The 72,089-nt window shown below is 35.8% G+C and overlaps 1 long non-coding RNA gene across 2 annotated transcripts; it reads right to left on the reverse strand.

Annotated features, from left to right (window-relative positions):
* Window positions 1–26,564: 26,564 nt before the first annotated feature.
* On the reverse strand, window positions 26,565–56,915 carry LOC134736940 (uncharacterized). Of its 2 annotated transcripts, none has more exons than XR_010121445.1 (5): window positions 56,549–56,915; window positions 34,679–34,913; window positions 28,943–29,070; window positions 27,669–27,719; window positions 26,565–26,920 (listed from the first exon to the last, which is right to left on the reverse strand). It is a non-coding gene; the product is annotated as an uncharacterized lncRNA (long non-coding RNA). The 2 variants fall into 2 exon arrangements; XR_010121446.1 differs by lacking the exon at window positions 56,549–56,915 and adding an exon at window positions 56,392–56,542.
* Between the last annotated feature and the right edge of the window lie 15,174 nt (window positions 56,916–72,089).

A 72,089-nucleotide genomic window follows, 5' to 3' on the forward strand; every position in this document is an offset into this window, starting at 1 on the left:
GTTAATTAATTAATTAATTTTATTGAGACAGTCTCACTCTGCTGCTCAGTCTGGAGTGCAGTGGCGTGATCTCGGCTCACTGCAACCTTTGCTTCCTGGGTTCAAGTGATTCTCCTGCCTCAGCCTCCTGCCTACCTCGGCCTCCCAAAGTGCTGGCATTACAGGCATGAGACACCACGCCCAGTCTATATGTGACTTAAATCTTAATCAAACCAGAAATTGCTTTCCAGAGTTGCTAAGACTGTATCACTTCTTAGAACTACAGCAGATAAAATGACCAGAGAACTCTCACTAAATTATCCTTGTGGGCTCCTTCCAGTGTTTTTTACATTTCAAAATGAGTTTCAGTCTTGCCAGTTACAATATCACTGGTTATAGATTGAACATAGGTACCAACAGAAAGGACTAATCCAGGTAGGAGAATTAGATAAAATGTGCCTCAGAAATGGAATTATTTGGTGGTTTTTAGGTGACAGAATTAATCAGAAAGTATATTAAACTGGAGGAAAGGAAAGCAGCAGAATATATTAACTAGGTTTGTTGTGTATCAAACAATATTTAAATCCTATTTATTTATTACTCATGTCTGTGTGTCATACAGAAATACAGATTAATTTTGAGCAACAACTGAATTCTTTTGAAATAGTAGCAGTTAAAAAATCATCTAATCTTCATGAAGATCTTAAAGTGACTTAAAATATAATAAACACAAGAAGAAATTTTCAAAGATAGAATGCTTTATATATCAGATAGAATTTTTTGTATTGGCTACCAATTTAATAATCAGTTTGTGTCCTAAATCATATTGAGCCAAATAATGGGAAAAATGTGTTTTCAGTATTACGTTTAGTATATTTTTAACTTAGTTATTTAAATATTATAACAAAAATATAATTCAAAACTTTGCCCATGCCTTAATCATTTTAGGTCCTTTATTTTTCTTTGAGGTCAACCAAGTTCTTCAATAGTATAGGATTGTGAAAGTGGTTATTAATATCATAAGGTGGAGTTTGATAATTCTAAAAAGTGGAAAACGTATTGCAGTTTCTGGATGGCCTTTTCAGGCAAGGATCTAAAAGTCTATCTAATAAATTTTGGGGGCATGTATTTCATATATGAACTCAATCCTTTGATGAGTAATAAGTACTAACATTTGAGTGTGTAAATGTAACGTGTTTTAAGTAAGCACTTGAAGTGCACTATCTTTTATAATCTCACAGTGATCACAATGGGAGTGGAGTTTTTTCAATGTCTAATTTGCAGAGAAAGATAGGTTGAGGGAGGTGAAGTTACATTCCAAGTTTACTCATGTAGTAAATAAGGAGTCGGGATGTGAGACTAGCTCCAGCCATAACATCAGCATCCCACTTAACAATAAAGAAAAAGGTAATGCAAATATTTATTTTATCCAAAAAAAGGACTCTAAGTTTCTCTTTGCAATTTAATCCCCGCCCCCCCAACATTTTTTTTTTTTTTTTTTTTTTTTTTTACCAATATTCAGTTATATGGCCACAGAAGCCTAAAGGAGATGACTTAGATACATTGTTCAATTGATTTCGGTTACTGAGGAAGACAGAGAAAGTGGGTATTAGAAGGCTCTGTGCCCAAATGGGAGTCTGTGTTCCATTTTTCTACTTGTCTTACCTCATAAGATTAAAGTCTTTTACCATATTAACACATCACTATTATGCAAAGTATAAGAGACAACAATATTAACAAAATATATTTATATGTCCCTTGTAGATGCTCCACTCTGAGTAATATTAGCAACAGGTAAAGGAACAATTATGAGAAAATACAGAATATCCTGGTGTGAAAAAAGTGAGGAACAAAGTGCATGCGGGGCAATGTAGGCTGAGAGGACTTGAAGTAACCATGAGGGGTTGTCAAACTCCAGTAGAGAGATAACATTAGGTGAATGGAAAGTAAAAGTTCTCTCTACTCTTTGAACTCCCAAGTTACCATGAATAAGACCAAATTCTTCCTGTGAATACTAAATCCGTGATTTTCTCAGCTATTGCAAAGTAATTAATTTCGGAGTTACAAATAAATGAAAGGATCAATTAATGGTTGAACAGCTTATTGAGTCATATTTGTCTGTAGCCTCACAGTACTACAAGAACCAGTTGCTTCATTCACGTAACAGAGTTTAAAATAATTCAGATTCTTTGAGGATCACTTAGACAAAAACCTTTTGACTATTTCCACTTTTTCAAATGGTTGTTACTTTGTAATTTTTTTTTTAGCAAGAGATATGGGATGTTCATTATTTCTCCTTTAAGTATTTGGTTGAACGGCTCTTCAGAAATCTCCAGCTCACGCTCTCAGACAAGCCAAAAATTACATAATCTACTAGCACTTTGGTAATATACAATCTCAAACAATGTCCATGTCATTTTTTGTTTCTATCTCAAAACTTTGTTTTCATTGACCATGTCTAAACTTCCTTAACATTTCTATATGACTTTGAAATCCACTAAAATTCATGCTAGGGAGTTTTCTTACTTGTGATCAAAGGTCTAATTGACACTAAAATCATTCGGGGTGTCTGTAAGCTAAAGGAATCAAGGTGCTTGTTTTGGTCAAGTAAGCCAGGACTGCAACTAGTTCCAAAATTTATCCATACCTTCAAAGAAATTAGAGTTTATGTGCTATGTCATGATTTTTGTGTGCCTCTAAGCTTCAGGGTATTCAACAAGTAGTTGATGATGCTCTGAACTATGTGAAGGCTCTGGGTTCAATATTGATAGAAATATACTTTTAAAGAGTTTTTACTAAGAAGGTTCCCCATATTTATAGGGGCAAGTGTAGCAAATGAGACTTCCTGAATAGCCATGAATGTATTAAATTTGCGACCATACAGCCGGGCGCGGTGGCTCACGCCTGTAACCCCAGCACTTTGGGAGGCCGAGGTGGGAGGATCACGAGATCAAGAGATCGAGACCATCCTGGCTAACATGGTGAAACCCTGTCTCTACTAATAATACAAAAAAATTAGCCGGGCGTAGTGGCGGGTGCCTGTAGTCCCAGCTACTCTGGAGGCTGAGGCAGGAGAAGGGCGTGAACCTGGGAGGCAGAGCCTGTAGTCAGCGGAGATCGTGCCACTGCACTCCAGCCTGGGCGACAGAGCGAGACTAGGTCAAAAAAAATAAAATAATCGGAACCATAGCATGTTGGTGTAAAAATGGAGACAGGGAAAGAGGAAATGGGAGATGGGGAGAGAGAGAGAGGGTGATCCTCAAATTCACAAACCAAATGGTTAAAAAAAATGATGAAAATGCCTATGAATGGTTGATCTATCACTCAGTTCTTTAAAAAGAACATATATAAGTAGATTCCAAACTGTGTTCCTTAGAATACTATTATCTTTAAATGTCAAAATTGTTTTTATACATTTGTAATATAAGTCCCTTGGGGATATTAAAATGCCCATAAGAATGTTAAAATTTCTGAAATGCTTTGCAGGAAATAGATCGACATTCAGTATTAGATTAAAATTCAGTATTTCTCCAATTTATGTATCCAAAACCAGATCCAGATCTACTATTTTTTTCCCTTTTTTTCAGATGAGCAGTTACTAGCATTTTGGTAACAGTGTACTGCAGAGCACTGTGTGGGAAAAGCTGAATTCATTAAACCAGACTGTCGTCAATATGACAAGTAACAAGTAGGAGAAAATCACTTAGCAAACTGCTGTTTTATCATAATAATTTTTAAATGTTCAGACTCGTTAATATTAATATAAATTTTTAAAGTAATATTCAGCTTTCATGGAAGATAGATTCTAGGATCAAAATATAATTATACCCTGGGCCAGTCCATAACCTTTGCTTATGAAAGAGTTTAATAGCATAAAAATGTTTTCATCTTTACTATGTACTTGTCAATTCTGTGAGTACAAATATAATGCTGTCACTAACTCTCATACTACATAGTCCTGTTTGGAATTTGATTATTTTTCTCATTGTCCTCTGCACGTATTATTTTCCTTGCCACTTTATGTTTCATGTTGCTTTAACTTGTGTCATTTTAACTTTTGTCATGTTTTCATGGGAATAAATCATCCTTTTCTCTTTCCCCCTAAAATTATCACACATAACTGGTTTGAATTTCAGAAAGAATCCAAGCCAAGGAGGAAGCTGGTTTGGCTTCCTGCATGTATTTCCCATGAATATCTACTGTGATTTTTTTGCATATGCTCTCTTATAAAATGTTCATTGTATCTATTTATGCATTTGTTTCACCTTCCTCTCATTTCTATAGTTTTCAAGTTTTGCTCTCTATTGTAGCATATGCCGTTTATTTTTTAAAGCCAGATTAATTTGTATTTATCTTGGAAATTGCAGTCTCGTTTCTCATAAAACCAAGAGACCTATTTAGCCTGTGATGACTATCACACTTCAAAGATAGCAAAATCTTTTAGAACTGAAGTTCCTTGAAACAAACTAAAAATACATATAAGCAAACAGAAAAAATAAGTTTAAAAACAACTTCAGTAAAAATCCAGCTGATGATCTGACCTCCCAATGAGTTCCTAAATGCTTAAAAATGTTATAGCCTTGACAAAAAAATAGAGGTTGATTATTCTTTATTCATTTTTAAAATAACTGACATGTACAGTTATGCACAGGTAACAGTGGAGGTAGTTATGATGAGGAGCTATTTTCACTAATTAACCAGATGTATGATATAAACAGGTATTAGCTAAATTGCTTTTGATTGCAAGTAATAAAAGTCCCAGTGATTTTAGTACTAGAGGTTAAAAACGTAACTCAGAAGTCAGAGGTAGGGTGGGTTTACTAGTTGTAATGGGGTTCAGAGTCATCAGGTTTTTGCTGTTGTTCTGTGGTTCTCTCAGGCTGCCATCTCTCTTGGCACTGCGCACAGCCTTCCAGGCATGGTTGTCCCAGGGAAGATAGTCAAGGAGAGGGTGTGTGTGTGTGTGTGTGTGTGTGTGTGTGTGTTGGGGACAGGGGGGCGGTACGCTGTAATTATTCATTACATATGAGGTAATGAATAAGTTAATTTCTTAATTGTTTTAATCACTTCACAATGTATAAACATATTAAACATCACATTGTACATCTAATATCTATAAATATAATTTTTATTTATGAATTATACTTCAATAAATCTGAAAAATAGCATTGAGTGAATAAATAGATATTATTAAATGTAAAAAATAAAACTATTAAAACTACAACAACTTTTAAAAATGTCAAAAACTTTTAAAAAAAGGTTTGCCAAGACTTCTGGAGTTAAAGCTGCCTTCTTACAATGGCAAGTGGATGAGATGATCCTTATAGGGTCCCCTATTGGGTTCAGAAAGCTTGCGAAACCAAATAAAAAGAGTCACACTTGGTATCCTTTCCTCTTTCATTGACCCATTCGTTTATTCATACGGGAAATATTTATTAGGATTTTGTTATGTGCCTGACAAGATATATGAAGATAAATTAAGCAGTGACCAGAAATAGAAAGACTCAAGTGTGCTCTTCTTAGTACAAAATTAGGTAGGACCCTTCTGAAGTGACTTCCATGTAAAATGGTGAAAATCATGGGAAAAGCATTCTGGGCAGAATAAAATGATCTGAGGCAAGGGTGATCATTGGTTGGATTGAATTTCAGCAGGAACAATGTATTCCTGCCAAAACAAACTAAAGATGCATGCAAGCAAAAAGGGATATTTCTTTAGCATGGTAAAAAAATAAAAATAAAGAAAACCCAAAAAACCCGCTTGAAGTATTATGTTTAGTAGTCCACACACAAAGAAGCTGTCCCTGTTCTGCCTCTTCCCTTCTCTAGTAAAGGGGTACACTTCATCTGCTAGAGGGAGTAGGAAAATACCTTAGGACCTTGAACATGTCAGAAGTAGTAGTTACTGGTTTCAAAGTATTCCACTAATCTAGTATAAAAGGTGCAATGAAATGGTACCTGAAGGAGGAAACTGCTAAAGGTAGAGTAGAAGGAAGAAACAATCCACTTACCCCTGTTGAAATCAGAGAAATTTGGTGATTGGAGCTGCAGATACAGTTGAGTATGGAGCTCCATTAGAGAGTGGAAGACAACAGTGAAAGACAATTTGGCTAAATGAAATCCCTGAGATTATCAACATCATTCTAGAAGAGTTTGACTATTTGGTGGGCAATAAGCAGCCACAATAAGTTTCTATGAATCAGAAAAAGAAATCAGAGTTACTTTATCCAGAATGAGAGTTACCAGCGAGAAGGAGAGGAAACAGAACTACTTCAGAGAAAGCTGTCAAAGTGAGTTCAACTGGGAGCAACTCAAGAGACAATATTGCGTGCCTGTATCAAAACATCTCATGTACCTCACAGATATATACACTTACTATGTACCCACACAAAATACAAATTAAAAACAAAATATAAGATCCTCTTGTATTTATTTTGTCCACCACCACCTTCTGATGTACTTCAGGGAGATTTCTTCTTCTTCCAATGTGAATGTCCCTGAATGCATGTCCGGACTCAGAATGCAGGTCCTGATAACCGGGTGATACCTCTGCCTCACAGTCATCATCCTGACTTGCATCTTTACCACATCCAGCATTGTATCTCAGCCAGTGACTGAAGGAGATGGCTATAAGTAGATTTCAGGGAAGAAACAATCCACATACCCATATTGGAATCAGAAATATAACTGTCTTCTCTATTACCTATATATAGCTGTACATGTCAGTTATTTAAAAAATGAATAAAGAATGATTAACTTGTATTTTTTGTCAAGGATATAATTTTTAAAGCATTTTTGGACTCACTGGGAGATCAAATTATTAGCTGGATTTTTACTGAAGTTGTTTTTATATGTATTTTTTCTGTTTGCTTACATGTATTTTTAGTTTGTTTCAAGTATAGCCACATAGTGAAGGACAGGAAGAGGCATAAGGAATGAGGCCAGGGAAGGAGCCAGAGTCAAATCCAAGTTTAGTGGGACACTTTTATAGGTTTTTGAGCAGAGTATGATATGATTTGATTTGTATTTTTAAAATCTTGTTGTTACTGATTTGGGAAAATTGAGTATAGAGGGTCAAGACTGGAAATTAGGAAGACATTTAGGATACATGTGCAGTGGTACAGGCTAGATATAGTGGTTTAAATTAGCATCCCATTAATTAAATATCTGTGAATTGATAGAAATAGGAATACTGATGAAAGTATGATATATTCAATATACTTTGTGAATGTCATATAGTTAACATACTACAATGGAGATATTACCCTGAATAGCACCATGATATTTCATTTATTTTTTTAAAGCAGGCTAAAGAACAGACAAATCAAAGACTGTTTTTCCATCCCAGTGTTTAACACTAAAAGTTCCTTCTTGTAAGGCATTCAATAAATATTGATTTCCAAACTGTGATATTACAGAAGCATTCATGCTATATAATCTAGCTGACACAAATCCAGATCTTTGCCTCACTTAGAAGCCTCATAACTTTGGGCAAATTTCATAACTTCTGTGATTCAGTTCCTTCATGTATGGAGTCAGGATGGTAATAAGTAACTCAATAGACTTTTTCAAGCATTAAGTGAGATTGTGAATGTGAATCATTGAGCACACTCCCTAGCATGCATTAGCAACTCAACAGGTATAAATTTATTCTCTCCTATATTCTGAATAATTATTTTCAGGCTTTAGATATCATGAGAAATTTCACTGTGCATGCACTACTTTGATGTACAATGATTTTTAAGGGTGAAGATGGTCTTAATGACATACCCAGTGGTCCAACAATTTTCTAGCAACTGACAGAGGCTCTTAGAATAAGACGTGACTATGCCGTGGAGATGAAGAAGAAAATCTTCATGAGCTGGGAATTTATCCACTCTAGGCATAGATAATTTTCCTTTGGCAGAAGGCCTGACTTTTTACTGGCTTTGCTTTCTATTCTCTGAACGAGAGAAAAATAATTTTCCCATGAAATTTCTAAGTTCCCAGAGCTATCAAGCAAAATGATTTTTAGTAGACAAACTATTATAATTTTACAGAAATTATTAGAATTTAACTGAGCATCCTGTGATCTTCAGCTATCACTGAACAAAATCACTAATCTCCATGACTCTCTAAGTTGAACATTTTATTCAGATTCATGTATGATACTATATATGTTCCTTTTTTAAAAAAAGTATTGACTGCTCTTTCATTTATGGTGGCAGAATGTACCAAATTTACCTCTGGCAAGGTACCTTAATACCTGTTAATTACGATTCTTGTATCTGTGGACTACACTATGGTTAAAATACAAAGACAAGCCACCCCCTCTGCCCCCAAATTATTAAGTACACAGAAATATAAGTATAGCTACATTTTGATACTGATAATACCTATACACTAATGGAAGTCCATATGAACATAAGAGTGAATTGTGTTTTACTCTAATAACTTTAGCACTTAACTTTACTGTCAAGTACCTACGTCACTGATACTTTTCTGGTGAAAGTCAAACTCAAGTCTCTGGTATCCAGACTCTTCCCATATTCCCTTTTGCTCTTGCCTCTTTTTAAAAAATTTATTTGATTTTTGTTAATTTTAATTTTTGTGGGGACATAATAGGTGTATATATTTGTGGGGTATATGAGATGTTTTGAAACAGGCATGCAACATTGCTTCTTGAGTTGCTCTCAGTTGAACTTGAATTCACTTTGACAGCTGTCTCTTGAGTAGTTCTGTTTCCTCCCCCTCTAGCATCTCTCACTGTGGATAGTCTATCTTTCATTTCTATTCCTGATTCATAGAAACTTTCTGTGGCTGCTTATTGCCCACCAAATAGTCAAACTCTTCTAGAGTGATGTTGAGAAATTCGAGTATTTGGCTTTAGCCAAATTGTTGTCTTCCACTCACTAATGGAGCTCCATACTTAATTGTATCTGCAGCTCCCATCACCACATTTATCTGATTCCAACAGGGGTAAGTGGATTGTTTCTTCTCTGAACTCTACTTTTAGTGGTCGCCTCCTTCAGGTCCCATTTCATTGCACCTTCTAAAATAGATTAATGGGATATTTTGAAACTGGTATCTAATACTTCTGTTCAAGGTTCTTAGGTTGTTTTCCCACTTCCTCTACCAGGTAAAGTTTACCCCTTTGCTAGAGGAGGGGAGAGGCAGAACAACTACAGCTCCTTTGTGTATGGGACTACTAAACAAAATAATTAGGTCTTTTTGCCATGAAAAAGTCAATCACCATCCTGTTTTGGAATGGGGACGTGTCATTAAGGATCAAGTTGCTTCATATAATAATGACAGAATTTTTGTCTACTATTGGCTGACATACCATGCTGGGGGTGATAAAGATGCAGGTGCTAGTCAGGATGATGACTGTGAGGCTGAGGTATCTCCAGGTTATCAGGGCCTGCATTCTGAGTCTGGACATGCATTCAGGGAAATTCACGTTGGGAGAAGGAAAACTTTTCCTGAAATACATCAAGAGTTGGTGGTGGGCAAAATAGATCAGGAGAGATCCCTCACTTCTAGAAGAATGTGTCATATAGATTCTAGTAGCAGTGATTCTGACATCTAATCTTACATCTATTTTCTTCTTCATTTTAATATATTAATCTATGCATTTAACATCTAATTTTTATGGACCTTCTATGTTCCAGGCACCCATCTAGGTGCTATGCTTACAGTGAGAGGCAGATTTATGGGAATCTAATAGAATTAAAGCATCAGGGTCTTTCCATCACAGGAAGACTCTTCTAAGGAGGCTTTATTAATGTCTTTCTATAAGTTTTTCCACATAAGATGCTTTAACCAAAATCAGTTAAAACTTTTTTGTGTTTTTATTTCTACTCCCCATCATCATATTTCTCATCCAGTCAGTGGCTTTGGAGTAGCAAAATAAACTCCTGGGATAGCATTAAAGGTAATTTGGGTTTATAATGTACATTTATTTTGAGATGAATAAATATTTTTGTATTTAGTAGTAATTTCCATGTGGAGTTAAGTTATAGTTATTACTAATTATCTGAGGATAGAATGGTGTCCAGTAATACTCTGATCCCTGATGCTAGATGATAATGAGCTTCCACTTAGGTGATGCAGCTACTGACACATCTAAGCAATCATCATTCAGGGCAAGAGAAAGATTTGGATCTAAGTGAGAATGCAGGACATACTGGTTGACAAGGACACTGTGATACAGCAAAAGTGGAAATTGGGAGGAAGATTGCACTGAGAAAGTGTCTGTGATTGGGGGTGGTTAAAATAGAAACACCTTAATGAATCAATTTGGGCACCCATAACTGCTGAGCAATAATTATTTATAGCTGACATGTAATTTCACTTGCTACAGGTTAAAGTAGTGTCATATTATCACACAAACACCATTTATTTTGGTAACATCAACTTTCCTTTGACATCAAGTTTTGGCAGGTTGTTCTTACCTGATATATACCTGGTAGATACTTTAGATTTTAAGATAAATTTTGCAGCCCTTTTATACCCTTTGGTATGACAAGTATTGCTAACTTTAATCAGTGTTCTATTTTTGTACATTTAAATGAGCATGATTTCTCTGATACTTTTACATTTCATAGCTGTAGGCTTGATTACAAATATCCAAAAGCAGCTCTTGACTAGACAGGGACACCATTTTAATGTGACCTCTTTTTCTTTTAGTTTATACTCAGCACCGAACATATGCATGGGCTTATAGTACATTACCACCCCCCCCCCGCCCAATTCATATTCAGGTAAGGTAAATAAAAAATAACAAAGAGATGAGCATCCTGTAGACTGTTTGTTATAGGGCTTAACCTAGGCATCTGTGCCCTGTAATTAGAAAGCAACCTTCTCTATTTTACGAGCAGATTTCTAGGAAATATTATAGTACCAGAAACTAAGACCGATTGTTCCAGATCATTCCCTCCCTTTCGCTATGTGATTTAAAGGAGGTATTTCTTCTTACCATAAACTGCTAAAAAGCAATCTAATTCCATCCTATCCCTGTTCAGCCAAATAAAGTTGAGGATGACAAATTCAAAGCTTATAGGGTAAGGGCCTCTACAGTCTTTTTTGCCCAGTACTCTGCAACTTTATAAAAGGCAATAAAATTTACTTGACTTTCTTTTTCCTTTTTTGTTTTTTTGTATTCTCTTGGTTGGAAAGCTTTTAAATTCACCCAGAAACATTTATAGCTAAACTCTCCCCCATAATATCTCTTTCCTATACATCGTAGCCAATTTAGACTTCGTGAATATTTTGTTGTGAAAAAAATTCCAGTTGATGTTCAGCATTCTCTTCAGTGATAATTTCAGGCCTTTAAACAATGGCTGAGTATACCACTTTCCAGAAGTTTCTTCAGAAATCTATGTACGGATATTCTCAAACACATGATACAGGATATCTATATCATTTAATATCCAAAAACAATCAAGCAAACAAAAGCCTCACAGTATTCTTAGATATATGGGAAATTCCAGGGATGAAATTCCACATGAGCACAAATTCATGGTTTTATCATGGCTGATTTATTGTTAATATGTATTGCATTATAAGGAGCCAAAAACCTACACCAAATTCAAGGCAATGTGTTGCTCAAAGAGGATTTAATAGCAGAAAACAACAACTCCAAATCATCCAGTTTATAGGCATTCCTCACTGGATCCCTAGGACCAAATTTGCATCTCCATGATAGTCTTTTAAATTTAATGCTGTAAAAGTCTTCTGGAAGCTGACAGGTGTTTTATTTTATTTTATTTTATTTATTTTTTTCTCAGACCCTTCAAGTCTTCTTTCTTGATCTATTTCTTCCACAATTGTGTAAGGTCTAATTTGCCTTACTTCATAATATTCTTTCTTAGTGGTTCTGCTTCTCTAATTTGGCTATAACAGACGTTCTCACAGATTCCTTCTGGATGCCCAATAAATTATTAACCTCTCTTTTGACCACAACTAATGAACCAGGACAGAAAAACTGATCAAATAAGAAGCTCATCTTTAGACAAGCCTGGTAAGAGGAGATTATGTGAGCCAATTAGATCTTTTTGCATTTTAGGATTGGAACACAGGGATTGTGTAGATTAGTCAGTGGATTTCAAACAAATACGTTTATATAGAAACGGGGCAGGGATTCTCACTGTGAAACATTTTGAAGGATCATATGAATAATATGTAGAGAGGAAAATAAAAAGAGAAATAATTTCTGAAAATATCACATCTTGCCATAAAATTGTGATTCTGTTGAAAAAATAATTTTCTGTAAAACTGATTCTAGGAACTTAAAAAAGAGAGACTTTCATCACTTCTCAGTGTTTGGAAGACAAACCCAGAAACAGAGAATTATTGAACAATGTAATGACATTAGTGATACGCAGAGTAATATGGGGAAGATACAGCATTCCATCTTTTACAGAAGTATGCTTTTCTTCAATTAGGAATAGAAGGATTTCAGGAACACCTGCAGTAGTAAGTCTGAGACAGGAAAGGAAGTATATTCTTCTTCAATAACATTCATTTTGTTTATAACCTATAACAGCTTATATTATCACAGTCAATTATTATAACTCCCTGGCAAACATCCTCAACTGTCATTTCCTCACTTGCTTTCCTATACACTTCTGAAAAAGAAACACAATCCAAGTTAATCAAACTCTCTACTTGTGCCTGCAACTTTGCAGATGAACATAACTGAAGAAATAGTGCCTATCCCACTTTCAATATACTACTTCTGTGCTCCAGTGGGCCCCTAATGTTGTCCAGGATCAGACTTTTCTATCTTTTCTCTGACCTAATCTTTTGTCTCTCCAGTCTTTTCTCTCTCCTGTTCTCCTAGATAGAAATCTCAAATTTGTCTTTTCTTTTCAAATCTCCAAAACCCCACACTCCACATTGTCACCTTCAGTCCCAAATTCCCTATCTCTCATCATGAATTTATTTTTCTCCATAATAATTATGTTGAAAATACACTATTTGACCCACTCTATAGTTTGCCTATTTGTTTCATTAGCCTCACAAAGAGTAGGTCTGATGAGCACCCCACAGGGGTGACAGAGAGCTGAGCAGCTCCAGTTTTATCTGCTTTATTCCGGGTTTTCCATATAATATTTTATTTGAGGGGAAATAAATAAAAAAATCAATCAATCAATAAAAAATGAATAAAAAATCAATAAATCAATCAATAATAAAAATAAATAAATAAATAAAATCAATAAATTTAAAAAACCACTCATTTAGTGGACCATAGATTAAAAAAAAAGACATATTCATTTCTCACGATTTTGTGGTATAATTTTAATTTGGAAGCACTAAAAAATGCAAAGAAAAGCTGGAAGAACAGGAAAAATGGCTTATTTTTTCATGAACTATTTGTTAGTAATTTGAGAACATGATGCCCCATCATCCCCAAACACTTTATAGCATTTTAGACTTCTTCTTACATAACAACAAAATATTAGAATCAGGAAGTTAATATTGAGTCATTAGCAATCTAACACTCAGACCCCAGCAAATGTGGAACAGTCCAAAATATGTCTTTTACAACTCAAAAATACACTTCAGAATCATGATTGTACTTAGTAGTCCTGTCTCTTTAGTCATTTTCAAGATGGAACAGTTCCATAGTCTGTCCGTAACTTTCATGACTCTGATACTTTTGACGTGTATAGGCCAATTATTTTATAGAATGTTATTCAGTTGGTTTTATTTGATGCTTCCTCATGAGTAGATGCAGGTAATGTATCTTTGGCTAGATACTACAACAATTATACTGTGTTTTTCTCATTGTAGCCCATCAGGGGCACAAGATTTCAATTGTCCCATTGCAAATTATATTTGATAACTTGAGATAAATAATAATTACCAGTGATTGCTTCAAAAAAGTAAAATATTTTGCCCTTTGTAGTTATTAAATTTTTGGCAGAGAGGCATTCTGAAGATACATAAATATTATGTCTCTCATCAAACAAATACATTTATTTATGTATCTGTTTTTATTAATCAAAAGTGATCAGTTTCCCATCTTTTTCAATAGATAATTATCCATTACTATCATGTTTATTTTTGTGCTCAAATTGTCCCAGAGAAAGCTGGTTTCTGTGTCCTCCAGATATTATTCCTTGAACATTTCTTCACTTGTTGTCAAAAGCAGTGTCAGGCTTATATTCAAAATTGGTTGCCCTATCTTTGAATTCAGTCATTTATCTAAGAATCCCCATTTCTTGAAGAAGAGAATAGCATACAGAAGCTAAAATCTGGGAGGCAGGTATATATGATAACATGAGTTTCCATTAGTACTTTCAAATTCAGTCAAACACCATTATCCTTTTAACATTTTCGGTCCCATGCTTGCAACTCTATTCCCTGATACTAACTTCCATCACCCTTAACATATATAATTAATGAAAATCCTCGTTACAACACTCATTCTCCTATGTATGTGTCGTCTTCACCTTACTTTAGCTCTGGCAGTCTGTGTAGCCTCAAATACTACCTATGATGTAGTTCCTTCTTATTTTTCCCATGCTGCCTAACTCTGTGCCAAAAAAGCCTTCATAGCAGAGATGCCCTTTCCACCCAGTCGAGGCTCTGGCACCCTGCAAAGGGCTGCCTGCCCCATCCCCATGTGGACACAGCTTTGACTCACTCAAGACTCAATATCTCATACTGGACGTCCCTGCTTAGTTTACTGGACTTCTGTTCCTTACTAACATTTCCCTCCTATGTGAAAACCTTCCTCATTACCCCAGGCTCTCACACACTGTTTTGATCACTGTGGCTCTTTTCCACTTAGTGCAGACTACTGCTTTGCTTGGATTTAGGATGGATGGCTAGGAAGGGAAAGGAAGAGATAGAAATGGTAGAAGAGTGATGGAAAGGCGTAGGGTAAGAAGGAGAGAAAGGGCAATTATTATGATTTTAATACACATATATATTTGTTTATTCCATAGGCCCTCCTCTCAAATTTTTATCTTCCTTTGGTCTGTCTTCCTTAAATGACTGTTGTATAAAATTGAAGAACAATTAATGAGGATACCTCTTGACCAGAATTGGCAATAATAATGTTAATTATAAATCTGAATGACTGAAATATTTCATGATTTTACACTGTAAAGAAAATAATTCCCACTCAATAGCAGAGTCGGATGACTGTAGTTAAGCACAATGTTTTGTGTGTTTCTGAATAGATAGAAGAGGATACTTGAAATGGTCTCAACACACAGAAATGATAAGTACTGGAGGTGATAGGCACCCCAAATAACTTGACTTGATCATTACACATTCTATGTATGAAATACAACATTACATGTAACCAATTGATATATAGGAATATTATGTATCCGTAAAAATATGCAGCAGATCTCACAAGAGTTAGCATAAAAAAGAATGCAAAATATCTCCATAAGTTTATACTGCTTACATGCCCAAATAAGAATTTGATCCCTTATTTTTCCTGGGTGCCAGTCTTCCATTAGGGGGCTGGGAAATACTGCATATTGAGTGATATAGTTTGGATATTTGTCCCCACTAAATTTCATGTTTATATTTGATCTGGAGTGTTGGAGGTAGGGCCTGGTGAGAGGTGCTTGGCTGTGAGGGCCGTCCCTCATGAATGGCTTGGTGCCCTCCTCATAGTAATGAGTAAGTTCTCAATCTATTAGTTCACACAAGATCTGGTTGTTTAAAAGAGACTGGTACTTCCTCCCTTCTCTCTTGCTTCCTCTTTCTTCATGTGACATGCTTGCTCCCCTTTTGCTTTCTGCCATGAGTAAAAGCTTCCTGTGACCCTTACCAGAAGCAGAGAAGAGGCAGGCATCATGCTTCTTATACAGCCTGAAGAATCAAGAGCCAAATAAACCACTTTTCCTTATTAATAATGCAGTCTCAGGTATTCTTTTATGGCAATACAAAACAGACTAATCCGCTGAGCAAAAATTCTTAAGCGATAGGTAGCAAAACAAATCTGATATTAGTATTTCTATTAACTCTAAGTTAAAATGTGAGGTAGGTGAACATATATGATTCAAATTTTTCTGCCTACCAGTCCCATGTTGCTTCTTGTCTCTTCTATTTTTTCCCCATATCTTCTAGGCATTTTGGAAAGCATATCTCTTCCACTAATGGATAAGGATGGTCCTGTTCACAATGATAATCTGCTTCTTCACTTTACTCTGAGATACTACTTTCCAGTAAAAAGATAATGAAAGCCATGGATGCAATATAAAATGTTTCCAGTAGCCTCATTAAAAATATTTTTAAAATGGGCTGAGTTTTAAAATATATCTTAATTCAATATGTACAATTTATTATTTAGACATGTAAGCAATATAAATTTATTGAGATATTTTGCATTCTTTTTTCACACTAACTCTTGTGAGATCTGCTGCATAATTGTATTGATACATAATATTCTGACATATTTATGGGTTACATGTAATATTGTGTTACATACATAGAATGTGTAATGATTAAGTCAGGGTATTTGGGGTATCTATCGCCTCCAGTATTTACCATTTCTATGTGTTGAGAACATTTCCAGTCCCCACTTCTAGCTGTTTTGAAATATATATTGTTCTTAACCATAGTCACCCAACTCTGCTGTCAACAATAGAACCTATTTCTTCTATCTAACTGTATGTTTATATCCCTTAATCAATCTTTCTCACATCCTCTCCCGCCATGCCACCTCACAGATCTATATACGCTTCTTAGCCTTTGGTGTCTATCATTCTCCTTTCTAAAGGTGTTTTTACCCTCCCACATGTGAGTGAAAACATGCTGTATATTTTAACTTACAGAACATCTAATTTGAATGCTAAATTCCCATCTGAAATTTTGATATATACTGAGATTTCATAAACTCATAAGTTGAAAAGGCAAATTCATAATTCCAAATTGGTTCAAATGCACTTAAAAGCTTCCCAGTATATGATGTGACTATTCATTGAAAGAATTTAAATTAAATTAATTAAAATTTTAAAAAGTTTAAAAATTCAACTTCTCAGTCACACTAGCCAGATTTCAAGTGCTCTGTAGACACATATAATTAGTGGCTACTATAATAAACAGTCCAAGCACAGTCACTTAGAATTAAGAAGAGTCTGAGTCACAGCATGCTGTTGGTGTGGATAAGAAAGAGTACCAACTTTAAAGTGTGAAAATTTAAGAGGAAATAACAGAATAACTAGCATTACTTGCCTAATATAATTCTGAACAATGTTTCTCAAATTTTAGTGTGAAAAAGTTTTCTGGAGGAGTTACTTAATAGTACTTATTTCCTCTCTTTAGCACTGTTCCCTCAGAAATTCTGGTTTGGAAATTCTACAGTGAGGCTTAGAAAACTGAATTTTAGTTGATTCCTCCTCAGATTATTTTGGACTAAACTTTGGGAAATAGTGCCCTGCAGAATTCAACTGTATGATAATCAGTTTCCAATCTTGTATCAAATCTTTATTGAGCAGCCAATGTTTTCTGGCATTGATTAGGCAATGCTAATTCAGTATCACTACCTGTGGTTCATTAATGATACACACCTGCACTCAAAACTCAGGGTTTAAAATCCTGACAACATGTGAGGAAAAACTTTGAAGTTTTCAGATCACTAAAAACACAGCAAATGTTAAATTGTCTAAGAGAGAAATTATTTAAAAATCAAGTCTACTGCTAATTTGCTCTCGGATTGCCGGTATTCAAGTAGTGGCTATGCTTCTATCCAAAGACATTTTCTTGGACTATATTTATAGAAAGTCAAGAGAAGTCATGTTCTTAACAACAGTTGGAGGTTATTCCAATGCGAAAAAATAATTATCGATGTTTTGATTATATATAGTGGCATTTATTTTGTTTTACATTGCTTTATTTTCTTTCCAAAATGTGTAATCTTGCCTTATAGACACAAACTTGTCTCACTAGATTTAAAATAAGGTTTTCTGTTTTGCAAAACCTGCTTTTTTTTTTTGTTTTTTTCTTTTTTTGTTGTTGTTGTTTTTTGTTTGAGATAGAGTCCTGCTCTGTTGCCCAGGCTGGAGTGCAGTGGTGTGATCTCGGCTCACTGCAGCATCCACCTCCCAGGTTCCAGCAATTCTCCTGCCTCAGCCTCCCTAGTAGCTGGGACTACAGGCATGCACTGCCACACCAAGCTAATTTTGTATTTTTAGTAGAGGTGGGGTTTCACCATGTTGGCCAGGATGGTCTTGATTTCCTGACCTCGTGATCCACCCACCTTGATACCTGTTATTTCTTAATGATTTCTCATTCAGTCTTTAATCGTAATTATTCTTTCAAAAAAAGAGAAAGACACTAAAGGAAAAAAAAGCTTTGTTGTTTAGACATTCGTATGTATGACTTCATTTAAAAATGTATGTGTGTCAAGGTTACTTGATTAAAATTTAAAGAGGAAAATTAAATATCGGAAAAAATGAGTAAAAAGTATAATTTGTGATCATGGGAATCTGAATGGCATTCTTGGAGAAATTTTTCTGTGAATCTCTACAAATACTAATGGGAAACTTAGTGTTTGAGAAACATCCGATAGCATCAACACAGTATCTCATTGCTATGACATTCCGTCATGGGCTTCCTAGATAACACACCCTTTCCCCTCATCAAAATAAAGTGGCAGCATTGAGGATAAAGTATGCCTTGCTTCAGAATGGTCCTTTCTGAAAAGAAATTAAATATTATGTGACAGAAATCTCCATTGGCTGTAGCAAAATTGGACTAAAGGCCCCATAAAACTATATATTGCACGAAACATTGATACAAGATATGTGCCACAGATATGCTGAGAGTCTTAGAAAACTCCCCTAGCTCACCAGCTGGCCAGGAGAGATTGGCTCCAAATAGGACAGAATTACCAGCCCACATGGAGCTTCATGGCTGAAATCTATGCAGTTCTTTACTGAACATGTAACTGAAGGAAGCAGTGGCTTTATTTCTTCCACGTCAGGAAACTCACTCCTCCAACCTGACACATCCATCTGACATATTTCAGTCGCCTTCATCCATTTATTTGCCAATCTTATGTAGGCAGTTGCTGTGGTTTACCTCTTGTTTCATACCCTGAAACAAAAATAGGCATATCTGAGTTTTCATTGCCTTAAATCTACTTACAAGTTGATCTATTCCTGGAAAATCATCCTGCACAAATTGACACCCAGACTATGCTTCATTTAAAATCAGATAAGAGAAGGTGTTCTGCAGGGTGCTAATAACGGGGAAAGTAACGAGTGGAATAAAGTCAACTTCTTGTTAATGTTTAGGAATATGGAAAATACATTTTCAAGTGTGACCAATAATTATATTTATTCTTGGAATTCACATAGCTGAAAGGTTTTATAGATATATTCCAACTAAATGTCATTTCTTTTGCCTCATTAGATTATTGAAAGGGAAGAGATGGAAGTTGTTTCAGATGCTCTATGTCAACAATTGCATTAATTAACCCTATTTTGATAATGTATTTTAAACATATTTCATACTTGTTCAAAATTAATAATCAGACATTAATAATTCTATTAAGTTCAGAATTCCTTCAGGTATTTCCGTATGTAAATACAAGGATAAGCCGATCCTACTTGACTGTTTCTGTCAAGACACTGGTTCTCAGCCTCAGCAAATCCAGGGAAACTGCCTCCATACTTCGATGATTCATTCTAAACTGTCAGTGTGTGCCATTTATTAGACATCAGTAAGTTAAGCCTTCAGGACACAAATAAAAGCATCTAGGGCCAAATCTTTTAAGAAGTTCATAGTTCAGTGGATAAGTCAAGGAAGAGAACAAATGGTAATTGTCATTGTGATAGGGACAGGAGGCAGAGAAATTCTAGGCAGAAAAGGGCGAGTCCCTGGTGAAAACCCCACCCTCAAGCCAAAAAGCCTGAAACCACAGCCCAGAGTGAGAACTTACATCCCTATATTCCCGCTTGAATGTTGCCTTTTCCTAAACGACCCATGGCCCTGCCCTGCCCCATCCTGTGCCTATAAAGACCCCAAACTCAGCTGGCAGAGAGGAGAAGCAGCTGGATGTCAGAGACTATGGCTGGATGTCAGAACCAAGCGGCTTGACTTCAGAGTGACAGCTTGATGGCATAACTTCGGAGAAGAATCCAGCTGGAGATGGGTAGACTTCAGGGGAAGATTACTTACCCCCGTCCCCTTTTCAGCTCCCCTTCCTGCTGAGAGCCACTTTCATCATTGGCAATAAAATCCCTTGCATTTACCATCCTTCAATTCACTCATGTGACCTCACTCGAGGTCAGGAGCCACGAGTGAAGATACAAAATGCTGTCACACTGACCCTTTGCCCCCACTGACGTCTGGAGGGCAGCTTCCCCATGCGATGAGGCAAAGTGCTCACTGAGCTGTTAACACCTCAGCCACTCACGGTTGGCAGAGCTAAAAGAGCACTGTCATGCGCCCTCTGGGGCTTCCGGAGTTGCAGGTACCTCAACTGGACGGTGCCGCAGGACCCACACAGAGTTCGCTCCTGCCAGCATCAAAGTGGCCATCCGGTTCCAGCGCTCATGCACTCCAGTTCCCGCCTTGTCTGCTCGCACGCTCACTCTTGCAAGGAATTGAGAGCAGCGGGCTGAGTAAATGAGGCACCCCCCTGTTGTGAGTCCCACGAAGGGGTCAGGGAAATATCCTGCTTCATCTGGAGCTTGTCCAAGATTCAGCAGAAGGTTGAGTAAATGAGGATCTGCCGGATCTGTCTCTTCACTTTTTTCCGAGACGTCTTGCCCTCAGATTTTCCTCTGAGCTATGCCATTTGCAGAGGACAGGACGCACCTCTGCCACATCTCTCTTTCTTTTGCGTGAAAGGAAAGTTGGCTCTGTTTCCGTTCATGGAGGTCTAGCCAACGCGTGAGACCAGAATAAGTCCTGGGGCAACTGAAGGCGTCTGGCCAAGACCATTCCTCAGTGTGGGTGGAAGGCTCCTGGTCTGGACCTTGTCCTCGACCGCCCATTAAGGCATGGGCCAAGACCCCTAGACTTTTCTATGGTATGTTTCTTTTCTTCTTTCACAGTTTGAAATGGCTTCGATTTCTTCTTTTATAATCTTAAGGGTTTTGCCACAAACTGCAGAAACCTTAGTAGGTAGAATAAGCCTTTGGCCCAGCAACCAGATATGTAATACAGAACAACGTGATTTTCATTTATTCTTAGAGGTGCGACCCTGACCCCGACCCCAGCAACTGCAGGTGCCCACCGTGCACAGTGGCTCCCCTTCTCGCTCCGTCCTCTCCCGGCTGAGGCTCTTGGGCACATCCGCAGCTGTGCCCAACAGCCATGCAGGGTGGGAGAGAACCCTGGCTGCCTCCTAGGCCCCAGGGCAGTCTCAGGGCTGGGGGCCTCACACGACTAGTTGGCCAATGTTTCCTGCTCACTGTCCCCTCCCGCACTGCTCCCATAGAGTGTTTCTTCCCCTGGCTGAGGGGTCTAGCTTGCTCCAGAGGAAAGATACAACAATTAAAGGAACCCGTTTGCACAGAGCAAGGCCCCGCATTGCACTTAAGCTGTTTTTCTCTTTTTTCCTTTTCTATGTGAGAGGGTTTTCTTTCCCACCTTAGCTCTCTGCTTATGATAGGGAAACAACAAAGGAGTGACCCCACTGGCTAATAACTGCAAATTTGGCAAGGCCCGTCTGGGACTTAATCTAAATTAATCCATGCACCCTCTGAGACACCTTTTTTTCCAAACTAATTGTAAACTTTGGTTGAAGCCCAGGAAAGGAAAACGAGACCAGAGGGATCCAAGGCCAGGCAATGAGCAAAGTGTAAATGGGCACAACTAACTCTTGCTGATTAAGCCCCGACTTCATGGAAGGAAGTCATGCTCCATGGCATAGGTAAGGCCCTAAGGAACCCAAAGGTGGCCAACAGTAGGGGGGATGGAGGCGTATGTGAGTGCAGTAACTCCTATTTTCTAGGCCTTCCCTGCTTCACAGGTGCAGGCCACAATAGCACCCATGGGTGGCATCCATCTAAGGTTGCTGGGACTCGGGAATAAAACGATGGAAGAGAAAAGGGAGATGCCTATTTTCTTTCTCTTTACACCTTGAGTTTTCACTGAAAGAGGGAAAGAAAATTAGGGATGCCTATTTCCTTCTCTCTCAGAATGTGTAACCAACGCCTTCTCCCACGAGGGATTGAGAGTGGTGGGCTGAGTACCTGAGGCACCTCTGTCGTGAGTCCTGCAAAGGGGTCAGGGAAATATTCTGCTTCATCGTGCACTGGAAAAAATATTTACAATAAGGTTTGGAAGATTCAGGACTGGTTCATAGAAATGTTTCAAATTAAGGGAGTAGAAGTTTTCCCCTTAGTGCTAACTAAAAAGTCATTCCAGACAGAATAAACGGCAGTTACAAAATAGAGTTGACAGCTATAGCATGTTTTTAAAAATGCACATAGCTCAAACAGCAAGAGTGCAGAAATGCATTCAGGAGAATTAAGAGAAATGAGATGCAGCTGAAGGCCAAGGCCATAGTACTGAGAGCCACAAGCATCATTCAAAGTGAACTAGATTTCATCCTATAGAAGATGATACATGGTTGAAGGATTTTAAACAGGGAAATAATAGCTTGAAATTTCTAATTCAACCAGATTATTTAAGATTTGTGTAGAAACTATAGTTACTGCAATCACAAAGAAATAGGTTTTAGTTGCACAGTACCTGACTCACTTTCTTTTTTCTGCTTTTCATCTCTTGGTTCTAGTTCAGGGGCTGATAATAAAAATTCTTAACAAATTAAGAATAGAAAGAAACTCAATCTAAAAAGGGCATCCAAGGAAAATTTACAGGTAACATTATAACTAATGGTGAAAGACTGAGTGTTCTTATTCCAAGATCTAGAACAAGGCAAGAAAGTCTCACCAACCCTATTCAACCTTTCACTGGACATCCTAGCTAATAAATTAATGCAAGAACCGTAAAAGTTACGCAGGAAATAATAAGAGTTTCTCTTTTCAGATGACATGGTCTTTCAAAAAGGAAGAAACAAAGTGTTTCTGTTTGCCGATAACATGTTTTTCCGTGTAAAGAAAAATCCTAGGGAATAAAAAAATGGAAGCTTATAGAGCTAACAAGTACTTTTACTATGTTTATTATGTCTATATGATAGTGAAGAAAAGTACTTAGACATACTAGGCCCATGAATTGAAAGATTCAACATTGTTAAGATGTAAATTTTCTCCTAAGTTATTGTAGATTCAACTTGACCTCAATCAAAATTCTGACAGGATTTTTAAAAACACATTGACAAACTATAAAATTTATTGGAAATTTTAATGTCCTGTACTAGCTGAAACAGTTTGAAAAAAAAAGGCAAGTTACGCTATATAATTTATGTGCCTAGCATATAAAAAGTGAATTGTATATATTCATTATATTAAGTACACATCACATTTATTAAATTAAGGAGTACATATGTCTTACTATTATCAAACTTCACATTCACTTCTGATAGGAAAAATGAATTGTGAGAACAGCAAGTGATGATATAGAATGAAGTAGGAAATTAAGACAATTAATGGATTTTAAATTCTACTGAGTTTGAGACAGACATATTATCAGGTGGGTGGTAGCTTTGCCATTTGTAGGTTAATATCAACTTTTTTCATAATTCTGTCTTCAAAAATTTAATCAATATTATATTCTTTCATAGCCAATCCTATGTGTTGTCACTCTTATGAAGTATTTAAAGGTGGAGAAGGTATAAACTTTTTTTTTTTTTTTTTGAGATGGAACCTCCTCTGTTGCCCAGGCTGTAGTGCAGTGGTGCAATCTTGGCTCATCACAACCTCCGCCTCCCAATTTCAAGTGATTGCCCTGCCTCAGCCTCCCGAGTAGCTGGCATTACAGGTGCCCATCACACCCAGGTAATTTTTTTGTGTTTTTAGCAGAGATGGGTCTCACCATGCTGGCCAGGCTGGTCTCAAACTCCTGACCTCAGGTGATTCACTCGCCTAGGCCTCCCAAAGTGCTGGGATTACAGGCATAAGCCACCATGCCCAGCCAAAGGTATAAACTTTTGAGCTATAGTAGTCATTAAAAATGTTAAAACAGAACCAAATCAGTCCATACTGAGATCTCTAAGCATGGCTAACCTGTGAAAGGTAAACAATTAGGGAACCTAAGGAGACATTCATCACCTCATATAATCAAAGTTAAAACAAATGATCTCATAATTAGAAAACAAAGACAAAATCAAATATACAAAAATTATTTTCGTAGGCCCAAATTCAAGTTGTTGAACTGATTAAGTGGAAATAAACAGATGTCCATATGAACTTTCTTTCCAGAAACATAATCTCTTCATTTTCATTGTATTTAGCAAGCTTTTTACTATGCGTATCTGTTTCTAGTCTGATCATCTTAGCCTGGAGATTATTGCACATAATTTTGCTAATGACTTGGAAATTTTCCAAGTAGCTGACAAAATATGCTAATTATTGTTGATCTTAGCCTAGCAAAGGCACCTAATGAGGAGAAATTGTCATCTCTTCTACAAAAGATATTAACCAGCAACGGGCTAAAAAGTAGGTACTCCTAAATTGCCATCATCACATGTTAAAATGAGATTTGCAAAAAATTCTTTTCTGCCTCTCATAAGCAGTGATGCCTTTCAGAATTATAGGCTTATTTCATATATAGAAACTAAAGCACAAGGAAAAGTTTCCTCTAACTTGGAGGGTTTGTTGATTCTAGATGGAAACCTGTCACTGGGGAAAACAGGCAATTTGCGTTACTGATGTCAACATTTGCAATGAGTTATTATTTGAAACCTTTATTGTGTTCTGTTTTGCGCTCACGTCCAGAACAGTAATACAAGCTGAAAAAGAAATTAAAGGGATAGAGCAAAACAAAAAGTCCCAGGAGATTTGCAAAGAGCGTCTCAAACAAATAAGGTGATCAAAGTGGAAATAACAAAACAGAACAAAACATTTTATGCAATAACAGATGAGAAAGGATTACTGAGAGAAGACTGAAAACTATGAATGGTTGAAGAGGTGAAGGCAATATGAAAGGCAGTAGATCATGAGTGAGAGCTCCACTAGATCCTTGAGTTGAAAGAAGAAATGCAAACACCCCCAGATTCCAAAACTTACTAGGAGTAGGCATGTAGAGAGTGACGGTGGGAGGAGGTTCTGAACTATTTCGTTTAGACACTAATAACCACTCTATTCACCTGGAAGAGTTGATGTTTCTAGGGAACTCTCCCTATGGTTCAAATATTTGATTTTCTTCCTTTGAACTGTCTGTGATTAAGACAGCTAATCAAATACTCCAGGATAAAAATAGTGACTTCAGTAAACAAATATGTCTAGAACCAGTAGTGGCCCTGTGATTTAATAGCAATTTCTTCTACATTCTGAAAGATAGGACAAGATTGTGAGCATATTTCACACCGAATCACCAGCTCTCTGAAGTTCCTGTGTTACTCATAGGTTTGATATGACTATTAAATTAGCTAAAGTAACTAATATTTGTTTATAATTTGTATTTTCAAATTATAAACAAATAGTAATATTCATAGTTTTTCTCAAATATTTGCTATAAATTTCACAACAGCTCTAGTTGCTGTTATCCTAATTGTGCATGTAAGGAAATGGTGGCTCTGAGAGATGAAGTTGCTTTTTTGCAGTTATGCAGGTATGCAGTGTGAAAGCCAGGTTCAAACACAGCTGAATTTCCTTTATTTACTTTAGAGACAACACTCATTTCCTTTCACCACCTCATCTCATGTTTTTTGACCTTTGCTTGATGGCGTATAATCTGAACTTTACCCAAAACTGTTGCTCCAATTTTTCTTGGAGTGTCATCAAAAAAGAATTATCTCTTGATACTAAGGAGAAATAATTTCAGAGACACTAATGGATTTTAAATTCCTTCAATCATTAAAACATACACTCTTCCTTAAAAGGCTGTAAAGTCTAGCTGAAAAAAAAAACAAACTCTCAGACACATAAAGAAAACTACTGCATACAGAAAAAGAAAGTTCAGTGCATATCAATGGTATGAGATAAGCAAGCCTTATTCTCAAACAGCCTCTTTTGGTGCATAAAGTTCATGACCCAGCAAAGTTATAATGACATTATGACAGAATTTTTTGGTAGTTCCTGAATTGTTAAAGCTGAATATATAGTGATGGGACGAAAGGGCCTTTTGTATCCATAACTTTTCTCCTTTTAAACGGTAAGTTTGTTATTTGGCAATGCTCATAAATTGACCTCTTTACCACATAAATGCAAAGTTATTTCTCTTCAGTGTGTCTTAAACATCAAAATAAGCATATGTAATATAATCCAATAACATTAACTGCATCCACTCTATAATTGAAACTTCATTATGATATGGTCACTCAGTTCATGTTTTGGCACCTGCTTTTTGAAGCGGTTTAGCCCATCTTTGTAATATTCTGAGTAAAAGAAAGTTCTTTTTTGTATTGAACTGAAATCCAAATGTCTACAGTTTCTATCCCCACTGAGATACTCAAGACAAATCTTCTGGTAGGCATTAATGCTTTTTTCTTAGGTCTCATTTTTGTAATTCATCTAATTATAGCAACCAAACATACAAACAAAAAACAAAACACAGAATTTAACACAATCTTTTTATTATTAAAAATAAGAAGTTTTTTGTTTCAAGAATGTTGAAGCATTTCAGACTCAAGGAAAAAACTGAACCTCTATGGAATTTAGCAAGCATGAAAACCAGGGAAGCTCCAGACTTCTGGCTAGATAATTTTGCAGAACACTGCATTCCTGCTTCCTCTTGAAGGATCTTGGCCTCCTTTACTGTCTTAGAAAACAACAACCTTTCAGAAAAGTCTTCATGGAAAGGACATTCTTTCCTTTATTTTCTAAATTTTTTCCCATTTCCCTTCTGTTTCTGTTCAAAGTAATATATGAACCGCTTCACTCTTCCAATGCAGATTATCTACCTTTCTTTGAAAAACCTTCAAATAAACCAAAAAATAAATAAATAAAAATTTAAACAAAACAAAACAAAACAGAAGTCCTCTTTGACTCCATTGCAGGCCCCTGTTTAACTCATCAAAAAGTCTACAGTCAAAAAATAAAATGTGGTTTGGAAAAATTTATGAAGTTTTAATACATCAGGCATCTGTCAGTGACTTGTATAAGCAATTACAGAAAATTGATGTCCCTGTAGTCAAAAAATGATTGTGATATATCATGAATTCCTTGGTGTCCAATTTTTCTCACTTTTCTTTCCACAATTATAGATTGATTTTTATATAGATCGATTCTGCCAAGTAAATTTATCTGAGGCTTGTCATAAAGTTTTGTCATTAAAGTTGTCTATTTTATCCTCATTCCGTCTGTTCCTCTTTGCAATCTGAAGTTTATAACCTGTGATTTAAGTTTTTCTTCTATTACTTTATTTTATAAAACTATGTACATACATTTAAGTATGAAAGAACCCTGAAGTCACTTAGTTCAAGCTATTTACTTTACAAATGCAAAAATTGAGCTCCACAGAGAGTAGACTTCTTGCCCAAAGTGGTGCATTTGGGATGGGGGTCCACTTTTTGTATTTACTCAGCATTCTTTCTTCAACACTACTCTTTCTATGTTACATAGTGTATATGTAAAATTCAAAGCATAAAAACAGATGATTCACATAATATCACTTGAATCCAAACTTGTTAACTTTCAAACACATGAAAATGGCTGACTACTCACCTCATCCTCGTCTTCTGGCTATGACTTCACTAACAGTGCTGTTGTTCAAGTCTGAGCCAATACGATAGTTAATAGCAAAACAAAACAAAACAAAATAAAAACAAAATCTATGGCAATTGAATAAGAAACCATGGAAAGTTTTTTTTTTCCAACTTTTTGAACGAGGGCTTACATTTTTATTGTGCACTGTGCCCCAGAAATTGTATAGCCAGCCCTGAATGCAATTCAAGTGGAGGACAAGCTTTTGAGGAATGAACTATCTATGGCACACATAATAATTCAGCTTAATGATGATAATTGAAAACAATTGATGCAAGTACTGTAATTTCTGAAAAAACTAGAGCGTATACACACACACACAAATTCAATGCCTAACCAAAAGCACAAAAGGAAAATTGGAGGACCTCTCTAGCAATTTTTAAAAGTGATTTATCTTCAGTAGTATATATGACTGAAAATCAGTCCCATGACTTGAAGATAAGTTTTTAACTGTAGCACCAGTTAAGTGCCCAGCCTGCCACGCTTGATAGACTAAAGTAGAAGCAGGCAAACTTCAAACTGCCTAAATCTGTCCCATCACCAGCTTTTGTAGAGGAAGTTTTTGTAAAATAATTTTATTCATATTAATTTGCCTATTACCAACGGTTACTTTCTAATGGCAGAGTTGAGCAGTTATAATAAAGAACATACGCCTGAAAAACTGATAATTTTTATTATTTGGCCCTTTACAGAGGAAATTTGTTGACCCCTGTGCTGAAGTAATGATACTAGTAGGATGGAATGAGATCCTGATTCAGGAAATGAGGACATTTGATTAGGACCTACAAGGCTTAGAATTTTGAATTTCCAACTCCCTATGAAACTTTTTTGCTGCATGATTTATAGTCCTTTGGGTATATACCCAGTAATGAGATGGCTGGGTCAAATGGTATTTGGGTGCAGCAAACCAACATGGCACATGGATACATATGTAACAAACCTGCACATTGTGCACATGTACCCTAAAACCTAAAGTATAATAATAAAAAAAAAAAACGTTTTTGCTAGCAAGGACATACTCCTTCAATGTCCTCTCAGCCCATAATGAGAGTTAGATACCGGTATAAACCGGACCAGAAATATAAGGTCTAAACCAACAGTCAATGCCATAAATTCCCCACAATGTTGAGAATTTAATCATTTTAAATCAGAATGATTCTGAAGAAAAATGTTACGTGAATGAATTTTACGGATGTAAGTAGAAAGGATAAACAAGATCAAGTTAAATGTATTACCTGATATATAATATGTTGATTGAAGACTTGAAATCACAGTAACAATATCACTTCATCCCTATTGTCTTGAAGGACTTAACTTGAGAGACGTGTGTGATGGCTTGCTTAAGGCTCAGCTAGAGTACCAGCTAAGAGAAAACACCCAGTAAGATTGGGATGATGTCTAATATGATATGGATAACATATCATGCAACCTTCCTTATAACTATAATACACTTTTAAGAATCAAGAAGTGGAATGGAGACCCTATCACTATTTCACCTAATATGCACTTAAGGGATTTTTGATTCTTGTGTCCATGATCTTGGGCTCAGTGAATTTGAAGCCTATGTGCCCAAAGTAGTACTGTGTCCATCAGGAGACAGTCATGGTCATATGAGTTACTCATGTCTCTAAACCAAGAGGGAGATATGGTGCTCATTATAGCGGCCAGAATCATTGATACCCTGTTTACAGAGCAGACTTTGGGCTTTGTGCCAGACAACGGGGTCAAGAAGGGCTCTGGAACCCAGTGAATTCCTTAGGATTTTAAAAAATGTTGTTTCCTTGCCAATGGCACAATTCAAGAGAAAACTGTGGTAGCCAAATAAGGTCAAAAAGAACACAGATAATGCATAAAGGAAGGTTTAAGTTGTCCACCAAGCAAAGAACTTTCTTTCTCACAAAGCTGACTTTTAGGGCCTTTAGATTCTTACTACCACTATAGATGTAGATGCTATTGATTATTCACTTTTCTTTGGAAAGAGACCTTGCCAATTCAGCTTGATATCCCTGCCTTTCTTCTCTCTCTGCAACCTTCTAAGAACATAGGCATTTCTATCTTCATTACAAAATAAAAGAAAACAGAGTTAATTTGTGATGTTCTATGATTTCCTTATATCTTAGCAAGTCAGGAGGATGATAAACTACTAGTTATCCTGCCTGATGTACAAGCCATGAGTATTTTACTCTACCTTGTCAATTAGAAAATTTCCCTTCTACTATCTTTATTTATGACATGACATTACTATTATAAATTTCCATTCAGAGACATCTCTTCTTTCCCTTGTGTTTCATTTTTCTTTTTGTCTTCCTATTTTTGTAATATATAGAAACAATTTCTAAGATGTCTTATTCTCCTAAGGTATATTTATTGTCATTAAGAGAAAGATTAAATCATGAATTTGCAAGGCACTTTAAAGTATACAGAACAAATAAACCAAATCATTTCATGTGATTTGTCACATTAATGTTTACATCCAGCAAATACTTGTTGAGGACTTAATTTGTCTCTCAGGTTATTTGTGGAAGATATAGAGGGTATAAAAAGCAATTTAAATACAGTGAGAGTGAGATTAGCACTATTAGCACTGAGTCAGCACAGAGGAAGAATATGGTATTCATCTAGCCTGGGAATCAGTAATAATTTCATGAGATTTCTAAGGATCAAGTTTAGAAGTATTATATTATGAATCTTTTATGCTCAAAAGAACTAAGCACCTATTTGCCGTAGAGTATAGGAATCGAGCCACGTGCCCAAAGAAGGGAAAGATGATTATGGTGAATGGCTAGAGTTTTCTATTATACCCTGACTCTTCTTATGCCCTCCTCTGAGATAACCATCACTAAAAATATTATTTGTGCTCTCTTGTAATTTTACAACATCTTTGTGCACTTGAAGTATTCTTCTCAAGAGTCATCTCTTGAGAGATGAGTAGAAGTTCAACATCTGGATCCTTAGGTATACACATTTAAAATTTTTATTTTAATTCAACTTTAATTGGACTGTAGAAAGATTTTATAAGCATACAGTGATTCACATTCAAATGACCTTTTTATTTACATTCTCCACAAAACTGTTTATTTTAAAGTTTTAACTCATTAAAAATCTATACATATATATGATGTATGGATAGGGTCTAGGTTTCCCCACACCATGGATTCATATATATATATATATATATATACAGATTCCAGAGAACAACCTCAGACAAAGTTCTAGCCATCAGTCAGCATTAACCTCTATAAGTAACTCTTCAAAATAAACCTAGTCCCAATCACCATCTGAAAGCAGCCACATGAAAGATATTTATCAAAAACTACCTAGTTTATTCCAGTCATCCCCCAAAACCATAGAAAATAAATATTTTTTTTTGTAATTTCACTAGTATTTGGGGTGACTTGTTCTTCAGCAAATGATAACTCAACTAGATTTCAGTACCTAGAATTTTATACTACAAAAACAACCTAAAATATGTGGTATTGGCTTTGGGACCAGGTGGCAGATTGATGGTGGAAGAGCCTCAAGGAGAGTAGAAAAACCTGAAGAGCATCAAGAAAAATAATACTGAAAACCTCAGTGACCTTGAGGAAGTCGTTAGTGAGAGCTTAAAGGGAGGAAAAATAAAGCTAGAGGATAAGGGACATTTGTTATGTAATGGCAGAAATTTGGCAACACCATCTTATGAAGTAATGTGGAAAATAGGAAATGTTCCTAATGGACTTGGTGATATAGAGATTTCTAGACAGAATACTTGAAAGCACCACTTCACATCCTCGTACTGTGTGTAATAAAATGTGAGAAGACAAAGATAAGCTAAAGAATTAACTGTTAAATAAAATGAAGCCAGGCTTTGCTGGGTATAAAAATTAAACTTTCTCATTCCCATTATCTCCTGAGAGCACAACAGCTTAAGGTTATAGATTAAATTCAAGGTTAGACAATTACGTTTTGTTAAAAGACATTGGAAATATTTTATGCAACTACCCATAAGACCATTTAGATTGTCAAGGGTCTTAAGGACATGCCACACAGATCCACTCTGTTAAATAATAAAACTTCTAATAATCACTGGGATATGGTTCCACATCAGCTTCAAAGATAACCCAAGGTAGGAAAGGACTAATCTAAAAAAAAAAAAAAAGATTAGTGATTGTGGATATTGTCTAATTCAGCAGCCCAAATTAAATTCATAGAAATCTTACAAAATTTTAAAAGTAATTTTTTTCTGTTGTTAGTTTCTGGTAGATGTACTATCAGCTTGTACTAAAAGTCCAGAGACAATAATAAAAATGAAAAGAAACCTTTGGCCCCTTGATCTGCTACAGGAAGAAAGCTGAACAAGGAGACTACCTAGCAGCAAACACCTGTAATTTTTTATTAAAAAGGAAGGGTGAATCAGAGCACAGAGCCAACAGCCAAGAGGGCAGAGCCCAAAACATTGCAAAATCATTCTCAGGCAGTAGGACTGACTCTTCATCAAGAGATTGAAAACTTATACTCAGCAATATTTCAAAAAATTTCTAAGGATGAGTGACTGCTGTGCAAAACTGTTTCTCCCTTTACTAAACGTAAGTTATTCTATGCCTTCCTAAACATTGCATGTTCATTGTGGGGGAAAAAATAACTTGTCTCTTTAGTTCTGAGTTCTTTATATTGAAAAAAAACTGCGCTCAAAAATTGCTATTGTAGGAAACATATTCCCAAAGTTCGTCTGGATGTGGACCTGGAATAGATGACAATATCCAGCACTTGACCTTGACTATAATTTCATAAAGAGACGCTACTTTGGGAAAGGGGTCATTGGAAGTCAATGAGTGTTGTTTGCATGGAGTTGGCACGTGAATAATCTGTGACCAGAGAAATAATAACTCTGACAATTTCAAACACAGTCATCAAACTAATTGACATTTGTTCCTTTGGAAGGTAGTATCTGTATCTGTTTCCCTTGAAGCTAAACTCTCTGATTGATTGAACAATAGAATATGGTGAAATTTATATGTGGCACAAGGACAGTTTACAGGCCCAGGGCATAAGAATGTGACAACTTACATTTTTTTTATTTCTTGGAAGGTGGTCTCTTTAAACTCAGCTGTCATGCTGTGAGGAAGGCGAGGCTACATGTGTAGGTGTTCTGGCTGCCACAACTTTAGGTCTCAGGTGCCAACCAAGGTCAGTCACCAGGCAAGCAAGTGAAGAAGACCTGAAGCACACCCTGAGCTCAGTCCCCTCTGCCTGCCACCACATGGGAGACCTTTAGTTAGAACTTCTTGGCTGAGCCCAGTCAACCTCTAGCGAAATAAAAGATGATAATGACACTATTCTTGTTTGTTTCAGTCATTAAATTTTGGGCTGATTTGCTATATAGCAATAGGATCTCTAATAGTATGTACCTCTAAAACTTGAAGTATCTTGTAAAATATCTATATTTTAATTATAAAATTAACAATAATGAGAAAATGGATTTACTTTTAATAAAAATTTAGATATATGATCTGTGATAATTATACCTTCATCCTAGCTCTCATATTTACAACCAAACACACTAGATAGGGAGGGCTTATGCATAATACAGTTATTAGTAACTTAAAGACCATTTATTGTCTTTAGTCATCCAGAAATAAATTATGTTCATTAGACCCTACACAGTAAAGCAACTCTAGGGTTGAAACAAAACAGAATAAAAATCGTTTCAACTTAACCTGACTAAATATTTTTATGTAGAGGTTATGCACCCTTCTTTTTTTTTTAACCAAACATTCCGATAGAGATTTTTCTGGTATCTCTGTTTAAAATATTTAAATGTCTATAAGGAAAACCAATGAATCATTTGTGCTATGAAAGTACAATGACTGATATTATATACAATGTTCTATTGTTCATTTATTACCTCAGTTTTAATTGGTTAAATTGGATATTTGTAAATAATTTAATTTCTATATCAGAAATGTATAATTCAGAATCAGATGGTTTATATCACATTTTCTGGGTATCGTAGTTTTAGGAAACCTAACTACTGTTTTCTTCCTTTACAGAGAGATAAGATTGAAAGTAATTTAAATATGGATTCCTCTTAAAAATCATTGTTAATTTAAAAATGCTTTACAATCTTTTGTTCTACTGTAGACTCATCTTATATCTTTTCTTATATATGCCCATGATCTATGATTTTATAGACAAGTTTATCTTTGTATAGTTTTGAAATAGTCACAGTGGACAAAAATAATATTGTCAAAAGGAGGAAGAACACAGGCTTGTAGCCAGATTTTGCTTTTAGCCTTCAATCCATGTGCAAGTCTTCTCAACTATAAAATATAAAAGGCAGTATCTTCCCTGAATATTTCACATGATAGTTAAAATTATGTGTGAGATTAGTCACATGGACATGTTTTGATATGAATGTGTATTTTTATAAGGTAAAAGTTTTGGTATATGCACTAGGCTAAGTGAGTGAGAATGAACTTGCCCATAAACTAAAAAGAAGCAAAAAGGTTGATGCCTCTAAAAGACATCAAAGACAATCACTCTCAATCTTATCATTTTATAGATGAGACCTAGTGACTCTTTCAAGTTCACATTTGATTATAATTTGTGCCTCTTGACTCTTAAGACAACATCTGAAAAATAATCACCAAGAACTACTATGTTGAATAATGTGCTATATTTTTATTTTTATGTTGAATAATGTGCTATATTTTTATTTTAATAGCTTTGATTCTGATGCAATACTCCTAGAACAGATTTTGATAATTGCCTAGCCTTTCCCATCAGGAAAACGAATCAGAGGAAGCACTGAATTTCAGATGAAAGTAAAGCATACCTGTGCCGTGTTGGTGTGCTGCACCCGTTAACTCGTCATTTACATTAGGTATATCTCCTAATGCTATGTAACAAACCTGCATGCTGTGCACATGTACCCTAGAACTTAAAGTATAATTTAAAAAAAGGTGAAAAAGAAAAAAAAAAGTAAAACATACCTTCTTCAACAACAGCAGCTTTAGTAGCCTTGGCTCAAATTCCTTGGTGCTGCCTAGATAGCGCACAAAGAGAAGAGCTTCAGAGAAGTGACAAATGATCCCAGCAGCAAACACAGATCGTGTCAGAAGATGGCAGTAAAGGAGCAGCAGCGAAGATACTCCAGGGCTTAGATTGCAGGTTACATGTATTCCAGCTCCTCTTATCTCTCATTGGAACAGAATTCAGTGACTTCATCTGTGTGTATATATATATATGCATTTTTAAGTACAATTGAAAAAATATTAGAGGCAGTATGTGTAAAGAAAAAAAAAAAAAAGCAGTCCCTGTAGTTGGCACTGAGGACATGAGATGTAAATTACATTAAGATGTGGATCACTACACATAGTTTGATGAGTGCTAAAAAAGACACATTAGCAACTAATGAGTAAATAGAAGTAGGTGCAGCATTCTAGGGGATAGCAGAGATAAGCACAAGAGTAATGGGAGTTTTTCCTGGAGGAAGAAATGTTTGAGCACCAAGAGCAAAAAGAATTGGACCAGGCAACAAAAATAGTACGAAGGCTTCCTGGCAAAACAAAACAAACCAACAAACAAAAAAACCTGCATGCCTAAAATGCAGAGATAGAACAATCAGGTTATTCACGTAGATTGCATTGGGAGTATGTATGCAATAATCAAGGAACCTAATTTTTTTTTAGTACAAAGGAAATATATATATATAAATTCCTTTAATCCTCACCATTTCCCAATTTGCTATGTTCTCGTTATCTATGTTTTACACAAGAGAAAATTGAAGTTGAGAAAAGCTAATTAATGTGCTAAAGATCATATTATTAAGAAACAGTAAAACTGACATTTGAACTGTCTTCTTGACTCCACAATCAATACTCTTTACCAGCCATTGGTGGTGGAATAGTTAAATATTGATAAGATCAATTCATGCAGACAGATTTTCAAATGTCAAGCTCTTTGCCATGTAAATTAAGTGTTTTCATTGTCAATTCTGTGTGCCCACTATGGGGAGATATAACGTTAGTTTTTATTTGCTCTGCCATATTGTCAAGATTTGAAAATAATACGTGGTGAACACAGGTCCAAAGGGGTATAATAAAGAATGTTCTGTAACTCTAGCCAGTTTGCATGTTCATTTGATTTATTTTAATTTTGGTTGATTTAGATCAATGTTCTTTTTCATTCATATAAAAAATCAGGGCCTTAACATGGATGCCAACAGTGCATTTTGGAAATATATTAAAATTTAATATATAATTTTAATTAGATGATAGTCTGTTCAGAAACATTCTTTGCCTCATATAAAACTGAAGTGAATTGATGTGAAATAACTGATGCACAAGTAATGCATATCCTTTCCTTATGTCCACTGATGACATCATTACCTCTCCCAGTTCTCTTTGCTTCTAAGGATAAAAATGGCTTTGGAATCCTTTTTTAACATAATGTTCCAGGCAATACAACGTATTAATCAGATAATCAAATGTTTCTTTTTTAAGACCTGGAAAACCAGAATTTTATCAATTTGTGTTGGAGTTTCAGGGTACAAATTGTTACGTAGTAAAGAATTCATAAAAATGATTATAATGTTATTTGACTCAACATAAGCTTATAGAAGAATTCCTCATTGCCAGAATTAGCTGGGTGTCTGCACAGTTACCAGTATTATGTTTGGCACAATGGGGAATATAAGAATAGGTTTAATGTGTCAGTTGTTCTTGAGTCTCTTGCAATCTTTCTTGATAACTCTGATTTTCTCCATTCTGTAGTTCAGAAAATTCAGAAGAATGCAGCATTCCAGGTACAAATGCAAGATAACTTTTTGCCTTACATTTAAAGGAGCATGAGGGGAAGAAGTCATGTGAATGATGGCACTGGAAATCCGGATATAATTGAGGGCTGCAAATTAAAGAATAGACTCTACAACATAGCATCTCATATATCCATCACCTAAAGAGTTATTGAACTATGGTCAGAGTCATCCAAGACAGATGAAAAAACAAAGAGCTTCCACCTTCCCATTTTTTAATGGAAAACAAAATGTGGTCCATCTCATTGCAGTGAATCCAAATTCATTTACTGACAACAAAGGACCAGAATATTTTATCAGTACTGACAGGTGAAGATTTTAAAGCATAAATATCAAGGTTACTAGATAATCATTCAAAACCACAATTGCAGACATAATATAAAAGCATTGATAGAAGCACTGTCAAACACGACTAGTTGAGAAGGTAAAGATGTTTGCTTTGCTCATAGGCTTCCTCACTGACACTGGAAGTGAGATTTCTGTCTGTCAAAATATGTCCTGTATCAGTTGTGACTATACTGGCTCTCAGGTACAAATTCACACTCCTTTGCCTTGTCTTATAATATTATATGTGGACCTTGTAAACATTCCTTTTATACATGATGACTTGATGTTTAGCTTTGCCAAGAGGGCAATGGAGGAGCCGCAAAGACACAGCAAGAGAAAGAGCCTTCTCTTCCTGGTTTCAGTGTGCTGTTTTAGGCCTGGCTGCCGACAGAATAGCAAGTGGGAGTCCTCTTAACGGCCATTAAAGGCTAGCTAAGGGTTTTCTGCACCTACCAGAAAGTTCCTTTGTTGTCCATCGGGTCTTTCATAGGGACTAGATCCATGCTACCTGCACCTTCAAGAAGTCTCTCAACCACCAGGCTGGTCATTCTTGTGTACTGACTCTGACTCAACCACACCGTGCAGCAAGGTAGTTGTCTGTGTTATCCATGAAATTGCTTATACATCATGTTTAAAATTTGACTTGAAAGCAAATGCTCATCAATGAAAAATTGAGGAAGAATGAAAGCTTGTGTGTTTGATAAACTTCAAGTTCCAAAGTATTTACAGTATATTAATTACAAACCCAAAGTATTTGTTGAGTACCTTCTAAGGCAGAGAAATTGTGCAAAATTCCCTCAGGAGAGGTGCAGAGAGAAGACATATTCATGCTACTGATAGTGAGTAATGATTTGTGAAATGCACTGTGTAATACACATATAGAGAAAAGAGAGAAAGACTTGACTTTAGTACTCCAGCTTAATAATAAACAGTGGGAAATATAGGTGCTAGACAAACGATGACAAATGTGATGTGCTTTCCAGAAAGTGTAACATGGGTAGGGCTAGTCATTGATTTATGCTTTACATTAGGACATAGTACAATTCCTGTTAAATAACAGAAATTTGATAAGATGAAAAAAATTGATGAAATTTGATAAGATGAAAAAATTTGGTAAGGATGAAAACATACTCATCCAGAAGCCTTATTGAGTACTCCACAAAGTATTAAGTACAAAACTTCCTGAAATAATTCGCAAAGGATTAAATAATCTACAAAATTATTTCATGAACCACTTTCCTAATTTTCTAGAATATGCTTACATTTGCATATATATCGAGAGAGAGAGAGACAGAGCATACATGCTTGGTATTCATAAGGCATGTATATGAAAACTTAGGGAATTCCCATAATCATAAATGCAGAAGTAGCTTCAAAGGCTTGTGAATTTTCTTTGAAGTACAATTCCACCCAAAGTTACATATCTGATGCCATATGTTCACACTAAAAGCTGTCTTTTTAACTTTTACCTATAATTTATTTCTCACTTTTTGGAAGCTTTTACATTGCCTCAAGGACTCTCATTGAAACTATTTAACATAATTTTTTCTTATTTCAGTATACAGCATATGGCGTATTGTTCAGAAGATATCTCAATCCTGCATTTGGTAATCCAATCTTGATTTTATCTAAATCTTCTATTTCCCAAGAATCAAAAACCTCTTGTATTCTCTTTTCTTCAAATCAATGTCAGCAGTTAGATTTTAGCTTTTGTAAATTTCCGTGGCCATTTTTAACACATACAAAAATTATTTTTTGCTTTTTTGACTACGTACTCATTGATGAATGGAGAAAAGCTGAGTAGAAAACACTATTGTTTGGGAAGTGTTGTCGGCCTTGTTCAGAAGCGGTGTTTTATGTTATTCAATGTTGTGCTAGAGTGAATTACAAAGGATTTTTTAAACATAGTGGATTTTTAGGGTGTTCAAGTGTACTAAAACTCATGAAAATAAAGTTGATGAATGCCATGAGTACACAGTAGCAATACTTTTAAAAAAATTATTATGTTTTATTTCAATGGATTTTTGGGGGAACAGGTGGTGTTTGGTTACATGAATAAGTTCTTTAGTGGTGATTCTGAGATTTGGGTGCACCCATCACCCAAGCAATGTACACTGTACTCAATGTGCAGTCTTTCATCCCTTGTCACCCCCCACCCTTCTCCCTGAGTCCCTAAAGTCCAATGTATCATTCTTATGCTTTTGAATCCTCATAGCTTAGCTCCCACATATGAGTGAGAACATATGATGTTTGGCTTTCCATTCCTGAGTTGCTTCACTTAGCATAAGAGTCTCCAATTCCATAATTCCATCCAGGTTACTGCAAATGCCATTACTTTGCTCTCTTTTATGGCTGAGTAGTATCCCATTTTATATATGTGTCTATATATATATATGTACGTATATGTACGCATCTATATGTGTATATACACACATATATATGTATTTTTTCCTTTATTCGCTCATTGATTGATAGGCATTTGGACTGATTCCGTATTTTTGCAGTTGCAAATCGTGTGGCTATAAACATGCGTGTGCAAGTACCTTTTTTGTATAATGACTTATTTTCCTCTGGGTATATATCTAGTAGTGGGATTGCTGGCTCAAACAGTAGATCTACTCTTAGTTTTTTAAGGAATCTCCACACTGTTTTCCACAGTTGCCGTATTAATTTACATTCACACGAACAGTGTAAAAGTGTTCCCTTTTCACTGCATCCCCACCAACATCTATTATTTATTTTTATTTTTATTTTTGATTAAGGCCATTCTTGCAGGACTGAGATGGTATCATGTTGTGGTTTTGACTTCCATTTCCCTGAAAATTAGCGATGTTGAGCATTTTTCCATATGCTTGTTGACCATTTGTATATCTTCTTTTGAGGACTGTCTATCCATGTTCTTAGTCCACTTTTTGATGGGATCGTTTGATTTTTCCTTGCTGATTTGTTTGAGTTCTTTGTAGATTCTTGATATTAGTTCTTTGTTGGCTGAATATGTTATGAAGATTTTCTCCAACTCTGTGGGTTGTCTGTTAACTCTGCTGATTATTTCTTTTGTTGTACAGAAACTTTTTGGTTTCGTTAAGTCCTGTCTATTTATCTTTGTTTTGTTGCATTTTCTTTTGGGTTCTTGGTCATGATTTCTTTGCCTCAACCATTGTCTAGAAGGGTTTTTCCAATGTTATATTCTAGAATCTTTATGTTGTTGATGATACGATTGTGTACTCAAAAAAAAAGAAACCCTAAAGACTCATCCCGAAACCTCCTACAACTGATAAATGAATTCAGCAGAGTTTCAGGATACAAAATTAACGTACACAAATCAGTAGTTCTGCTATACACCAACAGCAACCAAGCTGAGAATCAAATCAAGAACTCGATCCCTTTCCTAATAGCTGCAAAAATAAAATAAAATAAAATACTTAGAAATATAACTAACCAAGGACGTGAAAGACCTCTACAAGGAAAACTACAAAACGCTGCTGAAATTATAGACGATACAAACAAATGGAAACACATCCTATCCTCATGGATGGGTAGAATCAATATTGGGAAAATCACCATCCTGCCAAAAGCAATCTACAAATTCAGTGCAATTTCCATCAAAATACCACCATCATTCTTCCGGAACTAGAAAAAGCAATTCTAAAATACATGTAGCACCAAAAAAGGACCCACACAACCAAAGCAAGACTAAACAAAAATAACATATATGATGGCATCACATTACCTAACTTCAAACTATACTATAAGGGCATAGTCACCAAAACAGCATGGTACTGGTGTACAAACAGGAACATAGAGCAGTGGAACAGAATAGAGAATGCAGAAATAAAGCCAAATACAGCCAATTGATGTTCAACAAAGCAAACAAAAACATAAAGTGGGGAAAGCACACCCTATTCAACAAATGGTGCTGGGATAATTGGCAAACCACACGTAGAAGAATGGAACTGGATCTTCTTCTCTCACCTTATAAAAAATCAACTCAAGGTGGAACCATATTTTTTATAATATTTTGTTTCTTCATAGGATAAGATTCAGATATTCAGACCAGACCTATAATAATGTGTGATATTATAGAAGTAGCAATAGAGCAGGTGGCAGATAAAGGTGGGTACCACTTCAAACTGTCACTCAAGTGTTGTGTAGATAATATTTTAAGCTCTCTGAGTCTCGTTTTCTTCATCGATAGAATTAGTTTAATGAGTTATGGTTTTATTTCTGACTCTGACTATTTGCCAATCTTTAACAAACAGCTTATAAGGAGTAAAGAATGTTCAACAATGCACGCCTAATGAATTTTGATAGACTGAATGATCGAAATGCTTCTCATCTCTTTTATGTCATTGATTCTCATTTGTGAAACATCAGTTAGTGTATAGGATACAACTTATGGCCAAGGAACATAATGAAGCTGACTGTTTCTGAGGGATGAAGTTCAAAATATAAAACTTATCAATATTGCTTTATTGCTTATTCTTATAATTGATATGATTCTGGTAAAACAGATAGCAACTAAAATTTCTCATGTCTATTCAGATTTCTACTAACCTTGAATAAGGTCTTCTAAATTATAATTGTTTCTTGTGGATCATTTCTTTATATTTTTAACAAACTTGTATAAATTATATATGTTAGGCAACTTTCTAGGTAAGTATTCAAAATCTAGTGAGAAGGACAGCTATGTATATACATTGCAATGCAACACACATTGCTATAATGCACTCATGAATAATGTGTGTGAGGCTGGAAAGAAATAGTAATATTTTCTGCCAGAAATAAAAGAAAGTGGTATTACAAAAGGATTTAGTCAGAAATGGAAGTTTTGAACTGACTTGTTAAAAATGAGAGGTTTTCCAGAAAGTAAAAGCAGAAATGTGGAAGAACATTTTAGTAAAGGGAGTAACATAAGCAACTTCAGGAAGTCACAAAAATTTATGAGAGACTAGACATGGTGGCTCACACCTGTAATCCCAGCATTTTTGGAGGCTGAGGTGGGAGGCTTGCTTGAGCCCAGGAGTTCAAGACCAGCCTAGGGAACATAGGGAGACCCCTGTCTCTACAAAAAAAAAAAAAAAAAGAAAATTAGCTGGGCGTGGTTGGCACATACCTGTAGTCCTACCACTTGGGAGACTGAGGCAAGAGGATTACATGAGCCCAGGAAGTCAAGGTCACAGTGAACTATGATCATGCCACTGTTCTCCAGGCTGGGCAACAGGGCAATGACAAGACCCTGCCAAGTAAAAATAAACAAATAAAAATAAAAGAATGAAAGAGGGAGGGAGGGATGGGGAGAGAGAGAGAGAGAGAGAGAGAGAGATTGAAAGAGCACAAGCAAGCTTGAGAGTTAGGATGCAGAAATTTACCTGTGAAAACACTTCAGAAACCTCCAGAATTAGTTAATGATGTATCTAAATTTGATAGTAATTTGTTCACTTATCAACTAACTCCCTGTACCAGACTCTAAATTACTTAATGCATGGAGCATTTCTGATTTACTTAGAGCAACATCTTGCCTTGGTAGCTGCTCAACAGATTATTTTTCTATGAATACATGAGGGAATTCACCACTTCCCTCATGTATTCATAGAACAACAGTCTGTTTAGGGGTTGTATGAGATAGATCCTGAAAGATCAGGCTAGAAGGTTAAGCTGGGTTAATGTGTGATGTGATTTAAATGCCAAAATAAGCAATATAGCTTTAGTTCATTGGAAAACTAGTTTCCAATGGTATTGAATATGATCTAATATGTAATTCTAAAAGACAATTCTTTTCCACTGTTTTTGAGACTTTCAAAGTTAAAAAGACATTTACTCTAGTCCTCAAACAAAGCCAAATAGCCCCAATAAAATAAATGAGGTTTCTCTTAAATGATATAAGTCACTGTGATCATGTACAACTCTTAGGTTTTATGGTAAATACAATAGTCTCAACAATTTTTTTGGTAAAGACTACAGGCTTTCTTCCTACAACCTTATTGCCACTTTGCAATAAACAAGTCTCAGATAAGCTTCTCCTAAACACACATACACATTTATTAACAAATATGCACAGATTGGTTATTCTGCTCTGTAAGTGGTACGATTTGGCTCTGTGTCCCCACCCAAATTTCACCTCTCATTATAATCCCCATTTGTTGAGGGAGGGACCTGGTGGAAGGTGATAGATTTATGGGAGTGGTTTTCTCCATGCTGTTCTAGTGATAGTGAGGGAGTTCTCATGAGATCTGATGGTTTAAAAGTGGCTGTTTCTCCTTGCTATCTCTCTCTCCTGCCACCATGTAAGATGTGCCTTGCTTCACCTTTGCCTTCTGCCATGATTGTAAGTTTCCTGAGGCCTCCCCAGCCATGCAGAACCGTGAGTCAATTAAACCTCTTTTGTTTATAAATCACTGAGTCTCAGGTAGTTCTTTACAGCAGTGTGAGAATGGACTAATATAGTAAGTTTGATGGAATCCCAACTGTCTGTCCTTTTAGGTGCCTTACCAGTATCTTCCATGAAAGGCTAACCAGAGAAAAATACAATAATGTTCTAACAGCAGGATTCAGCTAACCACCTAATTGGAGTAGGGCACCCAAGTAACCTCCAAATCAGCAACTGAAAAATTACTTTTTAGGAGTTAAACCTAAATTACTGTATTTTTAGTGTATGAATTATGGGTCCCCAGATGTGTAAACTATTGAAATAAGGGTAGTGCTATAGACTGAATGTTTGTCCCCTCTGAAACTCATGTTGAAATTTAAAATTGCCATTATAGCAGTATTAAGAGGGGAAACTTTTAGGAGGTGATTAGGTCATGATAGGTCTGCCTTCGTTGGGGTAATAATGCTGTCCAAAAAGGGTGAGTTTGGTCTTCTCTTGCTCTCTTGTGGTCTTGCCCATTTGCCTTGTCATGTGATCATGCAGCAAGAGGGCTCTTACAAGATGCCAGCACCTTGATCTTGAACTTCCCAGCCTGCAAAACTGTGAGTCAATGACTTTCTCTTTATTATAAATCACCACATCTTAGGTATTCCATTACAGCAGCACAAAATAGACTGAGACAGGTCTTCATGTCTGTATACCATTTTTTGACAGACTAGATATTTTAATAATGATATATAATGTTTAATTGGGCTTATTAACAAACCGTCTCATGTTGACTTCTGTCAAAGTTTGTCTAGGTGAAGTTCCTTATCCAGTACTATCCAAGTTGGCTCCAATGATATTAACTTTAATAGAAATTTATGCAAAAATTGGTATACGTCAGAAATTGGGCTAGATGCATCAGGTAAGAAAAATACAAAAATTAAAATGTCAGGAATTGCATGAATATTATACTGTGACCATTGCCATAATTGAGAGTGGTGCCACGTGCTTTGTATGGGCAATTCTCTTTTTGTATTTTCTTAAATATTCAGGTTTTAAATGTTCATTTCTACTTTCAGAACACATTTCTAAGCTTGTCTTAGGAAGTATAGCCATTACTAGGATCAAATATCAGAGAAGGCTTTCCAGAGAATGTAATGTTAGAGCTGAATCAAAAAGAATAAATAAAACCTTCCTAGATTAAAATAGGTAGAAAATAATATCTCAGAAATAGAAAGCTATATGTGCAAAGAAACAAGGACACAAAAGAAAGAGAATGTAGTCAGTGTTGATTTATAGCTGGAGCTTCCATAAGAAATTGGTAGAAGATCCTACACTATTAGTTTTAGCATTTCAGGTAGACAAGCCCAGGGATGTATGTGAAGAAGAGAACTGGACCTAGAATGAAACCTTAAAGTTCTAATACTCTTGCAATAAAAAAGTGGTGTCAGTTGCCGAAAAAGAGCCTGAGAAAGAGCAGTCTGGAAGGAGAAAATTTTAACAGATATGATGAAATTCAAAATAAGCAAGTTTCCAAAAGCAATGTCCTTTTAACCAAGTTTGATACTGCCCTCTTTAAAGTTAATGTAATTAAAATTACACAATGATGAGAAAGAAAAAAATCTTGAAACAAAAACTAAAAAAAAAAAAAGACTAACAATTTTAGCATAAGAATTAAGAATTATGAATAACAGGAAGGCAGAAAGAAGCTGAGAACTATAGACTGAGCAGTCCTTGAAGGATTTAATACCTTCAATAGAAAGTAGATGTCATCATATTGATGATTGTTCATTGTCCTTATTTTCTTCTCCCATCTTTCGCTCATATTTACATTCTGCATTGCTCTTTTCAGTTGTTTGTTTGTTTTGAGTACAATGGACAATTCAGACTCTCTCCAACCAACGGAAATGCTAATGTTTATTTTTCCTTGATTTGAATGTCCAGTTGATTCAACACCATTGAGTTGCCTTGGTACATTGTTACAAATCAATTTTTCATACATATTTGGGACTTTTTCTGGACGTTTAATTCTGTTGCATTGGTGTATATGTCTACATTTTTGTCAATAATAAATTATCTTGTATACGGAAGATGTATAGAAAATCTTAAATTCAGGTGAGACAATCCCTTCAGCACCATTAGTTCAAAGGGAGCTAGTTAGGTGCTGAAACATCATCATTTATATTCTGATAATTGTATAGCTGACATCTTTAGAGAACCATAATTCATAAATTCATAAGTTCCAGGTATGTTTATCATATGTACACATTGGTAGATCAAGTATATTCTGCTGTGACTATTCTAAAGATAAGAATGTTCCCAAAGTAGATATCCTAAGATGGTCGTATTATATTTAAAAGGAGATTTCAGTAGTTCTTTCTCCCCACTTTCCTCTGGGTAAGAAAGAATGATTACAGCAGACTGGTTGCTAAGCCTTTTCTTTCCATCTCTTTAATTAACAAATACATCTATTTAAAATATTTTGAATAATATATGAAATGATCACAATACTAGGAGAAATCTATAAATGACTACACTTGTCCCTGTTTCTTAGAGAAATTCATACATTTATAAACAAGAAAGAATCACATACAATGGTAAGTCTTGCCAACTTTGAGCAGAAAGGTATAAGTTGAATTTAATGAAAACTAGGGTTTAGTAGAAGTGGAAAGAAACCAGGAAGGACACACAAGACGGTGAGGAATGGTGAATGCAAATGCTTGTCTTATCTGGACCTTCTCAAAAAGAACTTTAATAAACAAAAATCTTTACTACAAAATAAAGAAAAAATAATTCCTCCAGGGTTCACACTGGGTAAGTGAGTGATCTACTAGGGATTTTTCCAGGATGTATAGAGAAAGAGACTCAAATTTTAAAAATGCAGGTACTTAGAACTACATGATCTTAGAAATGGCAGGCAACATCGTAAAGGAAGTATGTCAGATATCTTCGCTTATGAAGATAAAGTTAACTTCAAGGTGAAAGAGGAACAAGTCAAGTTTTTTTGTGTTTTAAATAACTTATCCAAACCATGCATTTTGATTAATGTGAAAATTGATAAATACTATTGATTATTTTTATTTGTTGAAATCTTTATTCTATTAATAAAATTAATAAAGAGGTCATAAAAACCTTATGGATATTTGAAGTGTATATAATTACTATATAAAATGTTCATCACAATTTATTTTAATTTGTATTTATCTTCCAAACAAATATATTATATTTACTTATTTCTCAGTTTTTATTTCAATCAATGTAAGGTCAATTAGCTTTATATTTTCAAAATGTTGTTTGATATACTCATATAGCTTCTAAAATATTTTTATATTTTCTCAAATGTTTAAATAAATTTGGAATTTGGAAGACCATTGGAAAAACAGAATTTTGAAGGGTGATTTGCATAAGTTTAACATTTCATTTTGCAACCAGCGCACTCATTTCAGGACAAGTCTTTGAGTTGTGCAATAGGCAAAATCTACACGCAACATATTGTAATCCTTCTTCCAAAATGACAAAAATGAGGCAACCAATTACAAATATAACCTACTTCTAAATTACGTGAATATATGTACATAAATACGAATATAAAATTAGAGTATTTTCTGTTTTTCTGTGTGTGTGTGTGTGTGCGCGCGCGTGCGCGCAGGTGGTTGGCTATCTTGTCTGAAGTCATAAAACTATAAAGTGGAAGCAGTGGGATTAGAACCCATGTTTATATGCTTCAGAAGCCCAGGCTGTGACAGACTATGCTACTCTGTCTCAAACCCTCATGACTACTTTGTCTCCACTGTATCACTCAGGTACTCACCACTCTCCTCCGGGTCTTGAGTTAATAATGTCTTAGAAAATCTCCAGAATGTTTCTTCTCCATTACATCTTGAAAGATATGTAAAAGGGAGGGAGAAGTATATCTGTGTTTTTTACAAATACATATTATAGTAAGTCATGAAGCTATGAAAGTTCCCTTTTGCCTGTCACATAAAATCGGGTTAGGTAGAACCTTAACTCTATAGGTAAGAGGGTGTCTGGCAGAATATACAAGATGTCCAGGTCAGGCGTCACATCCTCTTCATTTGTGTTATCCAAGTACATAATGCAACACTTTATTCAGAGTATACAGGGTGGCTTAATTGTGAAGGCTTTGGACAGATGTGCATTTGTATCCAAACTCCGCCTCTTGCTACTTTTACTTAACTTCTCTAAACCCAGTTTTCTCTTTGAAAAAAAAATAGACATTTTGACCTTGCTTTTCATGCAGGATTACTATATGGGTAATACATGATATAAAGCAGGGGTCTCCAACCCCTGGGCTGCAGACTGCTATAGGTCTGTAGCCTGTTGGGAACTGGGTCACACAGCAGAAGGTGAGCATGCAAGGAAGCTTTACTGCCTGGACTCCAGCTCCTGTCAGATCAGCTGCTGGCATTAGATTCTTGTAGGAGTGTAAACCCTATTGTGGACCAAGCATGCAAGGGATCTAGGTTGTGCCTGCCTTATAAAAATCTAATGATAAATGGAATGTGCTTGAATTATCCCCAAACCATCTCCACCCATGCCCCCAATCTGTGGAAAAATTGTCTTCCACTAAACCAATCACCGTTGCCAGAAAAGTTGGGGACCGCTAATATAAAGCACCTGTTTGGAAATAAACAGGAGTTCAATAAATATACATTTACAACACATACATATTTAGTTAATTTTCAGGAAGACTGCATTCAATTATAGAAAATATAAGAAAAATGACACCTTAGGATAAGTCAGACTTAACAGAATTTGTGGGGGCATGCAATAGAGGAGAAGACTTGGGCATTTTGGTGAATGTAGTGTGATTCTTCATTGGGATAAAGCTGTCAACAACTGGTTTGTGAGACTTTTTGTTGGCATATATGTATGTATCTCTTATTGTATACATGTTCACATGATGACTTGTTGAGGTTGATGAGGGTCTGTGCTTCCCTGGTATTAATGACCCAAGTGGTAAGTGTGTTTTCAGACAACTGAAAACCTTGAATTAGGCCAGAGGAGGTAGACATAGGAGAAAGGATTCAATCTCTCTCTCTCTCTAACTCTCTTGATGATTTTCATCAGACCCCCTCATGGATGCAGAAATGTTATATTTTTGATAACTTTCATGTTGTAAAATGTACAGATAGAGTTTCTGTAACACACATATCTGCTGGGAAAAAAATGAGGATGTACCTCTATGTCTTTCTGCTCTTCCCCAGGGAATATTTCAGTATTTATAAATATTATAAAGTGTGTCCTATATGTAGAAATGAAGTAATCATAAATTCATTTCTATGATTTACATTGGGAGGTACTGCCTTTCATAATTTATCATACCTCTTAATACCTATTTAATCAATATGGGGTATAAAATCATCAGTGATAACAACTATGATTCCCATGTACCTCTGACAGACATCTCCATTTTGCTCTCTGCCTCTGAGACTTTATATTCCTTCTTGAACACAACAACTTAGGCAGTCAGTTCCAATTTTGTTTGATCAATTATTTGAAACACCTTTGCATCTATTTATAAAATACTGAATGCTTTAAACATTATTTTTCTAAACCTACTATTTACTAAAGTCAAATTTATGTCAAATCTAATGAAAATTCAGCAGTAGGAAGAAATAGTGTAATAAGAGTTTAAAAAGATGCAAGCTTTTAAAATCTAATTATTTAGCTTTTTTCAAAATAATAAGGGTTTTATAGCTCAGTGCATACACAGTGATTGAAGTAAGTCAAGCACAATGCATCCTAAACTATTACAATCACAGATGCTTAGACCTGACTATAAGTCTGAGACTTTGTGGTTTATAAACATTTTCTTTTTCTTTCTCTTTTTTTTTGAGTCTACTTGTTTTACATGGCTCAAAGTATGTTCACAATTAGAAATACCTAACTGAAATTAATTGTGTCAATTATATCATCTTAATGCAGTTAACTAAGTGTGATGGAAAGATAAAACTTGGCAAAATCCTAATTCTTACTCTTTATAAGTAATTTTGATTTGGGCATAACCATTAAAATTTAAGTGCAGTGTTCTCTAATGAGCAACTAGCAATTATTACTCTTAAGCCTAAGAAAAGAGTTCCAACATGGTATTAGGAGGAAGGGCTGTTGTCCTCATCATGATCACTGCCATCATCATCATATCATCATTATTATCATCATCAGCTAATATTTACTGCATACTTTCTACATTCCAGGCATTTTTCTAAATGCTTCCCAAATTATTTCATCTAATATACACAATAACCTCTGTGATAAATTATTATTATCCATCTTTACAGATGCAGAAACTGAGCTTGGCAGGTTTAGGTGGTTTGCCCGCTGTCACAGAAACTAAGTGACATGCTGTGTGCTGTGGGTTGAATTCAGGTAGTGTGACTCCAAAGACAGACAAGGACAGGAGTTTCTTTACCACAATGTCAAACTCTCCCATATAGCAGAGATTTATGACTTTGCTACTCCACCTTTTAGGGATGAACACTTTTCAGCTCCTTAGGTTATATACAGTCTTTCATGTACTGTTCATATTTTACCCTTGTAATGATTCTGAGATAATTATGATGATGCTTTAAACATTGAAGATAGAAAAATTGTAATTTGAAGAGGTCTGGTGATTGGCCCAAGAATCTCAAGGAAGTAAATCTCAAGAATCTCAAGGAGGTTCTAAAGCCTGAACTTGAACCCAGGTCTTCTAATCTTAAATATCATTTTTAACACTTGCTTTGAATTTTTTTATTAGACATTCACATGGCTAACAATAAAATCTTTGCTTAAAGTGAAACCCCAGGTGGTGACTTATAGAGTGGATAAACTCTAAACTTCTCTGGTGATGGCTAATGTCACTGAATGGCATTTGTATATGCAAAATTCACCTTTGTGGTTTGCAGTTACAGAGATTAAGCAGCAATCTTGCAGCAAGTTTACAATGCAAGACATTAGGTTAGAATGGAGACATTCTTGATAGAGAAATATTCCTCTCTTCATGAGTTAACCAATGCATTGCCAGATACCACTGGACAAAGCTGGCTCTAAGTGATATCTACATGTTATGCCTAAGGAACTAACTTAAATATTTTTAATACTAGCCCACATTTCATGCCCCCAATTATACACTAGGCACCTACTCTGAGTTAAAATCTGTCCTTTACTTTTAAATTCAGATATATGTCAGGAGATGAATAAATAAGGACAGTAAACCATTCCTTCTACTCTCAAAAGTACAAAGCTGGTTACTAGTTAAAGTGATAAGAGCAGATTTTTAATCAGTACCAGTTATTGAAATATAAAAAAGAGTCTAGTGTGAACTGAACTCAACCTCGATTTGTGTAGAGATGACTGGGACTTTTAGAGGAAAAATAAAAGAGTAGGGAGGGTGGGTGAGCTGGCCTTGAAAAAAGTCAAGGAAGTGAAAATTTATAAAAAGCAGGAAGAAAGGTTGGTACATGTGATCAGGACATCTGGGTTTGCTAACTGGCACTTGCCAAAGATAGCCTTCTACTCTACCACAGAAACTGAGAGACAGAGACCCTATTTTCAGGTGTTTTTCCCGGGTAGATACTATAGGGTATCATCATCCTAGGGACATGGCCTTGCTCAGTTAGAAACTATGCTAGTGTTTGTTTGTTTAAGTTTCTTCGTGCAGGGGATAGACAACATCATTTGTGCTGGATCATCAGTTTTAATAGGCCAAAGTTAAGACCTAGTTGAGAAAATGGCTCAGAGAAGGCTGACTAGAGTTTGGTCAAAGAGAGACTGTTTGTCACTACTTTTCTTGAGATGTAGGGGTTGGGAGTGGGGCCATTATGAGTATAGTAGGCCTTTCAGTCCTAGACAAGATTTCAGAAGTGACAAAGCAATAGTTAGTTAGGGAACTAACACAAATTTCCGCCAAATTTAAACATTGTCCAAGTCAGGTCCAGTAGGTGCAATTAGGATAACCCTTCATGGCTGTTTTCTTAGGAAATAAGCAGGCTCTCAGTTTTTGCATCACATTTATTCCTACAACTTCAGAAAATTGAGGTTAAGGATGAGGGACACTGTCATAATTTGGGGAGCAAAGAGCAGACACGTGATCACATTTGTAATTAGCTCTATGCAGCCATGGTTACATTATTTAACTTCTCTGATAACTAGTTTTCTCAACTGTAAATAGAGCTGATAGTCATTGTTTTCTCATACAGTTGAGTGAGGATGGCAGGAATAATCATAAATGTTACTTGATAAAGACAAAGCCTGAAAGAATTACCTCAGGTTATCAGGGTCTATGAGAGTATTGTATCCTTTGAGAATTGGATCAGAGAGTACTAAATAACACAGAGGATGTCACTGTATCTGCTCTCACAGAGTTAGAACACAATTTGTATTAAGAAATACACAATTTAATTAATAAAACATGGGATGATACATTTGCAACCGTTTATATAATATTAGAACAAAAAAATAATTCAATCAAAAATTTGTTGTTCAAATACTTTTTTTTTTAATGGAATCTTGCTCTATCACCCAGGCTGCAGTGCAGTGGTGCCATCTTGGCTCACTGCCACCTCTGCCTGCTTGGTTCAAGTGATTCTCCTGTCTCAGTCTCCAGAGTACCTGAGATTGCAGACATATGCCGCCATGCCTGACCAGTTTTTGTATTTTTTAGTAGACATGAGTTTCACCATGTTGGCCACGCTGGTCTCGAACTCCTGACCTCAAGAGATCCACCCGACTCAGCCTCCCAAAGTGCTGGGATTCCAGGTGTGAGCCACTGTGCCCAGCCAGTTGTTCCGGTATTTAATTGAAGTTCTCTCACTTCTCTGTCTGGGTGCTCTCCTTCCTCCTCACAATTCCCAGTGAAGGATGGTAGTAGAATTTAAAGTCCAGAAGAAGTGTGTTTTAATTTCACATTTGTCGCTTACTAGCGATGGAAATTTGTTTATCATTTCTGAGTGTGAGTTTCTTCAACAAAATTATATATTTTCCTTGAAGTATTGTTTGAGGTTGAATGAGGGTAGGGAAGACAACTATGGAAAGATCTAGGCAATCAGACGTAAAATCTCTATTTGGTGCATGTAGATCAGAATAAACGTCAATGCATGTCCTTTCCCTCCCTCAGATTATTTTGATTATTTTAGGTTTGGCCTCAGTTGGTATAAAACTTGCCTTGTGTTATTTTTTTAAGTGAGATTCAGATACACTTTCATTAATCAGGTGACTATTGTTTGGATTTTTTCTTTTGTTTGTAAGAATGCTTGAGTTTTTATTAGGCAAGATTTAAATATTATTTTATTTAAATACTCTGCACTTAAAATAAGGTCGACAATAATAATACTTAGATTTTAAAGAATTATTACTTTTAAAAACTTCACTAAAATAGATTAACAATTTTGAAGACTTTCCTTGTTTTCAAAATTGCATAAGCCACTGAAGATGCACTTGAAAATGATGATGTTTATCTCTGGATCTTGTCTTGAGCTAAGGTGTTTTTATTCTTAATATTTTTCAGTATTGTGTAATTTCTTCATGAAAAAATATTTTTTAAAAAGTAAATATGAAAAGAAAAAAATACCAAAATGCATAAATTTAAGGTATTAGTCTCTATTTCCAACCTTATTCTATAATTTGGGGGCTTAGTACCTTTCACTTTAGTAATTCCTCCTTACTTAGAAATTCTATAATTTTTAAATGAATGTATTTTTAATTTCAAATATTAGTAGTTATTTCTGTGATTCTATAATAAATATTTCTTTTCTAGTGAATGATTCTGAAGTCAAGAGCTGAACAGTTTATATGAACAGTTATGTAAACTGTGTATTAACTGTATAAACCAAGGTTTCCACATATAAACAGTTTAGAGTTTCTGGGAAAATGTTTATCTCCTTCAATAGAAGAACCTCTTGGGTATTGTGTATGAAATTATTTGCATGTGGTTATGAATTCAAACACTAAGGGAAGACAATTTAATTTTATGCCTGCATTCAGTCCAATTAAACTTGCTTTTTTGAAGACTGAATTCCTACAGGCATGTTCTAGTCCCAAAGAGGAAATGTGATAATAAAAATATAAAACTTGTCCATTTGACTGTGTAGCTTTTATAGATTCATGGAAAGTAAAAGTACCTCTTTCAATGCTAAAAATTATTAACAAAATATTTACATAGTATAATTTTTTAGTGTTCAAAGTTAGATCTTCCTTAAATTATACATGGATAAGGCTGAAAATAAGTTGAGATGACTTGGTCCAGTCTTAGGCTGCTCTGGCCAATGGCCAAACAAAATATCTTTATTTAAAATTTGTAGTTATTGAACACAGTTATGTATTCATTCATTCACTACTTCCTATCTAGTATGAGCTAACATTGTTCAGTGTTCTACATCATTGAAAAAAAACAGACCAAGCGCTCAGTACTTGTAAAGCTTACATTTTACAATGAATCAATTCATAAACTATAAATATTATAAATATGTTAATTACATACTGTATTACAAATTGGTAGATGAGAAAAAGAAAAATGTAGAGCAGAGTAAAAAGACATATAAACTTATTTAATGTTAGCCTGTTTTTATGTTCAGAAATAGAGATACTGTTTAACTATTTACTTGCCAATGAGTTGTCCTCATAAAAGGAAAAAATACATTGTAATTTTTAAAGAGCCTTCATTTATAATTCAGAGGTCACTCAACTGGTTTTCAAGAAGAGGTTGGCCAGGTGATTGGAGATTTCCCTACAAGTCCTAAGTTTTAGTTTCTCTGGAACCATAAGGTGGTGATCTTCCACTTACGCTTTTAGGAGTGGCTTCATGACATTGAGACAAGAAGCCAGGCCAACATGTGTCATTATGAATAAAACAGCCTCCTGAAAGTGGTTCTGTGACTGAGTTTAGCAAAGAATTCTCCAGTGTCTGTTGTCCTTCAGTAGTTCCCACCCCTTGTTCCTCTGTGTTTGCAGTTCTCTCTGCACAAAACATTCTTCCTTTCACCGGATTAGACCTTCTGCCTCCTTTTCACAAACAAGTTCTGAAGTCAAATGCCACCTTCTCTAAGACCTTTCTGACACACAATTCAAATCATCTGTTCCGCTCTGGAATTTTCTGTCATAATAATAACTATTTTGTTTTCTCCATAGTGCTGAAGTTAAATAATTACATCTTGCTTCCTTTTTTATTGCTCCCTGTTCTACAATTTGAGCTCCCTGGAGAGCCTGTCTCTTGTCTTATTCAGAGCTATAATCACAGTCCTGGCACACATACTAAATAAATATTAGCCGAATGAGTGATGAGTGGCCCTAATTTCCCATACTTGAAATATTCAGTCAGGGTAGGTTTATCCTTAGTTTAGTATTTTCATTTTAGTTAAATTATTATCCTAGAATAAATATAATTAAACAAATTGACTCCCTGTGCAGGAAATAAAACATTTAGAGTATAGTATAGTTTATTCTAGTAGTTAAGGTATTGGGTTCTAGAGTTCAAATTGTAGCTCTGATCTTGGCAAATTTACTTAATTTTCTATGATCTTGGAGAATTAATTTTACCTTTATTGCCTGAATTTTCTCATCTGTAAAATTAGGGTAACAGTCATGAGAGACTTCATAAGAGAAAAATTCTTAGAAAAACATCTGATATAAAATCTGATATAAAATATACTCAGTAAATAACTGATATAAAATAACTCAGTAATTATTATTTCAAAAACATTATATAGAGTAACTATACTTCTCAACATTATGATTGTACTGGTACATATTATAAAAACAGCATAAGAGCAACTACTGAATACACAGTTAGGCTGTCACTAAAAGTGTAAGTGATTACAATTTCAACCAAAGCAATATGTCTTTTCATGGAATAGCTGTTTTCAGAAATCCATTTAGGTTGGTGAATTACAAAAACCCAAATGTTTTGTAAAGATGGTGCCCTCTGAAAGCTGCTGAGTATGTAACAGCTGAAATCTGTATTTGCTGGAAATTCTCTATTGTCCCTGCAATGCACTTTATCTTCTGATGTTCCTCAGTCCTGTAATGCACCTGTGAGAATTTTTTTTTGTCATTGAAATAGTTCCTCAGAGATGTAAAAGGTCAGAATGGGGCTTTGACAAAATGTTTTCTTTAGGTATACTTACTCATTTTTATTTTAAATTTGTTAACTAAAATATTTTGACTCTCTGAGTAAATAATGTGAGTTTGATTTCAATTATACTTATAGTGTGATGGTAACTCCCTTGGCCCAGGGATGGTAATTCCCTTCTCCAAAACTTACATTAAACTAGTACTATTTTGTGAAAAACATATTACTCAAAGCCTGTGTGAAATTCCTCAGACCTTAAATGTGCCCATCAATTCTTCTGTAATAAGTAGAGGTCAGACTTAATGGCATCATCAAAATAGGAGCCAGAAAAAAAGTATTTCAAAAAGCTGATATATTTTCTCAGAACTCGATAAACCAAATGTTTCATGAGGGGGAAAATGGCCTTAGGAGTTGATATTTGAGATTTTCAAATGGCAACAATATTTGTTGAGGAAATTACTTACCAATAATATTAAAATATCAGATGTTTAATTTTCTGGTCATTTTAATAAAGCACCTTTCTGAAATTTATTAGAGTTGACAAATGTTCTGGTTTAGACAGAAAGGTAGTTTGTGTGGTTTAGGTCTTAGAAAGAAAACAACGTTCCCTACTTATACTTAAATTATCATACTGGCAATTAATTTTGGTATCTTAAGCATTGCTCTAGCATTTACTCTAATTCATCCAAGACGTATAACTGATATTAACCAAGTTCCAACTGACCACAAATTACTTCTCTGGGTGACTGACTCCTCCATTTGCTGTCAGACACATTTCTTAGCTTTAAAGTAACAGCTATATTTTAAATCAAACATCTGATAAGAGAATTTAATCCATAATATATAAAGAACTCTTAAAACTTAATAATAAAAAGATTAAAATCCAATTAAAATGGGAATTGACATTTCCCCACAAAGATATACAGATACCTAATAAGTACATAAAAAAGATATTCAGAATCATTAGTTGTTAGAGAAATGACACCATTCATACCCTCTATGATGACTGAGTTTGAAGATTTCAAATGTCATCATTGCTTCCTGAATAAGGTTCAGATTCATCCAGCTGAACTTATTATTCCAGATAATCTGCTCTCTGCCTACATTTCCAGCCATGGGTTCTACTATCAACTCCTTTACTTACTGAATTACTTGCTGTTTCTTTCACCAGGCCTACCACATGTTGATGTTGTGCAGATGCTCTATTTTTCGCAAACCTCCAGGTGAGGGTACTGCAGATGGTCTCTGAAGAGCTATCACCCAGCTGATGTCTTGCATACAATAGCTATGAAAACTCTCACCTGTAAAAGTTGCACGTCTATCCAGCCAGACGCTGCCAGGCTTCAAGTTGTGTGTGCCTTGCAAGTATAGATTTGTTCACGCTTATTTGCTTGATTTACATAGAACAAGAGGACTGTTGTATAACATATATTAATAAAAAAATCTACATGGGAGCAGTGAAGAGAACTTGAAATTATTGGCTAAAACAAATAATCACTTGCGTTTTGTAGACTTAATTGATCTTTTGTGGCTAAAAATACAATTTAAAGTTACTTCCTGGATCTATAAGAAACTTAATTCAACAAGCAAAAATCAACCCCATTAAAAATTAGGCAAAAGGCATGAAAAGATACTTGTCAAAAGAAGACAATCAAGCGGCCAAAAAACATATATAAAAAATGCTCAACATCACTAATCATCAGAGAAATGCAAATCAAAACCACAATGAGATAACATCTCACACCAGTCAGAATGGCTAATAATAAAACGTCAAAAAATAACAGTGGCTACCAAGGCTGTAGAGAAAAGGAAACATGTATACACTGTCAGTGGGAATGTAAATTAGTTCAGCCATGGTGGAAAACATTTTGGAGATCTCTCAAAAAAATAAAAACAGAACTATCACTTGATCACTGAATGGGATCAGTAATCCCATTACTGGGTATATACCCAAAGGAAAATAAATCATTACATCAAAAAGCCACATGCACTCATGTTCATCACAATACTATTCACAATAGCAAAGATAAGGAATCAACTTAGGTGCCCATTAGCCGTGGATTGGATAAAGAAAATGTGGTACGTGACACTATGGAATACTGTGCACAAAAAGAATGAAATCATGTCCCTTGCAGCAACATGGATGCATCTGGAGGCTATTATCCTAAGCAAATTAATACAGAAACAGAAAACTGGAACAGAAAACCAAATATCACATGTCCTCATTTATAAATGGGAGCTAAGAATTGGGTGCTCATGAACATACAGATGGGAGCAATAAACACTGGAGACTACTAGAGGGAGAAAAGAAGGAGAAGGTCGAGGGCTGAAAAACTACCTATTGGATACTATGCTTGCTAACCCGGTGATGGGATCGATCATTCATCACCAAACCTCAGCGTCACTCAATATACCTACGTAACAAATCTGTACATGTACCCCAGAATCTAAAATAAATGTTGAAATAATAAAAAAAGGAAAAATTTAAAAAAAAATAAAGTGTCTTCTTGCGATTTATAACATTTCTCAAAACATTATCATGCTTTGTTTGACTGGAAATTTCCAGAAATTTTAATGGGTATAGAATGTCACCTGTTATTGATTCTGACATCAGAATCTCATGGAGAATCGGTGGATTATTTGCCATGTAGCTTTGCTCCTTGAGAGATTTCAAAACATAAATCATGGGTATTATTCTGGAGTGTTCTTATCCTTAGTAGAACTTGGGGTAGACAAGTAATCCAGTCACTTAAAAAAAAGTTGAAAACATCCCAAAATATAGCTCCTCAGGTTAGCATATAAGACAGTTTTGAGAGATCACCTAAAATGTATTTCTTAGATACACAAGTATTTTTCTTCTTGAAGTTCCACATACTTAGCTGTATCCTGCACTTACTATACTAGAATCTTATTATGCAGGAGCCTAGGAAACCCTATACATTAAGCAAATTCTACTGGTGACTCATATGCATGCTAGAGTTCAGGTATTAGTGCAAAATCAAGTGCCAGTGTTGCCTACAGCACTATGAATGGAAAACAAGGCAACATCCAGAGCTGAAATGTCTAGAGACAAGGGTAGTAGTTAAGGCAGTGGAAATATTTTTCATTTTGCCCATTAAAAAATTAAGTTATAGAAATATTGAAATAATTATAGAATTAACACACATACACAATTCACATAGATTTATCAACTATTAACAATTTATCTCTCTTCTTTGTTATTTGTATGAACGATTTGATATATTTTGCAGTTATCACTCACTTTACTCCTAAATATTCTTGCCAGTATCTCCTCTGGAGGAGCCTTCTTAGCCTCAACACAGTCACATTCAAGAAATTTAACATCAATACAACTCTATTACCTAATGTAACTACCCAATTGTGGTACTGGTCTGTGGCCCAAGGGGTTGAGGATCCCTGATTTAAACCATAAGCTAAATGTCTTCCAAAGTTAGCTCAGCCTAAACCCAGGAATAATTAAGGCAGCTTGAAAGCTAAAGGCAAGAGGTGGATAGGTTAGATCAGATCTCTTTCACTGTCATAAGCTTCTCAGTGATACAATTTTTCCAAGGCAAAAAAAATATATATATATATAAAAATATATATATATACATGTATATAACTTATGCAAATACCCCCAATTGTCTTGATACTGTCTTTTGTACTGTTTTGTTTCAATCATCGATTTTTTTTTTTTTTTTGAGACGGAGTCTCACTCTGTTGCCCAGGCTGGAGTGCAGTGGCGGGATCTTGGCTCACTGCAAGCTCCGCCTCCTGGGTTCATGCCATTCTCCTGCCTCAGCCTCCCGAGTAGCTGGGACTACAGGCACCCGCCACCACACCCAGCTAATTTTTTTTTGTATTTTTAGTAGAGATGGGGTTGCACCATGTTAGCCAGGATGTTCTGGATCTCCTGACCTCGTGATCCGCCTGCCTCGGCCTCCCAAAGTGCTGGGATTACTGGTGTGAGCCACCACGTCCGGCCTCAATCATCAAATTTTTTATCAAGTTGCACATTGCATTTAGTTGCCATGTTTTGTTTAATTTCCTTTAAGACAGTTTTTCTGCCTTTTTTTCTTTCATTACACTGATATTTTTGAAGATAACGGAAAATTTGTAAAATGTCTATAAATTTTTACTATCAGATCATTTCTTTGTAATTTGTTTTAGGTTCAGTAGTTTTTGGTAAGAATTGCATAAGGCGATATGCCATTCTCAGCATATTGGTGATGCATTGAGATATCAGTTTGTACCATTATTGGTGATAGTAACTTTGATCTCTGGATTAAGATAATTTCTTCCAGATTTTTCAGTTGTAAATTTATATCCTTCCTTGTCATTAATAAGTAATATGAAGACTGATCTCAGTGATTTTTAATGTCTTTTTATAACACTTATCTGAAACTATTACAGGTCATCAGATGAAGATTTGCGAGTTGAATCATTTCTTCTATAAACAAAAGTTGGCATTCTTTGTGAAGGCTAGATTCCCCTCTCAATATTCCTGTTCTTTGTTTTCCTTGGCTTTGTTTGCATCACCATGTGGTCATAGACTCTTTCCTCCGTTGTAGGGTCACTGCGTTATAATTCATTACTATCATTGTTTCTATCCATTCTCAAATGTCTCAGATGTGGTCAAGGGGAGCCCCTTGAAACTGGGTCCTATGTGTTCTTTGATATGTCCTTATCATATTTAAGTATTTCCATACATTTGGCCACAACAAAGGGTCTCATTTTATACATTCTCTATATATGCCCTGGAATTAACAGTTTATCCAAGTGTTACAGGTAGATAGGCATGAGTGGGGCAGGAGAGGACCCTCCCCCTACCCACTAGAAATGTTGGGTGATGGTGGCCGGGCGCTGTGGCTCATGCCTGTAATCCCAGCACTTTGGGAGGCCAAGGCAGGCGGATCATGAGGTCAGGAGATCGAGACCATCCTGGCTAACACGGTGAAACCCTGTCTCTACTAAAAATACAAAAATTAGCCGGGCATGGTGGCGGGTGCCTGTAGTCCCAGCTACTCAGGAGGCTGAGGCAGGAGAATGGCGGGAACCAGGAGGCGGAGCTTGCAGTGAGCTGAGATGGCACCACTGCACTCCAGCCTGGGCGACAGAACCAGATTCCGTCTCTTGAAAAAAAATGTTGGGTGATGGTATGGCAATTGTCACACTGCCCTCTAAAAGTGATAAATTGGCAGCTGGTACCAGGGAAAGGCCATTTCCTGATGGTCCACATCTGTTAACATTAAAGTGTTAATTAGAGGTACACCCCAGGGAGAAGCAACTTCCTGGGCGTGCACATTAAGAGAGAAAATGGCAAAGTATGATCTTCCAGGTATGCTCCACCAGAAAAGAGAAGAAAGCCTCAGATGGGCATGCGTACAACTTCCTAAATACACTGTGCATGCTCAATTCCCAAGGGCAAGAAGAGCACTGTGTGTGCAAAAGGCCAACTCTAAGGGAAGAACCATGGAAAAGAGGTGAGTATATAAAGTCCCAGGATCAAAGTTAAATGGCCCCCTCGTCTTTTTCTCTCTCTTTGACCTTCAGATGCCCACTTGGATCTCTCTCTAGGGTTCTTTCTTTTTCTTTCTTGTTCTAAATAACTTCCAGTCCTGCTCTGGACTTGCCTTGGTTTCTTTTTCTGCTTCATGCCCTTCAGTGCGATTCTTTCTTCTGAGGAGGCAAGAACTGAAGTTGCTGCAGACCCACATGGATATGCCGCTGGTAACTCAGGGTAACTCGGATCTCTGCCACTGCTAACACAAGGAACCCTGGCTATTTTAGTGGTGAAGGAGATTTAAAAACTAAGATCAAGTGTGTCCTATAGGTTGTGTGTCATAATTTTTTGATCCATTCCTCTACAGTGCTAGAAGATTTAGAAAATCGTGAGTTCATAATGACATTCTAGTTTTCATCTTATACCACAAAGCCCTTCTCCTTTCCCCATTCCATATATTTCTCCTTTTCCACATAGAGAACACTGGTTATCCAAAACTTTAATATTTTTTTATCATTTACTTAATATTACAATGCACATTAGTTTCAGAATCACTGTCCTAATACCATTACAATAAATAAGCTGCTATTAAAATTTAAGATTTATTTGCATTTTTTCCTTAAAATATATCCCACTGAGGATATATAGTCACAGTACTAATTCAAAAGTTGTCTGACTCATCTTTCATTTCTTCCTTCTGTATGTTTGTGCTTTCAGCTTAAAATATATTTAGATTTATTTGTTCATATTTAATTATAAATTATACATTGTTTCCCATCTATTGGTTATTTTAGAAGGGAAGATGTCAAATATTAATGTTCAAAAATCAAAATATACAATATTAAGAAAATTATATTGTCTATCATTTTCACTGTGATCCTACCTACTCCTTGTCAGTGGTTAATTTGACTCATTTTTATCTTCCCATATGTTCCTCTTTGCAAAATAAGTATACATACACACACAGAGAGACACAAACGCCTGTATGTGTGAATGTATACATACATAAGTTCATATATGTATATGTTTATAAATAGTTTTTACATACACATACACACACACCATTCTTATTTCCTCTTCTTTCTTACATAAAAGGTAGCATACCATATATACTGCTTTGTAATTTGCTTTTTCCACTTAACCTTACATCTTGGAAATCACTTCGAATTAGTCATAGAGATCATCTTCATTCTTTTTGTCAACTGTGTGATAATGGTTCCCTATTGTATAAATGTGTGGATAAGTTACACTTTATTTACTGTCTTCTATATTTGGCATTGACCTTGTTTTCTATATTTTGCTATTATATATAATGCCTCAGGGAATAAGAATATGCATTTTTTTTCTTACTCCTGCAGATGAGCCTTCAGGGTAAATTTCTAGTAGTGCGATAGTGGAGTAAATTGTAAATTGATTTGTAGTTTGGTTAGATATTGCTAAGTTTCTTTCCAGTAGGTTCGTAATCCTAACAGGAACACACAAAAAAGTACCTGCTTTCCAACAGAATAGGGTCTGAAGGCAGGGAACTTAAAGCCAAGTCTTGCCGAATCAAGGAATAACACTAAGGTTTTGGGGCAGAGAATCTGAGGCCAATTTGTGCTGATTTCCCAAAGCTGGATCAAAAGGAAAACACCTGGGTGTGGGGGCAGGGAACCTAAGGCCAATTAACACAAAACTCCTAAAGCTGAACCAAAGAGAAAAAACCCAGTTTCTCAGGCCTAGTAACGCAAAATCAAATGCTACTCTCGCTACAACCCTTCCCGTTCCACCATGTCTCAGATGAAAAGAGAGAGTGCCTTAGATTGGCCACGTGCTAAGCAAGCACCATCCCTTCATCTGCATAGGGCACCTGTTCACCTCAGCCTTTAATTAGCCACAGACCAAATCCTTCATCCAGTTAAGGGATAGCCAATGGGGACCTCAAAAGGAGTACTTAAAACCCAGAAAGCTTTGCAACTGGGCACTTGAGCCACTTGCTCAGCCCCATTCCCACTCTGGGGAGTGCTTTCTTGTGTTAGTAAGTCCCTGCTTTCACTGCTTCATTCCTGTGTTTTGTTCCTTTTTTACTTTGTGCGTTTTGTCCATTTCTTTATTCAAAACGCCAGGAACCCGGACAACTTACATTCAAGGCCCTCCCTCCGGTGACAGCCTCACTTGTAGGGTAGGTTTGTTGAGCTTTTGAATCTCTGCTAATGTTATGGGTGAGAAATGACATGTCAGTGTAGTTTTAATTTGCATTACTATTATGGGGGAAGATGAGCATCTTTTTATAGGTTTAAGGGCCATTTGTATCTGTTTTGTGAACTATCATTTATAGTGTTGCTTAATTTAAATTGTATCTCTGATTTTTAATTTTTTTCCTTAATTGGTATGCACTTTTTTATGCTACAGAGATTATCATGTATCATTGATATATTTTGAAACATTTCCTCAATTTTCATTTATTTTTTGCCATTATCTCCAGGGTTTTTCACCTTGCTTAAGTACTTAAATGTAGTTGAATTTATTATATATTTCTTTTATTGAATTTTTTTGAATCATAGTTTTTTTTTCAGATTATAAAATAATTTGTTTTTTCTAGCAACGACAAAACTTATTCTATTTTAGTTTTAGTTTTTTAAGAGTTCTAATTCATTTGGTATTTACTTTTGTATATTGTACAACATATTGGTTCAATTGCCTCTTCTAAATTTCTATCAGATTGCCTACAAGTTATTAAAAAGCCCATTTTTCCTCAGTGATTTGAGATACTTTTATCTTCTAGATTTCTGGATGTACTTCAGTGTTTTCGAACTATCTCTTGTGTTCTACTGGTTCATTTATTCATGTGCAGGTGGCAAAAGAGAAGTAGTTTTCATCAATTGCTCAGTGACTGTTAAAATTGCAAGTACTTTCATTTGTGTCAATTACTCAAACATGAAGAGAGAGGCCATTGGAAACCCTAGGCAATGATCTCTGCAGAAACAGTGTTAAATTCAAATCAACTAGCTTCAGTCTTTTACAGTTATGATCTCTCTGTGCTACCTGTTTGTTTTGAAGACAGGGGAGACTTGTTGAAAGAGCCAATTGTTTAATTCACTTAGAATTTGAGTAGCAAGAAGGAGCATTGAAACACTTAGTATCTTCCAGTCTGGTCTCTTTAAAGTTCCTTTTTTTTCCTACACTGAGAAACCTATTTGTGTCTCTGATGTTATTTTCTTTGATTTGTTCTTTGATATATGTAACTTGAATATAAAATGATATCTAGAAACACTACATAAAAATGATGTCAAATGGTGTTTCAAGAGGGAAGTAAATAGGATTTCACTCAAAGGATCTTTTACATACATTTTTATTAATCAACACAAGGTGCTAGGTTATATGATTTATGCCCTTACTGCATCCTCAGACACAAACATCCTGTTGAAATAGCTTGTTGCTTTTTCTTTTTTTTTTCTTTTTTTCTTTTCTTTTCATTTTTTTTTAGACAGAGTCTCTCTCTGTCACCCAAGCTGAAGTGCAGTGCATGATCTTGGCTCACTGCAACCTCTGCCTCCCAGATTCAAGTGGTTCTCCTACCTCAGCCTCCTGAGTAGCTGGGACTACAGGCATGTGCCACCATGCCCAGCTAATTTTTTTGTATTTTTAGTAGAGATGGGGTTTCACCATGTTGGCCAGGCTGGTCTCAAACTCTTGACCTCAGGTGATCCACCTGCCTCAGCCTTCCAAAGTGCTGGGATTACAGGCATGATCTACCATGCCTGGCCACTTGATGCTTTTCTTAAATTCACATTAATTTGTTTGTTCTTGCTAATTTTAAGAGAGCCAAAAGTCTGTTTCAATTTTTTTATTGTCTTCAAATTTTTGTTACTCTATTTTAAATAGCAATACTATGATTTTAGAAAAATATACTGAAAAATATTTACATTTGTTGAGTTCTGTGCAATATTCCACATTGAGAATGTTGACCTGGCTTAACCCGTGTGTGGTAAATGCACCTGATAGCAATAATGTAAGTGTACCCTGAGAATGACCCTGTATGGCAGTCTCCTGAATGTGTGCTCCAAGCTAGGAATCTGGGAGTGGCCAGCCTGGAGATGTGTTCCTTTTCTATGAGGTACATCTGAGCCCCTGGCTTGTCTCATGGAACACAGGCCATATAGGGGATTAAGACATCGAATTTTGGGGTCCCTCAAAGTTGCCAGGTGTGGGTTGTTAGGGAACGGGTGCTAAGTGAGAATGCTACCTTAACTGCACGTCTTTTGCAAGTGGTTGTTCTCCTGCTCAGTCCATCACCACTTGACTCTCTCCCCTGTATGTAAGCCCCCAATAAAATCCCGTGTCTCATTTGCTATCTCTGGGTCTCTTCTTCAGCCTCTTGAACTAGGTGCCATCTCTACTAGAGTCAATAGGGATTGGGCACAACAACCACACTGCACATGAGGATGTTAACTATCATAGTTGGTCCTGATATCGCTTTTTTTTTTTTTTTTTGTAGAGATGGGATCTCACTGTGTTGCCCCGGCTGGTCTCAAATTCCTGGCCTCGAGTTATCCTCCCATCTTGGCCTCCCAAAGTGTTGAGTTACAGGTATGAATCAGCTTGATATTCTTTAGAGCAAAGCCTGCAAGAATTCTTCTCATACATGATTTTCTAAAGACAATAAAGAGACTATTAATAATTGAACGCATACTATGAGATGAGAATTAATACATTCTTCTAGACTGTCAACTTAGAACAGGATTCAGAAAACTATGCCTGTAAACCAAATCCATTCATCTGCCTACTTTTGTAAATAGTTTTATTGGATCACAATAAAACTATTTGCAGTTTATTTACTCATTATCTATAGCTGCTTTTGCACTGCAAGTGCTGAGTTGAGTTGATATGACATAGACCATATGGCCCTCAAAGTCTGAAGTTTTTATTGTCAGGCCCTTTACAGAAAACGTTTGCTGATCTCTGACTCAGAAGATACTATATATTGCAAATTGTAAGTATTATAAAGTGATATTTTACCAATTATGTTACATAACAAAACTACCTTTAAAACCTAATGGCTTAAAATGATAATTTAGTTTTTCTTATTTTGTGGCTTGGTTGAGCAATTTCTGCTGCTTTCACCTGAATTGGCTGCTTTCACCCGTGGTGTCTAGAATGTAATGGAGTTATGTTCTGTTGGATAATACCTTCTGCTAGAAAGTCCAAGGTGGCTTCATATGTGCTGACAGTTGGTCCTGACTTTCATCTAGGAGGGCTCAGTTCTCCTCTGAGTAGCTGATCATAAGTATGAAAGTCTGGCTTCTTTATATACATGGCTCAATGTTTCAAGGGAATAAAGGCAGGAAACTGCATAAAATATTGCAGTGAATATCTGTGAACTCTATCGGGGAGAAGCCAAGCTGTACTTATACTGCTAGCAGCACTTGGCACAGCACTTTTTATACGGCTTGTAGAAAGAAGAAAGGGATTGATCAAAATTTTGGATCACAAAGCAGAGTTTGAAGAGGATGAGATTAACCGTGACAATGGCAACCTTTGAGGGGAAACCTCTAGACGTTCCATTCCCTTATGTGTCTAAGGCGCCTAGACAAGGCCTCTGACAAAAACTGCTCGTTTGCCTGTTATGTCTTCTTTGTTAAGTGTTGATTAGAGAAGCAGTGTAGATGATGATCATTGTTTTGGCTAAATGTAGTGAATGATGAAATAATATTCTGTGTGCATGGTCAACATTAACATGTATGTTAACAAGGCACTCTGGGATATAAACTTACAAAGGAATTTCTAACACTTGGGTTTTAACTTATTCTGTGGAACTCAGCCATCTGGTAAACTAACTGTAACATTCCAGGCCCTCGACCTTCACAAGGATGAAGTGTCTCCTTTCAAGCCAGTGACTTATGAGTGCCTCTAACATTTACTTGAAAGGTCGATCAGTTTAAATTGTGCACTAAAGTAACAATCATAGTTGCTTCAGTTCAGCCAATTTCTTTGGGTCAGGTATCCTAAATATTTTAAAAGTCAAGTATATTGCAGCATTTTCTCTCTAACTAGGGCAACCTCAGAGATAAAAATAATAAATCTAGAAAGGTTAGAAAACGGGTCTGGAGAAGCAAACTATATGCATAGATGAGATAACCTTTTAGTAAACAACTAAATTAAGACAAATGACATTATTATCTGCCTAAAACTTTCAAATTCATTATCATTTTTATTTTTAGAGTATTTGGCATAAGATAATTTTTAAAGTATCTGCCTACATAGACATTCGTTTTGAATGAAGCTTGAAGTTAATTTTACTGGAGTTTGGCAATACTCAGCACCCTCTTTTTCATAATGCATTTTAATGCTATGCTTGTTTAAATGACTCTCTCTGTGCTTTCCAAATAACAACTTGACAAGTGGTCGTTTTTAGCATAGGTCAATTTTCGCGTTCTTTGCAAGGGAACTGTACCAACCATGCAAAATCAAGATTTGACAAAAAATCGTCCATCTAAATTTCAGACTTCCCATGTTAAATTTAGAATCTTGCATTAAAAATTGTATGAAGGTAAGAAAGTATTTAAACATTTTTCATTCAAGATATTATTACCTTTTGCTTAATAAGAACCTATTAAGTACCAAGCACTCATTCTACAGGACCCTTTAATTGCTTTATTTATTTTGTCCTCACAATAACAATTTGAGGTAGGTCTTCATATTCTATTTGCACAAAGAAGGACGTTAAGTAAATAACTTGCCCAAGTTAAGTGATAGTCTGACACAGTTTGACTCTGTACCCCTACCCAAATCTTATCTCAAATTGTAATCCCCACGTGTCAGGGGAGGGGCTTGCTGGGAGGTTACTGAATCATGGGGGTAGACTGTCCCCTTGCTGTTCTCCTGATAGTGAGTTTTCATGAGATCTGGCTGTTTGAAAGTGTGTGGCTCAGCCCCCTTTGGTCTCTTTCTTTTCTACACCATGCTAAGGCGTGCTTGCTTCCCCTTCACCTTCCACCATGATTGTAAGTTTCCTGAGGCCTCTGAGTTATGCTTCCTATTAAGCCTGTGGAACTGTGAGTCAATTAAACCTCTTTTCTTTGCAAATTACCCATCTCCGTAATTCTTTTTAGTAGTGTAAGAGCAGACTAATACAGAGTCAAAATTCAAAATCAGACCTTCGCTGTTCTAAGGCCCACACTGTGTATGATCCACTACATAGTTTCACTGTAATCATGTGTTCAGTCATGTTATGTGTTATCCTAAGTGAGGAACTGATTTGAGAGTCAGATGATTGCACATCTTTTAAATTTCATAGAATGATGAAGTGGTTACCCAGAGACTTCTGAGGCATTTGTGACACTATAGAATAAGAAGCCTTTAAGTTTGGCAGGTAAAGCCTTTTGCCTTTACAACTTCATTATGTATCCTATTGTCTGAAATTGTTCCACGGTCGGTTTTATTTATATTATTTTAAGAGTATGGTGCCACTAATAAGGAAAGGAGCCTTAGGTATAGATTATCTTATTATAAATACTAAAGCTATCATTTACTAGCTATATTAGTTATTTAGGTAGGCCATTCCAACTCTCTGAGGCTTGGGTTATTTGTAAAATAAAATAGTAATTGCAACAAACACCCGTTGAGTTTTGGTGAAGATTAAGGGAGCACTATGTATGGAATTTGTTGTCACTAAACATGAATAATCGTGATCCTTTTGTTGCTTTATTTAAAACTTCATAGTCATGTACTGTAGGATGTCTATTCATTCTTATATAGTATTAGTTTTTTTGTCTCCCCTGAGTATTAGGTTAGGAGCAGGGATCAAACCTGGAGAAATGCGTAAGCAAAAAAGTTGAGATTACCAGAGTGGTATAAACAACTGGATAAGAAAGAAACTTTTACTGTGGTATCAAGATATTCATGTTTATTAATTACGATAGCCATTGTTAACTTACCTAGTACAAATAGAATATCTATACTTTCTTGCCAAAGCCAAACACACAAAAGCAGGATCGCTTTGCAGCTCTTGAAGTTAGGATGTCTGATTTGAAGTGATATTTGAAATAGATCCTGAGGAACATGAAGGTGGAAGGAAATAACTGCAGGTAAACCTGAAGATGTTGGTTGAAACCTGATTGTGAGACCCTCAAATGTCAGGTTGAAGGCTTTGTATTTTTCCTGGGGAAATTCAAAAGTCGTTTATGTAAGAGCTATCAGACATCAGTGTGGTTTTTGTCTTGAAGACAGGGACTTACTGAATGACAGAGTAGTTAGGGGAATTTTGGAAGTGCTACTGGTGTGCAGTGACAGAGATATGAACTTAGACTGATGTAAGAGCCTATTGATAAATTTATTCAGCAAAAATTTACAGAATAATTTGTATGTGTCCAGCATTATTTGGGATAAAGCAGCAGACCAAAAAGAAGGAAGAGACAGGTGTGACAGATAATTGGATATGGGAGCTGTTAGAATGTCTAAGAAGTTTCAGGTCTGAATAACTGGGAACAAAACGGAAATTTCTTAAAGATAATTAGAACTAATTCTAGAAGAAAGATGTGGTGTTAGTCATGTTTATGTGGCAAATACGGTTTTGGATGGGAATTGTTCATTGTGCATTTGGAGCTCTGGGTATAGAAAGACATTTTGTCTAAAATTATAATTTTAAAGTTGTTTAAATTGAGAATTGAAATAGTAGCAATATAAGTAACTATATAAAAATAAAACTTGAAGATCAGGCATGAAACCATGGGGAATGCCCTCATTTAGAACGAGGGAAGAATTGAGGGAGTCTTATGAATTTGAGAAGTAACAAGACACAAGGCAGGAAGAGTTGGTGGGACAAAACAGAAGGAAAGCTATTCAAATGTTGCTGAGTGCTGCTGACTAGCTATGTAACTTGCATCTCTGAACTTGTTTATGCATCTATATAATGGGCACAATAATACACAAAAAATGTTAGGAATAAAAGAGGTAATGAAAGAGGCAGTGTTGTTGTTGGGTAAGTGTGCTGTTTCTGGAGCCTGAAGGCCTGCAGGTTGTAATCCCGTCCCTTCCCCTCATTGACTGTGAACATTGAACAGGTGACAACCTTGTCATTTCACTTCCCTTTTATGTGATGAGGGGGGATGATAAAAATAATAGCCACCCTGCGTAATTATCCTGAGGTGTATATGAAATAATACATGTTAAAGAGCTATCACTTCCCTGGAATACAGTAAAACGTAAATAGTTAGCTACTGTTAGATATATAGTGAGGGGTTGCTATGTACAGTGCTTAACACAATACTGGGCCTCAATATGTGGTTGTTACTTACGTTCATTTAGAACAAAGAAAAATCCAATGATTTATGAATGGAAAAACAGTAGTTTTTGACATATTTTTGTCAGGCTTGGTTGTCTGGATATGGAAATACTGGGCATTAAACAGGAAGACAACTGAATAGCTTTACCTTAATACCATATTTTTCATTTATTTCATTCATAGATTTCAAAATTGTGATTTGGGAAGTGTGTTAATAAAATAACTGAAGGTTTTTAAAAATTAATACTGTCGGCTGGGCGTGGTAGCTCATGCCTGTAATCCCAGCACTTTGGGAGGCCAAGGCGGGTGAATTGCCTGAGCTCAGGAATTTGAGACCACACAGGGCAACATGGTAAAAACCCTGTCTCTACTAAAAATACAAAAAAATTAACCGGGTGTGGTGGTGCATGCCTCTACTCCCAGCTACTTAGGAGGCTGAAGCAGGAGAATTGCTCGAGCCCCAGAGGCAAAGGTTGCAGTGAGCCGAGATTGTGCCACTGCAGTCCAGCTTGGTGACAGAGTGAGACTCCATCTCAAAAAAAAAAAAAATTTTATATATATATATATATATATGCTGTTAAATTGTTTTGCTATATCATTAGTGTCTAATATTATTTAATGCTAGGAATAACAATGGTAATAGTAATTATTTTGTCCTGACTATTCAGATGCTTCACATGCATTTTTTCAATGATTCTACTTACCAATCATTTCAACATTATTATAATTATTTAAAAATATGTACACTCTTAACTGTCATATAGATACAAAGTGTACACACGAAAATTATTTCATTTCATTAATGAGAGAACTGGTTACAGTAGATTTAAAGGAGAATTCACGTGCCATGTATATTTAGTCAAATAAGGAATGTTGAAATGAATTTTAAAATAGATACAAAACCAAAAAAGGCTCTCTTATATCTACAGGCCAATAATCGATTACATTGTAGCAGACTCAGTTGAATTTCTATTGTAAACCAAAAATAAAATTTGAAGCCCTTCAACCAATTGAATAGAACCCTCCTCTCAGCCAAGAGCATTCTAAATTAAACTGAAACTTTAGTGCAGGCCATAATAGGAATGGGTTGTAGACTTTTGTAGGAATGGGTGGTTGGACATACCTCATTATCCCTTCCTCCCATTGGAATTCAGGCACAGCTGACCAATAATCAACATTAAAACAGGTTTTTAAGACTGATAAAGCAGATTCTATAGCAATAAGATAGCAACATGACAGAAGGCCCAAAATATATTTCTTTGCTATATTTTGAAATATCCCTACAAAGCTGTCTCTTGGGAAAATCTACATTCTGTAGAGAATCCTCTTCCATATCCAGGTCTTTTTCCTGATCCAGAAGACAATTAACTAAGAGCCTGGAAGCTTTTTGGTCTGATAAGAAATATCCACCCTTCTGGACCAAACCAATGTGCATCATATATGTATTGTCTGATGGCTTGTGTCTGCCTAAAATGTATAAAGCCAAGTTGTAAAATGTAAAAGCAAGTTGAAGCCCGACCACTTTGGACACATGTTCTTGGGATCTCCTGGGACTGTGTCACGGGTCATGGTCCCTCATATTTGTCTCAGAATATATCTCTTCAAATATTTTGCAGAGTTTGATTCTTTGTTGACATTGTCAGCAAGAATTGATACATTAAGTTGTCTATAAGTTAGTGTTATAAAGGAGCTCAAAGATACTGAAAGATGAGGTCTCCCATTTAATCAGATATGCTACACATATTTCCACTGAAGATACCATAAAATCTTTTGGTTCATTTAAAATTATTTTACAATTTGTCCTACAGTTCACATTTTACAGACTAAGAAACTAAACACAGAGAAGTGCTAGCTTAACCTGGATCCCACAGTGATAGAATTTGAATGGGACCTAAGATCTGACTCCAGGAACACAGTCTATAAGGAAGTGTTTCTCACCTATGCATCATTTTTTGCCCAAGGGCATATTTGGCAATTTCTGGAGGCATTGTTGGTGGTCACAACTTAAGTGTTCTCTGGCATCTAAGAAGTAGAAGCAAAGGATGCTGCTAAACATTGGAAGGTACTCAGTACAGTC

This window comes from Symphalangus syndactylus, chromosome 6 (assembly GCF_028878055.3).
Source record: "Symphalangus syndactylus isolate Jambi chromosome 6, NHGRI_mSymSyn1-v2.1_pri, whole genome shotgun sequence".
Classification (NCBI taxonomy): domain Eukaryota; kingdom Metazoa; phylum Chordata; class Mammalia; order Primates; family Hylobatidae; genus Symphalangus; species Symphalangus syndactylus.